The sequence below is a fragment of the Narcine bancroftii genome, chromosome 8, assembly GCF_036971445.1.
Source record: "Narcine bancroftii isolate sNarBan1 chromosome 8, sNarBan1.hap1, whole genome shotgun sequence".
Taxonomy (NCBI): domain Eukaryota; kingdom Metazoa; phylum Chordata; class Chondrichthyes; order Torpediniformes; family Narcinidae; genus Narcine; species Narcine bancroftii.
This window is the reverse complement of record NC_091476.1, coordinates 142,234,514-142,306,602: the sequence shown is the minus strand read 5'-3', so window position 1 is coordinate 142,306,602 and position 72,089 is coordinate 142,234,514. Positions and strand designations below refer to the sequence as shown.

General features: G+C 43.7%; 1 protein-coding gene across 1 annotated transcript; it reads right to left on the bottom strand.

Moving 5' to 3' along the window:
• Positions 1-16,242: 16,242 nt before the first annotated feature.
• On the bottom strand, positions 16,243-63,157 carry wasf2 (WASP family member 2). Its single transcript, XM_069895113.1, has 9 exons — positions 63,048-63,157; positions 37,856-38,017; positions 36,366-36,500; positions 32,142-32,295; positions 27,329-27,446; positions 25,140-25,270; positions 23,320-23,475; positions 20,581-21,071; positions 16,243-18,965 (listed from the first exon to the last, which is right to left on the bottom strand). Exons 2-9 carry the CDS (start codon positions 37,986-37,988, stop codon positions 18,811-18,813), a joined length of 1,473 nt encoding a protein of 490 aa, XP_069751214.1. The 5' UTR covers positions 37,989-38,017; positions 63,048-63,157; the 3' UTR covers positions 16,243-18,810.
• Positions 63,158-72,089: the final 8,932 nt, after the last annotated feature.

Here is a 72,089-nt window from a genome sequence, read left to right as displayed (position 1 = left end):
GACTGGGGGAGGGAACCTCTTCACGCAGACAATGGAGGAGGGGGACCTTTTCACGCAGACAATGGAGGAGGGGGACCTTTTCACGCAGACAGTGGGGGAGGGGAACCTCTTCACGCAGACAGTGCTGGGGAGGGGAACCTCTTCACGCAGACAGTGGGGGAGGGTACCTCTTCACGCAGACAATGGAGGAGGGGGACCTTTTCACGCAGACAGTGGGGGAGGGGAACCTCTTCACGCAGACAGTGCTGGGGAGAACCTCTTCACGCAGACAGTGGTGGGGAGAACCTCTTCACGCAGACAGTGGAGGAGGGGGACCTTTTCACGCAGACAGTGGGGGAGGGAACCTCTTCACGCAGACAGTGGGGGAGGGAACCTCTTCACGCAGACAGTGGTGGGGAGAACCTCTTCAGGCAGACAATGGGGGGGGGTACCTCTTCAGGCAGACAGTGGGGGAGGGAACCTCTTCACGCAGACAGTGGGGGAGGGAACCTCTTCACGCAGACAGTGGGGGGGGGGAACCTCTTCACGCAGACAGTGGGGGAGGGAACCTCTTCACGCAGACAATGGGGGGACCTCTTCACGCAGACAGTGGTGGGGAGAACCTCCACGCAGACAATGGTGGGGGGGTACCTCTTCACGCAGACAGTGGTGGGAGTGTGGAACGAGCTGCCAGCTGAAGTGGTGAATGCGAGCACAATTTGAACATTTCGGACAAATTTCGACAGGATGGGAGGATTTGGACTGTTCAGGTCAATGGGATGAGGCAGAGTAATAAAGAGGTCGGGGGGACGAGAAGGGCCTGTTTCCTGCGCTGTCAAGTCTATCACAAATGCATCTGCAAGGGTTTTTTTAAATTTTCAACCAAGCATTGGCGACCGAGCGAGTGTCCATCCACACTCAGAAAATGTATCAGTTGGCCGAGTTCACAGGTGCGCATAGTGAATTCATTTCAATTTATAGGCCATTTCAGCCCAAGGGTCCGTGCCGCCCAATTAACCTACAACCCCCACTCCCCAGTATTTTTTTGAAGGGTTGGAGGAAACGGGAGTCCCCGGGGAAAACCCATGCAGACATGTGGAGAATGTACTAACTCCTTACAGCCAGCGAGGGATTCGAACCCCTGACCCGGTCGCTGTCAAAGCGTTGCACTGACCGTGGACGGTGCACGTACAGAGCTGTGGGTATGAGGAGCGAGTTGTATGCGGGGGGGAGGGAGTTACGCCGCCTGCTCTGTGCGGGTTTTGGATTGGACTGGAGCGGACGCTTTCTCCCACAACAAAATCATTAGCCCGGCAGACCTTGCAACCTACTCTGCTTGATCCCTTGAGCACCAATTCTTCTTGTGACCCCAACCTGCCCACAGAGATCACAAACTACATTTTCTAAAATACGAGTTGCAGCCAACTAACACTCTGCACTGATTTTGGACATGCATGTTAACTAATAGACACGAAACGGCAACATCATGCCCGGCCCTCCGTCTCGTCTCTGAGCCCAGAAGTTGGTGCTAGCGCTGCACCGACTTTCCCGCTCAGGCTCTCGCCCTTCCCCCGGGATCGCCGTGCAGCGAGGGCGGCGCGGTCGCCTTCAGGTTTTCTGCTGCTCCCGGCAGAGCCCACAGTGGCGCTGGGTTAGGGACGGAGTGTCTGCCTAGGACATAGAGCCCTCAGACCTCGGCAGCTGCGGAGTCTCGTGATGTTCCATTCACGTCTTGTCCCCTGTCCTGGGGAATTCCTCCCTCTCTCCCTCCCCGTCCCTCCATCCCCTTCCCGATCTCCTCCTCCCTCTCTCCGTCACTCCCCTTGCCTCCCTCCTCTTTTCTCACACCCGCTCCCTCCTCCCCCTCGCCCTCCCTCCCTCCTCCCCTCTCTCCCTCTCTCTTTTCATCCTACACACACTGTCCACAACCAAGCGACAAGGCGCAGATACATCAGACCAGAGGTTCGACCAGGGGATGCGCCACCACCATGGTGGCCTGCAGGCGAGAAGCTGTTTCCTGAAGATACTCAGTTATCACCATGTCACCGGTCTGGCATCAGGGTAAGAATAGAAGCAAATGTCCAAGTGGCACCACCCCACCTAGACCATCTCCCTGCTCTGGACAACTTCCCTGCCCTGGACCACCTTCCTGCTCCAGACCACTTCCCCACACTGGACCACCTCTCAGGCCCCAAACCTCTCCTCTGGACTACTTCCCTGCCCCTGATCACCTCCCCGCTCTAGACCACTTCCCCACTCCAGACCACTTCCCTTCTCTGGACCACTTCCCCTCTCTGGACCACTTCCCCACTCCAGATCCACCTCCCTGCTCCAGAATCACCTCCCTGCTCCAGATCCACCTCCCTGCTCTGGGCCACTTCTCCACCACAGAACACCTCTCCCCTCTGGACCATCTCCCTGCTTTGCACCCATCCTGGACCACCTCCCTGCCCTAGACCCATCTCCCCACCCTGGACCCATCTCCCCACTCTGGACCTCCTCCCCACTCTGGACCACCTCCCCATTCTGGACCCACCACCCAATTCTGGACCACTTTCCCATTCCAGATCCCCCTCCCTGCTCCAGGCCACTTCCCTGCTCTGGACCATCTCTCCCCTCTGGACCATCTCCCTGCTTTACACCCACCCTGGACCATCTCCCTGCTTTACACCCACCCTGGACCACCTCCTTGACCTGGACCCACCTCCCCACTCTGGACCTCCTCTCCACTCTGGACCACATCACTATTCTGGACCCAACTCCCCACTCCAGACCATCTCCCCACCTTAGATCATCTCACCACTCCAGACCCACTTCCCCACTGTAGACCACCCTCCCCACCCCAGACTTCCTTACCACTCCAGGCCACCTCCCTGCCCTGGACCTCCACCCTACTCTGGACTACCTCCTTGCTCTGGACCCACCCCCCTCCAGACCATCTCCCTACTTTGCACCCACCTCCCCTCTGGACCCACATCCCCACTTCAGACCACCTCCCCACTCTAGACCTCCTTCCCACTCCAGACCCACCTCCCCGCTCAGACCAACATCCCTGCCCCACACCACCTCCCCACTCCGGACCCACCTCACTGACCTGGATCCACCTTCCCACTTTGGACCCACCTTCCTGGCTGCAGGTTTCCCCACTTCTTTGCCATGGGTTTCCTTGAACTGTTCCTTATCTTGAAATGAATCCTATCATCTCATTCACGCCCCATGATACATTGCCCCCATCTTTCATGGGGCCAAGGTCCATTTGATACCCGCTGTGCGAGTGGTAGGAGAGGCCAATGGGCTTGGTGGGGAGGACAAAGTATCACACAGAGAGAAGCAAATCAGGTAGTTCCACCAAATCATTGGGAGCAAAGACAAAGGAGTGCACAGCAAAACAGAAGGCTGGAAGTAGCGGCAGAAAGAGCAATGCATGGAGAATCAAAAGGTGTATTTCAAGCCCTTGCATCTGGGCTGAGCGTGGAGAGAAATGAGTACAGAGCAGTTCCTGGGTGAGAGGGGGCAGGGGAGTGGGAGTAAGCTGATAGGTAGGACCAGGTGGGAGAGGGTTGAAAAAGGGAGAACAAAACTGGGTGGATAGGTGATTGTGTGAAAGGAGAGCCAAGGGTGTGTGGGTCACCTGTGGACAGGTTACTGAGTATGGGAGGAGATCATGGGTATGTTAGATACCCCTGTGGACAGGTGTGTGTATTAGAAGAGATCATAGGTATGTTGGATACCCCTGTGGACAGGTGTGTGTATGAGAAGAGATCATGGTTATGTTGGATACCCCTGTGGACAGGTGTGTGTATGGGAAGAGATCATGGGTATGTTGGATACCCCTGTGGACAGGTGTGCGTATGAGAAGAGATCATGGGTATGTTGGATACCCCTGTGGACAGGTGTGCGTATGAGAAGAGATCATGGGTATGTTGGATACCCCTGTGGACAGGTGTGTGTATGAGAAGAGATCATGGGTATGTTGGATACCCCTGTGGACAGGTGTGTGTACACGTGTGTGTGTGTGTGTGTGTGTGTGTGTGTGTGTGTGTGTGTGAGAGAGAGAGAGAGAGTGAGAAAGAGATGCTGAGTAGGAGAAGTTGGGGATACAGGTGGGGAGGGGAAAGAAACTGGGGAGACATAAGGAGAGATGTCCCAAGGAAAGCAAGTGTTCAGAGGTGATAGGATCAGGTTGGAGCTGGCCAAAATGGCAGAGGATGACATATTGGATGCAGAAGCTCCAGGGGTGGAAATTTGTGTATAATGGGATCTGACTCCCAGGATAGAAAAGAAAAAAGTAACATTTGGAAATGCTTGCACGGTTTGTAACTCCAACAAATGCAAAGTGGTGCATTTTGGGAGGTTAAACATACAGAACTCTGGGGAGTGTTGGTGAACGGAAAGAGTCAAGAATACAAGGACGAAGTTCCCTTAAAATGGCAACATAGGGGAACAAGTTGGTGATGAAGGCATTTGACACACTTGCCTTCATCAGTCAGGGCACTGAGCACAGAAGCAGAGACAACTGTATAAGACATTGGTGCACGGTTCTGGTCACCCAGCCAGAGGACAGATGTCATCAAGCTCCAAAGGATGCAAAAAAGATTGATGGTGTTTTTTTAAAATACAAATTACAACATTACAGACACAAAACATCTATAAAGCTACAACTAAACCCAAAAATCCACAGCAACATGTGGCATCAAAACCATGAGAAACAGTAATTACGACCACCACAGTATTACACATCAAATTAAAACATTTTTTGTCATCAACCACACATGTGATCCCCTGGGGGACCCATCATTCCCTGAACTCAGCCACCTTCCCCTCAGACACCACGTGTTCCCATTCCAACCCCACACACCTGGATGTAACCCCAAAAGACGGGCAGTCAGTCAGCTCTCCCCACCCCCTTGACTGGCCACCACCTTGACCCTTGAATGGCCAGTTTTGCCCACCCCAACGGCAGCCCCACAAGGCGATCCATTGAATGCCCGGCTCCCTTCTGCACCGGACAGCCGTAGATCAGGAGCGTGGGGCTGAAATGCAACCAGAATGTGAGGAGCGGCCTCCTTAAGTAGGGGAAGAGGGGCTGCAGCCTCACACATTTCACAAAGATGTGGTGCAGCGTGGCAGTTAAGCACCTTTGCATCTCAGAGCAGCTTTTCCACTCTGTAGCATTTGTCCTACAGAAATAAAAAAACATCTCCCTTCTTTTTAAGAAACAATATCCAAGGATTGCAAGGCATGATCTTCGATGCATTTGGAGTTATGGTATGACGTCCTGCTTTGCGGAAACTGCCAAAATGTTTGGCCTGGAAGTCAGCCTGAAGAAAACGGAGGTCCTCCATCAGCCAGCTCCCCACCATGACTACCAGCCCCCCACATCTCCATCGGGCACACAGAACTCAAAACGGTCAACCAGTTTACCTATCTCGGCTGCACCATTTCATCAGATGCAAGGATCGACAATGAGATAGACAACAGACTCGCCAAGGCAAATAGCGCCTTTGGAAGACTACACAAAAGAGTCTGGAAAAACAACCAACTGAAAAACCTCACAAAGATAAGCGTATACTGTTCGGCTCCGAATCATGGGTCCTCTACCAGCATTACCTACGGCTCCTAGAATGCTTCCATCAGTGCTGTCTCCGCTCCATCCTCAACATTCATTGGAGTGACTTCATCACCAACATCGAAGTACTGAGCTGGCAGAGTCCGCAAACATCGAATCCACGCTGCTGAAGACCCAACTGCGCTGGGTGGGTCACGTCTCCAGAATGGAGGACCATCGCCTTCCCAAGATCGTGTTATATGGCGAGCTCTCCACTGGCCACCGTGACAGAGGTGCACCAAAGAAAAGGTACAAGGACTGCCTAAAGAAATCTCTTGGTGCCTGCCACATTGACCACCGCCAGTGGGCTGATAACGCCTCAAACCGTGCATCTTGGCGCCTCACAGTTTGGCGGGCAGCAACCTCCTTTGAAGAAGACCGCAGAGCCCACCTCACTGACAAAAGGCAAAGGAGGAAAAACCCAACACCCAACCCCAACCAACCAATTTTCCCCTGCAACCGCTGCAACCATGTCTGCCTGTCCCGCATCGGACTTGTCAGCCACAAACGAGCCTGCAGCTGACGTGGACGTTTTACCCCCTCCATAAATCTTCGTCCGCGAAGCCAAGCCAAAGAAAAGATTTTACAGTCAAAAGAACCTGAGGATACTCCCACCTATCAGTTGTACTATTTTGTGGTAAAGGAATTTGAATGGATGTGGTTGGATGTGAAATTCATTGATCAAAGTTCAGATTTATTGTTGGAGTATATACATGGCATCACGAACAGTACAACCCTGAGATTCTTTTTCCTGAGGGCAAGGCATTTATTCTTATGAGCAGTGGAAAAAAGTACTGAAGAAATTATACGTACACAAAAAGAGAAAATTAAAGTGCAAACAAACTGTGCAATACAGAAAATAACATTCAATAATAAATAATGTGCAAATTGAGAGTCCTTAAAAGAAACTATCACAGCCATGGAAATTGTACCCTTTCAACTCCTAAATTACAAATTAAAAGTTAATAATTCGATTTCAATATATTTAAGGTCCATTGCAAAAACTTGTATCACAAAAAACTACGTTAAGCCATTGAAGTAGTTTAAGTTGCTCATTGGGGTAAGACCTTAAGCTCACTGTGTGAATACTGTCTATTTGGCTTAATTGAGTGCACACACTGCACGGAAGGAAATAGAATATAGGAAATCGTGCAAAAAGACATTGACACTGGAACAGGATTTTGATTGGTGGAAACAAGAAAATATTTTCTTTTGTTCCTATCTTTGTGTTATCAGAAAATTATCAACTGGTCCTTCAGTGTCTTTATCCATTTATATAAACTGTATACATTCGAGGCCCCAGCATCTTGACAATCAATGCCTACTCCCAGTCTTCCCCCACTCTCCTGTGTTACCTGTAGGTGAAGATGTTAACAGGTTTTCGCTAGTTCAGTAAAATCCACATTATCTGGCACCTACAGGGATTGCAGATGCCGGATATGCAAGTTTTCCGGTTGCCTGAGACTCACTCATACAATTCCTAACTAATCTTCTTCTTCTTCTTCTTCTTCTTTGGCTTGGCTTCGCGGATGAAGATTTATGGAGGGGTAATGTCCACGTCAGCTGCAGGCTCATTTGTGGCTGACAAGTCCGATGCGAGACAGGCAGACACGGTTGCAGCGGTTGCAGGGGAAATTGGTGGGTTGGGGTTGGGTGTTGGGTTTTTCCTCCTTTGTCTTTTGTCAGTGAGGTGGGCTCTGCGGTCTTCTTCCAAGGAGGTTGCTGCCCGCCGAACTGTGAATACACCTGCATAAAAATACAGAGTTTAAAAGACAGTGCAAAATGAGTAGCTTGAAAAAAAACCGAGTATTGTAGCATTTAATTATGTAAAGTTCACTTTAATCAGGTAATTCCTGCAACTTACAAAATTTAAATTGAAATTTGAACCCCAGTTGCTGGTGCTGTAACCATGTTGCACAATCCACTGTGCTAACCCTGCCGCCATCAGAATTAACCCTCCTCTCCCCCAAGTTTACAGATAAAGCCTTTCTAATAAACCTAATACTAATAAAGTTAAAGTCTCTTATTAGGGAGGGATAGGAAGACACTTTGGGAGAATCGCCCCAGCGGCATCAGGTGGCTCTTCATCCCCAGCGCTGCTATCTCATTCAAACACAACTTTATTGAAACTTTATTCAAACAGCTGTAGTGGGTGAGGCATGGCCGGGGCACTTCACTGGCTGAATGTTTGCTCCCATCTTCACCAAGGGGTTGTGTGTTACTTCAGAGAACATTTATGTTTACAATTTTACACTTTTATTTCTTTTCTTTTATTTATATCTATTTATTTCCTCGATGGCTGGTTGTTTTGTTGAAACGTCAAAAGGCCTGGACAGAGAAGATGTGACAAAATTGTTTCCCATGGTCAGAGAGTCCAGAATAAGAGGCCACAATTTCAGGATAAATGGAGGTCAATTTAAAACAGAAATGCGGAGAAATTTCTTTAGTCAGGGGGTCATGAGTCTGTGGAACTTGTTGCCACAGGCAGCAGCAGAAGCGAGGTCATTGGTGTATTTAAGACAAAAATTGACAGGTATTTAATTGGTCAGGGTATCAAGGGTTATGGGGAGAAGGCCAGGGAGTGGGGCTGAGTGATAAGGATCAGTTCATGATTAAATAGCAGGGCGGACCTGTTGGGCCAATCGGCCAACTTTTGCTCTTATATCTTGCGACCTTGTGATTTTGTTTGAGTTTCTGGTTGATTGAATGCTAGATAATGGAGATTTTACTGTATTAAGCATGAACTTGCTTTCTTCGATATTCTGTGCCCTGTGGATGCGCAATAAAAACATGCTGAGCTACTTTTATTGTAAGGTCTTTTTCAGAACATTCTATCAGTAAATACTCTCAGAGTTCTGACTGTTTACATGAACTTAAGGGATGTTAAACACAACATCATGAAATGAATAAAAGCACCCAACAATAGCAGTGATTTTAAAATGCCTAAATGTCCTGTCCTGGTCACATTTATCAGCCTGGGTATTAATTTCTATTGCACCGCAGTGATTGCTCTTCATTATTTGGCTGAACAAAGTGTATAAGGACCTTGAGCATTTTTTTTGGAAATTTTAGTTCCTATCTGTAATGTGCGTCGAAAGAACCAAAGACTTGTTGATCCAAACCAAGGCTTTTATTAACTAAAAGATTGGAGCATATCACATGTAGGTCGACCAGTCCAGAATGACCTGGTCTAGCGAGGAGCAATCCTTTAAGACCTGCCAGTAGGCGTGGCTACACTCTCAGCCAATCACAGTCATCCTTCACTACCATCTGTACATCTGTACATAAACATATTGGTGATAGAATCTGTACTATCACACTATCAAAGCATTAATATTATTCTTAGGAATAACAGTTCCATTTTGAACAAATACCACTGATAAAATTGTAACCACAAGCAGATATTTAGTTTGAAATTATATTGCCTTGAATTTTGCAATGTCTTGATGTAAAAAAGGACCTATCTTCACAGTGTGACATCCTGGTCCCACATTGCAATGGAAACAGAGATCCCACAGATCTTTGGGATGGATTTTTATCAATGTGTGGAACAGGCCCCCAGATAACACATCAGAAACCACATCTCAAATCTATATTGAATCACAAAATGATGTGTGAAGCAAATGTATTAGTTACACAATTAAAGTCTGAAAAGCAAAGATAAGAACTTAAAAAAAGGAAGGAAAATGACTTAATACTTGAAAGTTAATACATTACCTTGCACATTCACAAACAAACTTTCCCAATACGTATAATGTAGTTGACCAAGGTATGAGCAATCTCCTTCGACTGGCTAATTAGGTTTGTGTGATTTAGGAAACTCTTGTTCCAGTTGAACGAGTCAGCCTAGCCCTTGTGTAAAACTGTTTGATTCTTTGAACAACTTCACCTGCAGAAAAATAATTGTGCCCTATTAATCTACAGCAGGCCCTTTAACTCAGTTCCATCCTCCAACATGAACTGTTTGGTGCTTGTAACAACTCTTTGCTAAGGGAACTCTACTATTATCTGTACATAGAACATAGAACACAGCACAGTAGAGGCTCTTCAGTCCTCAATGTTGAGCCCTCCCATATATTCCATCCTAAAAAAAACTAAACCCTCCCTACCCCATAACTGTATTTTTCTTTCATCCACATGCCTGTCTAAGACTCTCTTAAATTCCCCCAATGTTTCAGCTTCCACCACCATCCCCAGAAAGGGATTCCACACACCCACAACACTGTGTAAAAAAAACTTAACCCTGATGTCTCCCTAAAGTTTGTACATATGTCCTCTGTCATTTGCTGATCCTATCTATGCCTCTCACAACCTTGTAGACCTCTATCATGTCTCCTTTTACCCTTCTATTCTCCGAAGTCAAAAGTCCCAGCTCTGCTAAACTTGCCTCATAAGACTTGTTTCCCAGTCCAAGCAACGTCCTGGAAAATCTCTGCACCCTCTCCATCGCTTTAACGTCTTTCCAATAATGAGATTACCAGAACTGAACGCATATGAAGATTAGTAGAGTTGTACATTGATACTTGGCATGAATTAACTTGTTTCAATTTGAACTTTTCCCATTTCTGATAAAGGTCACTGACCTGTCAAGTCAACCCTGTTTTCCTTTCTCCACAGATGCTACCTAATCTCCTGTGTGGTTCCAATATTCCATAAGACAGAAATAGGCTATTCAGCCCATTAAGTCTGCCCCACCATTTAATCATGAGCTGATCCATTTCACCACTCAGCTCCACTGCCCGGCCTTTTCCCCTAACCTTTGATGCCCTGCTAATAAATAATCTATCCATCTCACCATCTCACCCAATGACCCAGCCTCCACAAACATCTGTGCTCACAAATTCCACAGATTCACCACCCACTGGCTGAAGAAATCCCTCCACATCTCTGCTCTAAGTGAATCCCCTTCAATCCTGAAGTTGGGCCCTCTTGTCCTAGACTCTCCCACCATGGGAAACAACCTTTCTACATCTACTCTGACCACGCTTTTCAACATTTAAATTGTTTCAATAAGATCCCCCCTCATTCTCCTAAATTCCAACAAGTACAGGCCATGAGCTGTCAAACATTCCCCACATGATAACCCTTTCATTCCTGGAATCATCCTTGTGAAACTTCTCTGAATCCTCTCTAATGTCAACATTTCTTTTCTTAAATGAAGGGCCCAAGACTGCTCACAGTACTCCAAGTGAGGCCTCACCAGTGTCTTATAAAGCCTCAGCATTACATCCCTGCATTACATTTGCCTTCTTCACCACTGGCTCAACCTACAAGTTTACCTTCAGGCTATCCTGCCCGAGGATGCCCAAGTCCATTTACATCTGGTATTTTGAATCCCCCCCCATTTAGAAAATAATCTGATTGTTTGTTTCTCCCTTTGCCCAGTTATTTCTTGTGGTATTATTTCACATGTCAGCAACTGCAATATTTTGCTTGTGGCTGGAAAATCATTTGAATACATCAGATGGAGTGAAACAGGAAGGTCTGCAGGCACTGTAATTGTGGAGAAACTCAGCAATACCACAGAGTCCATAGGAGGTAAAGACATATTACCGACATTTCAGGCCAGAACTCTTCTTCAAGGTATGAGCAGAAAGCAGGCAGGTGCCTAAATTAAAAGAAAGGGGAGGGGAAAGAATATAGACCAATAGACAAAAGGGATAATTGGATATGGAGAGGAGGACAGGTGAGAATTGATCGGGGGAGATAGGAATTTCTCTCTGCCAATTTAGGGCTGGGGTGATGGAGTGAGAGGGAAAAGGGAAGAGAGAGAGAGAGAGAGAGAGAGAGAGAGCTATAGGAAAGGAGATACAGGTATAGGGGATATTGGGGAAGTGGGGTAGGGGGAGGGGGATAATAGAAGCTGGAAAATTCGATGTTAATGCTTTCTGGTTAGATGGTGCCCCGATGGAATATGAAGTGTTTTTCCTCCAAAAGGTCACACGTTTTGAGATTGAATGCATTTAATTGTCTGAAATCCTTGCATTGATGAAAGGTGGTGAGCACAAGTTGACTGGTGAGGGATCCTGTCCACAATCATTCTGACCTGGTTGTTCCAACCTCTCTGACGGCTTGTTTACATGGAAGGCAGATCTATTATTGAAATCCATCATGTGCACACACTGTGAGTTCCCTGGGGATGAACGCCAGACAGATTCTGCTGAGAATAACAAGTTGTGTTTGTATTGTGGCTTTAACATCATAGCATTGATAGGGTAGACCAGCCATTCTCAACCATTGTTTGGGTATGGCCTCCTGAGGATTCTGCTTAAAGTTTATGGGCCCCCTTATCTATGAAGCAGTCAGGTTTTGGATTCTCCTATACTTCTCTCCCACTGACTGCATTAAAAAAAGAAATATTTACGTGGCATGAGGTGAAAACAAAAAAAGGTTTTTACTTAAATGAGTTGTGGCCCCCAAGGGAGCCTTAGGGCCCTCATTAAGAATGGCTGGGGTAGACAGGCAGAAGGGTAGAAATATTCACACTAGAGGGCTTCGCTTAGGTGAGGTGGGGCAGATGGAGGGGAACTTAAAGGAGTTGTGTGGGATGGTCTGCCAAGAATTAGAGGGTTTGTATTTGGTAGCTCCAGACCTGCACTCACTGGAGTTCAGAGGATGAGGGTGGACCTCATCGACACCTTCCAAAAGAATCGAAGTGGAGAAGATGTCTCCAGAAGTGGGCACAGCCTCAGAATAAAAAGGATGTCTCTTTAGAACAGAGATGTGGAGTATTTCTTTCAGCCAGAGGGGGTGAATCATGGAATTCATTGCCACATACGGCTATGGAGGCTAAGTCATTGGGTAGAGTTCAGAATTAGAATCAGAATTTGTGGTAATGAACATGTCACCAAATTCGTTGTTTTGCGGCACCATTACTGGTGCAAATATTGCTATAAATTACATTTTTAAAAAATAAATAAATTAGCACAAAAGAAGATAAAGTGAGCTAGTGTCTGTGGTTCATTGTCCATTCAGAAATCTGATGGCGGAGGGGAAGAAGCTGTTTTTGTACCACTGGGTGCTCGTCTTTAGGGTCCTGTATTTCCTTCCTGATGGTAGCAGTGAGAAGAGGACATGGCCTGGGTGGTGAGTGTCCTTGAGGATAGTGGCTGCTTTCTTGAGACACCGCCTCTTACAGATGTGCTCGATGGTATTGGCTTGCTGTCTGCCTACATTTGGCTCACACCTTGATGAAAGCCTCAAACCAGAAACATTGGTTATGTATCTTTATCTTTGCTATCTAAGCCGCTTTCAGGTGGCCAGAATGCCCCAACATAAAGTCGCTTAAAATACCCGAATGCAGCTGTTGGGAGGCCACCTGAAAGTGGAGAACCCTGACCCCAGGAGTACTGACCCAACCCTCCTCGGGTAGATGTATTCTCTGCTACCAAGCGCTCCCCCTAGGCACCTGAAAGCGGGCGGGACTATGGCCACAGTCGACAGGAGCCAGCGTTTGCTCCGCAGCGCCTCTCCCTGCTGTGGACCTTTCAGGTGCCAGAACAGCGCTGCCACCTGAATGATGCTTTGTAGACACCCACAGCCGGCTCCAGAGCCACATCCTCCCAGCTATTCCACCTGAAAGCGGCTATAAATACCTTGTTTAACCAGCTGAGTTTCCGCAGCTTTGTGTTTTTACTTTATCCACATATCTGCAGACTTTCACATTTTACTTTGTGTTTGAACGTTGGTTACAGCTGAATGCCAAGTGAATGGGGTTTGTGCAGCATTGTCGCCACCCAGAGGCAGCAAACGGGAGGACAAGTCTGCCCAGCTTCTGAAGGGACTGGCAAGCTGGTACCTGCCCCATCAGCATGCCATCTGTGGATCCACCAACTCCCTGCCACCAGTCATTTCAATTCCCCCTCACCGTTCCAACACCAAAAAATTTGTCCTCACCTCATCTGTTGTCAGGGTGAGGCCAAACATGAACTTGAGGATCAAGACATGCTCCTCCTGGAAAGCTTGGAATCCAACAGCATGAACACCAAATTTTCTCATTTCAGGTAACCCCCACCTCTCATGTGATGTCATCTATACATGTTGACAATAAATCTGAACTTTGAACTCTCGATAAAGGATCCTGACTGGAAATGTTGACTGTCCATCTCTCTCCACGGATGCTGCCTGACCTGTTGAGTCTCCCTCTCTTCTCGTTGTTCACTGAAGATTACAGCATCTGCAGTTTCTTTTTTAAAAAGTCATGATGGGTAACAATTAAACTAAATGCAACCTTCAATGTCATCATCATTAATGTATCCTTATGATTGCAAATAAATCTCTTGGTCTGACCTAACTTGATGAAGGGCTCAAGCCCAAAACATTGGTGATGTATTTTTATATTTTGTACATAAAAGCACTGTTTGACCTGCTGAGTTTCTCCAGCATTTGTGTGTTTTTTTCACTTAACCACAGTGTCAACAGGATTCTGTGTTGTACTTCTAACTTCACAAGTTGAATTTTAAATCATTCCATGATCAGCTAGGAAAAGGTGGCTAAGAGAAAGCATCCCAATTTGTACTGCTGCATTACTAATACTCTGCTGTGTTATTAGAGCAAAGTTTTGATTCTTGTAGAAGGCTTTGAAGAACCCAAGGAGCAATATTTAATATTGGCCACAGGTTATAATGACATTGAATTTCTTTAAAGGAAAATAGAATTATAAAATGGTGCAACATAGAAATGGGCACTGTCTATGCCTAGAAAAACCTAGAGGAAAATAAAAGCTGCAGATGCTGGACTCTTGGGCAGACAAAGAATTGCTAAAAGAACTTATCAGATCAAACAGCATCCGTGGGTAGAAACACAATGTTTCAGTTTGGGATACTTTATGGTGGATGAAAGGGCTTGTTTTTTGTCCTGTATTACGCAAGTTCCAGCTTATTGTCACATTGCACCTGACAATGACCATAGCTGAGAAGAGGATCTTGCACTGAAAGACCAAGTTATAGGGAGACTTTTGCCAAATTGATGCTCTTTCTGCCACAGTTGATATTTGTTGGTGTATCTGTGGGGACAGATTATATATCACAGGGTCCTGCATTGTGTAGTTACTCAGGTTAAATCGACAAAGACCACTGCATCCTTTTCCATACCTTCTTGGAAGACACCCTCTCTAGGAGATGACAATGGCCACACCAGCATCATGGCCATCTCATGGGCAGCGTTCAATGATGTCAATACTGCAGCTGCATATCAAGGATCTGACAAGTGGGTTCTTTTCAGCAACAAATAAATGACTGATAAGCTGAGTCTTTCTCCCAGCAGGACATGGAAACATTGTTCAGCCCACTGCTGGACTGATGTAATCAGAGGGTTTTTTTTCCTACACAATCCTCTCCACAAGGGTCAGTGATCCAATTGAAATGAACATGATTTTGCATTTTGGCCAGATCCTCTCTCTGCAATACCAGTGTCAAGTAGAACCTTGGTGCATAGCCACCGCGGTCTACAGTCTGATGAAGTTACACACTAAAATACTACCAGGAAGAGGTGAACAGTCTTTTGGCAAAAGTAGGGAATTGGAGAACCTGAAGACATTGGTTTAATATTACTATGAAAGAAATAAAATGCTGTGAGATAATAGACATTTGGAAAGATACATGGATAGGTTTATATAGAGGGATATAAGCCAGAGACAAGCAGGTGGGACCAGTGTGGGTAGGACTTTTTAGTTGATGGCCAAATTCTACACTGTTCAACTTTATTACTCAAGGGTGTGGGGTGGGGGAGGATCATCTTGAGTACACTTTCTCCCATTTCTTTGGCATTCCATGCATCATATCCCTCCAGACATGATGTTTCCTGTGAGGAACCAGGAGGTGAGGTTGGACCTTTAGATGGCAAAACTTAACTTGTCAAACTTAAAGATAGCAGGCACCAATATTGATCATTACTAAAACAAGGGAGACTTGCTTTCACATTCATCAAATATCAGCGAATTCCTTGAAGGGCTCAACCCCAAATGCCAACTATGTATTTCATATAGCAACGGTAAAGTTTCCTCCAGTGTGTTTTTAACTTCAATTAACTCCTTGTACTTCCCACCAAACAGGTGGACTATGCTTTAGCATAGCATTTGAACAATACCTGTTGAATGTCAATGTCTCTGTAATGCACAAGAAGTTTTTAAAATTTGTTTGTTTTCAAAGCAGAATCATATTGTGTGGTTTAATGTTTTAAGATTTTGAATGCTTCTGAAGTTCAGGAACATGTAGATTAAGGCTGGGAACTTTGCCGTCAGAAGTATTTTTCAAGAGAAGCTTTTCAGGTCCATCCCTGGGAGCTCTCAGCACGTCAGAAAACTCCAGAGGCTGCGTCATTGGAGCTTATTAAATCTTTGGAACATCAGGCAACCAAGACCTGGGCAGATTTGAGGGCCTGTGTGGTCCACTCCTGTTCCCAGTGTGATTTCTTCAGCGTCACTTCAATTTACCTTTTTTTTTTCTTTTCCTTTCCTTTTTAACTATTCACTATGTTTAGATTGGAATACAAGCCCATATATTATTATTTCTATTACCTATCGAAAGGTATGTTATATTTAATTTATATGGACTTGTATGATTAAACTCAATAAAAATTTTAAAAGAATGTAAATATCTAGATTCACTGAAGCTGATGAACATCATTACCTCAAAGGAAAAATCAAATCAATCAACTTATGGTAGTAATCATTTATTTCACAAACAGATCAATAGCAAACTTTAGTTACATATAATTCTAATTAAATACATTCTCTGCTGCAAATTTAACTGGAACAATGCAAGATAAATGCAGTATCCATCTTTTCAAAGACAATGAAGAGCAAATTATAAAATATTAACCTATCTTTGCAATTATATCTGCACACTATAGGATTTATCCCCAAACAATGAAAATAGTCTGGTAAATTTAGATCACTATATTCTGAATTCTGTTGGGTTAAAAACAATTAATCTTTTGTTATAAATGGAAGCAAAATTTGCATAGTTTGTCGGTGAAGCTCTCTCTTCACTACTGATTGCATAAAGCGAGATGATGTAAACAAAGCAAAGATTAAATTGCAGTACTCTCATCTTTAGAGTCTTTTTTGGTTGACCTGGAGGTTCTTTACAGAACTTTTACCAGTTTCTATCTCTTCAGGCAATTAATACAAGCAATTGGTGGGTACCTTGCTTTGGCACCACTTGTCATAATAATAAACAATTAATCTCAGTAAGTTTATACAAAAGACATGTTCCATTAAACATTTTATTCCAAGCACTTTGGTGATACTGCTAAATGATACAAGGACAAATTGGTTTGATTGCTCAGTCAACAGCAACATATAAAAAAAAATATGTGGACCTGATCAGCCCTAGCAAACATCTGAATATGGACTCTAATGTAATTGCATATAATCTTATTTACGGTGTGCAACAGATTACAGAATTTCATTCTAACTACAGTATTTGATTAAAAAGCAGAATATCATTAATAAAAATATTGTCTGTTAAATACATTTTTCCACTGCCAGTGTAAATCAAGACAGCAAAGTTTCCATTTTAGTAATCCAGTGATTTTTAGAACAGATTTCTTTTCTGCAGAAACGTGTGTGCAAGCAGTGCACGTGCTGAACTCCAGAGTGAAACACGAAAGTCTGCAGCCACCATGACCATATTAAAAACACAGAACTGCTGGAGGAACTTAGCCAGTCTTGCAGCAACCATAGAAGGTAAAGATATATTACCGATGGTTCTGGTCTGAGCCTTTCTTCAAGGTAGGAGTAAAAAGGAGGCAGGTATTTGCATTAAAAAACTCCCTGGGCCTTCCACTACTCTCCCAGCTGTCCCGGGCCTCCCGCCGCTCACCCAGCAGCCCCCGGGCCTCCCGCCGCTCACCCAGCAGCCTCCGGCCCTCCCGCCGCTCACCCAGCAGCCTCCGGCCCTCCCGCCGCTCACCCAGCAGCCCCCGGGCCTCCCGCCGCTCACCCAGCAGCCCCCGGGCCTCCCGCCGCTCAACCAGCAGCCCCGGGGCCTCCCGCCGCTCACCCAGCAGCCCCCGGGCCTCCCGCCGTTCACCCAGCACTACACAAAAGTGTCTTTGCAGCGGCCAATATCACTTTCCATCAGCCGGTACAAGTTTGCACTCAACATTCAGTGCCGGCTCTCCTGATGTCTAATGAGACACACCACATGACTCAAGCATGTTTGAGCCTCTCTGAACTCTATTAGTGAACCCGTATTTGACCTTCACAACTGCAGTACTATTAACCCAGCAGTCTTTTGGACACCACTTCCAGATGAATTTGAAAAACCAAATCATGATTATTTGCAATGTAATCATCTTTTAACTTCCCCACGACCGGATTTAAATATCTCGAAGAGGAGCAAGAGTACCTGGCACAAGAAAAGGAATTCCTTCGACGGCATTAGTCATCAGAGCTAGGCTTTGAACTGAAGTACATGGAATATATTGAGACCACTGCTGCTTCCTGGTCTCCCACTGCCCCCAGCCCCCCACCGCTCCCAAATTAGAGAGTGGCTGAGAAGAACAGGAATTCCTTGAACTTGAAAAGATGGAGGCCGAAGAATTTTGACAATTAGGAGAAGATTCCTTCGATACTTGGAAGAACGCAAAGAGGAGTGAGGATAACTGGCATAAGGAATTCCTTCGAAGGCGTTAGTCATCAGAGCTGGGCGTTGAACTGATGTACATGGAATATACTGAGATGTTTCGTTTGAACATTAATCTTTGGATAAAGCACAAAAAGGCTAGGAGAAGGAAAGAAAGGGGACAGGGAGTAGTACAGACTAACGGTGGTCATTGAACGTGGATAGGACAGGAGAGAATCGATAGGGGTAGGGTGGTAGATGTTTGACTGAATGCAAAGGTGGACAAAAAGAGAGAGGGAAAAGACACAGCTAAAGCAAAAGAGACATAGGGATAGGGGTGGGGGTGTGTGTGTGGAGGTGCTATATATAGTACATCTTTACCTCCTATGGGCTCTGTGAGACCAGCTGAATTCCTTCAGCATTTTTGTGTTTTTACTTGCCAAAGTCCAGCTGGACAAGTTGATCTTAATACTTTGTAAATGTGGCACTTCATTGCCGAGTGTTTTCCCACCTGGCATCTTCCCAACAGATTTACAGCCTCTTCAAATAATACATTAGAGTGATACACTGATGAGGAGAGGCATTGTTGGGAAAGGTTTGGCTTTTTAAAGAGAATTTTGGCTGCTGGTGACTAATGTGTTGGTTTAGATTTGCTTAGTCAGACCATTCCTCATCGTCAAATTCCGATTCTTCGGAATCGCTGTACTCCACTGCGATACGTCGTGACAAAATTGTGGCAACGTCATTTCCAACATGGTCCCGCTTCTCCTCTTGCTCTCTTTGCTCTTCAACCTTACGAAGCTGGAAGCCTATTGAATAAATATTAGGTTTGAGATATCAGGTTTAAACCTTGCAGTTGTCTGTCTCAGCCCTGCCTTCATCTTTACATCAAACAGTGCAACTGCATTTTAAGACTGAAGATACCACACTGGCATCAGATTGTGACATCACTGTGACAAATCACACTTCTATAATGAAAGCTGTGGTACACACAGGACCTCTACCCAGGATATGAAGAAGTTGCACAAGGTGGTGAATGCAGCTCAGAACACCATGCAAAGTTGTTGCATGGACTCCATCGACATTGACTGCTGTCTAGGAATGGCAGCCAATGCATTAAAGGACCCATCGCACCCCAGACTCACTCTCCTCCCATCAGCTTAAGAGTGTGAAAGCATGCACCAACAGGCTTACTGACAATTTCTTCTTTCCTCCCCCTCTTTCCCCCCTTCCAGCTATTGTTCCTCCCAAATGAACATCATACTGTGTTCTTATGCTGCCCTTGCTTGTTGTTAACTGTTACTTCTTTTCATTGTAACATGATGCAGGACAACAGAGAACTGGCACAGGGCACCAGAAGATGGGAAGACCATCCTCGTAGAGAAAGAGAAGCAGAGGAGACGACCCAACAGGACAGTGTCCTTGGCAGCAGACCAGTGAGGTGTTCAGCGGCTGAAGAACACACAGGCAACAGGCTGTTAGCAATTCAAAAAGAACCTGCGCAGGCTGCAGGCTACTGGAGACTGCCTGAAAGGGTACCAGATATTAAAACGGGAATATGAGAGGGTGGTGAGGGTGGGAGGGGCCTCAGGCACTGAAGGCTTCTTGATCACGTCAGAGGCTTGGACCAAAAGCCCAAGTTGCTGTTGATTTAGACTAAAGTTCATATGGCTGCAGAGACGCTGGAGGAGAATACACAACAGTCAGTGATTTGGCGGGGTGGGGTGGCTGAACTCTTTTGCTTCTCTTTCTCTGACTGTAAGGGGTGGGGAGGGGGGGAATTTCTGCGATGGCAAATTTTTGTCTCCTTACAGCAGACCAAAGCAAATTTTGTGTAATATTACATCTGTTTTATTACATGACAATAAAAGAATGCTGAATGAATCCTCTGTAAATTGTGCTTTTTACACAGCTGTTTTAATGTGGAGATAATCTGTTACACTGCTTGCAAATGAATCCTTATCCTCAGGTTCCTGTTAAATCTCTCCTCACCTCACCTTAAACCGATTCCCCTGCTCTTAGTTCACTCATCCCTCCCTCTCGTGATTTTGTACACCTCTACGAGTTCACCCCTCATCCTCTTACGCTCTAAGGAATAAATGCCCAGCCTGCTCCCCTCTCCCTGAAGCTCAGACCGCCAACCACACCACCCTCCCACCCTCCCCCCACACCCCCGGGCAACAGCCTTATAGATCTTCTCTGCATCCTCTCCTATTTGACATATTTCCTGCAGCACGGTGACCAAAACTGAACACACAACTCAAATGTCAATAGTGATCCTTCAGCTCCACTAGTGCTTGATCTATCACTGCACTGGCTTAAAAGCCATGATAAATGCTCCACAGTTCATGTGTACAAAAGCCACCCCAATTCAGTGTACAAAGTGGGTGAACATTCCCAGTAAAATGGCAGGCCAAGCTGTACCTTGTCGAATGGCTGACAGCAAGTCGGTCCGAGCGTCGCTCACTGGTGGCACAGCTGCTTTGGGTTTTGCTTCCAACGGCTGCGGTGGAGGGGGTGGCACCGAGCCACTGCCAAATGACAATGGTGGTGGGCCAGGAGGGGGAGGAGGGGGTGGGGGAGGAGGGGGGCCATCCCCTGTTGGTGGGAACTGGGCAGGGGCTGCAGGGAAGTGGTCAGGAGGGGGAGGGGGAGGGGGGACTGACATGGCATCATTGCTCTGGAAGTGTTGAATGAACTGCATTGGGGGCATGGAGGGAGGCGGTGGTGGCGGAGAAATGGGAGGGCCATCGACTCCCATGAAAGGAGCTGGAGGTGGCAGAGTTGGGGCTGGGGGCGGGGGTGAGAGGCCAACTCCCATTGGTGGGCCAGAGGGTGGTGCTGGAGGAGGAATATTTGGGCTGACAATACTGCTCCTCTTCAGGGCTGACAATTCATGCTTGTCCATGTTGTAACTACAAATGGAAGACAAAATGGTCAGCTTCACACAAATCTAAACACTCACTCAAATGACTTGGGAACGTCAGGTACAATTTACATTCTCAGTATTTTTACTATGTTACACTAGAGAAATAATCCTCAAGTTAAACACTAAAGTAGTAATGAAGCAAATATTTCTTGCACCTGGCCTGAAATCACAAAGCCTTATGTTGTACATTGAGAGTGTTATTGATAACAATTACAAGATGATCAAGTCGCCTGTTGCAGTGGAGAAACACATGAATAAACGGTTTTTAAATTTTATTTACAGCACGGTAGAAGCTGATTCCAGCCATTTAAACCTGTGCCGCCCAACTACATCCAATTAACTTTCAACCCCGTATGTTTTGGAAGGTGAGATGAAAGCCCATAGACACAGGGAGAATGTACAAACTCCTTACAGACTGTGCCAGAGTTGAACCAAGTGTGCTGGTGCTGTAACAGCGTGTGCTAACTGTGCCACCCCTGGAGGAAATGAATATCTTATCAAAGATTGAATGTTTATTGCAAAAATTCTATTTTTGTCATTCATGTTTCAAGGGGCAGCATTTCCGGCTGAAGTGGAAGCAGCAAGGCTAAAACCAGGCAGATTTATGCTTAAAACAGTAATGATAGTGGCCTTTCATTATTGGGAGTCATTTTTAGAAGAAGAACGGTGGTGATTCCACTGCAGTTCACATTGTAACAGGTTAATTTTATTGTTTGTTTCTTTTTCGTGCCCATCCCCAACTACCCTTGAATAATGAGCTGCCTTCTACAGTGAGGGTTCTGGAAGTAATGATGAAGGAATGACAACACATTTTATCGTCAAGATGTACATCTGGCAGAGACATGTATGTATGGCATTTCCATACAGCAGAGGACCCATCTACTTGGTGATCAAGGTTGTGGGTTTGGGAGGTACTTTAATAGAGTTTGTGAATGGTAGTCACTGTATGCCAATGGTGGAGAGAAAGTGTTTAGAACCAATTCAGTCAGATGCCTTCATGTTTGTGACCACATATGTTTGTGACCACCACCAGGGAACATTGATTTCTGCTTTGAAAATTATGGGAAAGCTTTGGGGAAATCTGAAGGCTAGTCAATCAGCACAGGATACCCAACGTTTGAATTGCTCTTGCATCCACCATTGCAAGTGGCTGGTGCAGTTGAGCTTCTGGTCAATGATGCAATACCACTGATTGTCACATGATAGACAGTCTCCTTCCATCTCTAGATGGAAAGAATCATTTTGATGGCATGAATGTTACCACTATCAGCCCTTGCCAGAGTACTGACTGGATCTTCATGCTTTTAGGCATTGATGATGAGTTGCAATCAAAAGTTGAGCAATCTGCAAATAACTCTACTCTTGACCTTGTACTAGAAGGAAGGTCAATGACAAGGCAACGGATGATTGTTGAGCTCAGACACTGCCTTCAGGCTGGGATGAGTGACCAACAGGCTTTCTTTGGATGAGGTAAGAATCGAATCATTGAATAGTAATTTGCTTCAATTTCAGATGCTTGTCCAAGGTAGACATTTTCTCTTCACCTAGCACACGCTTGGATCTAGACTGTGATGAGCTCTGAAGCAGAGGGTCTTGGGAATGCCCAATACCATGCGAGCTGGTCACTGCTGAGCAAATGCTCTTGATAGCATAGATGAATGTCACCTTTCTTATCAGTGCTATTATTGGAGAAAAAGATCTTTAAGGCGCTAAAATCATCTCAGTGAATCATCACAAAACCAAATAGCTCATGGTTTTTCAGGAACGGGAAAGGTGACATGCTTGGGGAAGTGGAAAACTAACCATCTTGTGGATGTATTGAACTCTGCAATACACATCAGGTGCAGCAAGAGAGCAGAAAATAACGATCAAAGAGTGAGGGGATCTATGATTGAACAAGCACAGAAACAGGGGCTTTTGCCCCTCTTGTCCATGGTGTTGACTCATGGTGGTCCCATCTGTCTGCACCCTTCTAAACCTTTCCTATCCATGTAGCTGCCCAAATGTCTTTTAGATTCTTATTTCACTTGACTGACACTAAAACTGTGCTGAGGTCAAACTCAGATCTGCCGACCTTCTGGACCAAGCTAGGGTACCATTGCTCAAAATGACACCAAAATAAACAATGACTGAATTTTGCAGTTGTTTTAACTTGCAAGAAAAATGAATCATATTAACAGCTGTTAAAACATACGCAAATATTATAACAATAATGCTGAACCAATTGATCTTACCCAATATCAGGAGGTGGGGGAGGTAAGTCAGCCCCTGGTGATACAGGAGGAGGAGGAGGAGAGATGACTGAATCACGACATGTTCCATGGATTCTATATACAAGATCCTCATTGGAACCTATGCTTCCATTAGAACAGATCTCATTGGCGTTCGAACTGAAAGATAGTTCAAATAGCTGTGAATATGAACATCTAAAAAATTGCTATCTGAATGTTACAGTTGCAATTTTGGACCTGTATATAACAATGCAACAAATGATCGATTTGGATATTATATTTCAAAATTAATAATTCAATTGAAGAAAAATGCCTAAGGTTTAGATGTCTAAAATAATCTTTTATTGCGTGTTCCTCCAAATGTGTTACCTTTGATCTGTATTGTATTCTAGGATTGGTTGGCATTGAGAACTTGGTTTTAATGCTCCTCAGAGTAATGACTGTTTCTCTCCAATTGATGTTGGAAGAGAACAAAACCCATAACTTTTGCAATCTGCAATATCTTCATTGATAACTACATCTATGGGTTTACTGACATATTAGGTGCTTTTAAGCTGCAGCACCTGGGTAGCCCTCCTGGGACCCAGGTGCGATTAGTGGGGCAAAGGTGCTTCCAGAACCTTTTAAGCTGCAGGGGGGATGGACCCATTAAATCGCCGATCTGGTCCTTTAAGGGGGAATCCTACCCCTGCGATGATGCGTAAATGGCATGCATTCAGGGGAACTATCGGTAAGTCTCCCTGCCTCCTCCCCCCCGCCCCTCTCCTCTGCCCCCTGCGGCAGCCGATCCCCCTGCTCCCCACCGATTGTGACATCCCCCTCCCTCCCACGGCAGCAACCTCTTCCCCCATGCCAGCGACCTCACTCCCCCAATTGTGCCCTCCCCCGTGGCAGCGACCCCTCTCTCCCCCTGATCATAGCAGACACTTCAGTCGGGATTCCCTGTGATGCCAGCGCACAAGCACTGACGTCACATGAGTAAATGGGTCAGCCATTATTGTTTTCAAGCCACCAGTGGACAAGACTTAGGTAAGTTTAACTGGTGGGTTCCCTGACTACCTCCAAGGTGGATGATTTTGGAGCCTGCTGACTGGATTAGATCTTTGCAAGCTGCCTTGTGAGTGGGGCACTAACCAGGCAAATTGCCCGTTAACCCCATTTTACAAGGCAGCTTGAAAGCACCTATTGATTTGTTGAAATTTTGTCCCATGCACCCAAGTTCAACACAAAGAAACAATTCCTTCTAAGCTACAGTCAAAACCACAAAACAGACAAGTGTGAACATGGGTTAAACTGCCTGTAAACCACCTCTGAAGAGAATTAACAACAGAACACTTAAGAAAATGCAAGATACAAATGAGGGGCAGCAGTCCTGTCGTAAGCAAGAGTGTGAGGTTACTGCAAGTAGATGGGAATACAGAAAGGAGTTTGCAATCAGATCAGCTGCAATTTTATAAAATGGCACAGTGAGGAGCTAAGTGGTTAACTCCTGATCCCAATGTTAGTAGCAATTAGATAATATTAACTGGATCACCAGTACCAACTTCCTGATCCATAAAATCATCCTTCAACTGTAATTCAACAAATACCTCAATTACTTGCAATGGTGTAGCCTTTACTGCTATATTTATAAAGTTAAGCCTGTACACAATTCCATTTGGTCTATTTTCACTTCCGCATTTGGTGGTCATCTATTACGTGGGCACTAATGATCTGTGGGAATTACCTACAAACTTTCAAAAGGCTCTCAACAGCAAGGCATGTCAGAAGCTGTTTATTACAAATATCAAAGGATAACATCAACTCAAAACAGCAAAACTTACCAAGATTCGTCTGTAACAGATTTTGCTTCCACAAATTCCTTGCCCATTTTTAACCTCTCCCACTCCTCTTTCCTTGTCCTAATTTTACGTGGATTCAAATTTCCTCTATTTGAAACATCCCTTTTCTCTTTCTAGAAATCAAAACAACATTATATATAATTTAATCATAATGCTTTGGAGCACTGATATGTAAAAACCCTAAAAAAGCAAATTCATTAATACAATGAATGACACATTCATAAGTGTTATCTATCACGAGGAACAAGGGCAACTTCTTCACAATTAATTATTTTAAAATGTTAATAGCCTTAGGACAAAATTTATCGAATTAACACTGAAAATGCACATTCTGTAGAAACACTAAGTTTTAAAAAATGCACAAATTGAATGGTATACAGAACCTTTCACAAAGCAGAATGGCCTCAATGCTCAACATTTGACACTAAAATATTAAAAAGTAATTTAAAAATGACAGTGGAAAGTTAAGAGTTTCTACATGAAAGAAAGTACACACAGAGGTAATACCAGCTGCAATGGCACTATATAGTGAAGGCCCAGCAAGCATTAAAGGGAATTAAGAGAGAACCGTGTGCAGGATGCAGATGTCCCAGAGGGTGGTGGAGCCAGAGGAATGTTATGGATGGAACTGAAAATAAGGAAGCAAACTATAAAACAGAAGCTTTGCTTGAAGTACAGGTGTCAGCTACATCTCTGCTAGCAGGGATGGGTCTTAGGATAGGTTCCAAACCCCGAGCCTTGTGCTGCAAACCTGAGCAGGACATAACATCCTGCTTGACATTCTAGTACAGAACAAAGGGAAAATTGAATTTTCAGAAACACTCTAGGTTAATGCTTGACTAAAACTAGAGTTTTGCCTGGCTCTCAGTTAGATTTAAAAGGATCCCATCGGACTGCTCTGAAAACTGGGGCAAGGGAGTATTACCCTCAATTACAAGAGTGTACAAGACATACGAGCAGGAATCAGCCATCCCTCCCATCGAGCCTGATCTGCCACAGGGTAGCTCAAATGGCGTAGTGATTAATGCAATGCTTTTATAGCGCCATTGATTAAGTTTAAGTCCCGCACTGTCTGTAAGGAGTTTGTATGTTCTCCCTGTGTCTGTGTGGGTTTTCTCTGGGGACTCCGGTTTCCTCCCACCATTCAAAACATACTGGGGTGGGGGGGGGGGGGGGGTAGATTAATGGGGTGTAAATTGGGCAGCACAGATTTGTGGGGAAAAGTGGCCTGTTACCATGCTGTATGCCTGAATTTAAAAAAAAATAATTCAATAAGTCATGACTGATCCATTTTCCTGCTTATTGCCCACAAACTCTTAATTCCTCTATTATTCAAAAAATGTAGAATGTCTTAAAAACACTCAATGAGTACTGACCAACTCATACACAGAAAAAGCAGCTCTTAGATTACTTTGTGATTTAATTGGTAGCCTGGTGCTTTTTAAACCTATTAGAGGCACCTCAGCTGAAAACTAAATAGAGTCTAAGAATGACTGAACAGGAAGAGGGAGTGAAAAGACTATTTACTCTTGGGTGTGTATATTAAGCTCAAAAGACACAAGTGAAAATACCTTTAATCATTGCATAAATAAGATACTCAGTGCCTTTTCCTTCAACCTAATCTGGGTCCAATGCATTTTAGGAATTTTCTATACCCTTCCTACAAATGTTTGAAGTTAATAATTACAATTACACAGATTGCAGCATATTAACACCAGCAAGTAGGGTCAACAGATTATTCCTACGTGGTCAATTCATTGCATGATAGAAGATCACAATATGACCTCTTGCAATGCAAGCCACATCCTGATTGTACGTTCAGGTTGAAACTGAAATCATCTCATGCTGTGTGCCACTGGGCAATCAGGAGTTTTCACAAATTATTTATAAAAGATGGAAAGAATGTTGGGATTAAGTTTTCATTTAAAAAGAAACTAGAAAAGGTGAATTATTCCTTGTGGCATGTGACTTGTATGGTGTAGAGTGAAGTACACAAGCATGGCTAAGAATGTGAAGCCTCTGTGCATTTTACCTAATGGCTAACCAAGCAAAACAAAATGAGAACAAAATGAGAACATTACTAGGGTAATTCACAGCCATGAAGAATTTGGCCATTCTGAAAAATTTCTAAATCACACATTCACTATCAAGGCTGAAATCTAAAGCTCTACCCTGTGCTTCCTTTTCTCTTTCATTATATCCTTTGTATCTTGCAGCATTTTTTCTTTCCAGAGGTCAAAGAAGTAGGAAGGATCAGTGTAAAACTTGAGGCTGTCCTTTCCATCCTCCCTGCAACAAAAGAAAATGGTGAATATCAAAACCCAAAAAACTACAAGGACGTCAATGCTGTGCAAGTAACTCAACAAACACCATTTACAAGATCTGTTAGCATGACGGTGTTTTTGTGTGTTCTCAAAAATAATAATCCATTTCCTCAAGCACTTAAGTTTATTTGAAGAAGTTAGGTTCAGAGTCAATAGCTCAGTATTGACACCCAAACAAGACAAAGGAGGTATTGAGTTGCAGTACTTTTTTTTAAGAATACTGTTGTACTTTAACTAAAGCCCAATCTGCCTGAAAGATTACAGTCAAAATTCTAAGACCAAAGGACTTTCTCCATGTTCTAGTGAAGATTGGTATTCCAAGTTCCTTAATTAATAAAGCACGATGGTCTGCAGACACCATGACGGAAGTAAAAGCACAAAATTGGGTAAACTCAGCAGATCAAACAGGGTATTTATAAAGCAAAGATAAAGATACATAGCCAACGTTTTGTCTTGATTACATTGAAGGGCTCAAACCTGAAACGTTGGTTATGTATCTTATCTTTGCTATGTAAAGTACGCTGCTTGACTTGCTGAGTTTCTCCAGCTTTGTGTTTATAGTGTGACAGATTATGTTATTTTTATATTATGTATAGATATGTTTTTGGAAGATAGATTGGGGGCTTTTAGTGTAGGTCACAAACAAACACTTAAAAAAAATCTAATTTAAAAATGCATTAGGTGGGTGTCTACAAGTCTGCAAAGACAATAGACTCCTGTGCTGAAGATTTTCACAACAAAGTACAAATGAAAGAGCCTATCTCAGGAAACTGATAAGATCTCTCGTGAATTGATTTTAGGAGTCAGCAAGCTGTTTTAGGAAGGTCATGTGGTTTTGCAAGCAGAGAAAATCAAATAGGTTTTTCTGTGTGTGTGTGAGAGAGAGAGAGAGAGAGAGAGCACGCGAGGGTGTTCTGGCTTTTGGAAGCTTGTTTGAAACCCCATTTTAAAGACTGGTTATGAGTTTTGAGTTCAGCCTGTTCAAAGCCCTTGTGGTCCATACAAGAGGAGATGGCTGGCTGTATAATGTTTCACCTGAAATAAGGGAAACAGAAAAGGAACTCTGGTGACCTGAAAGACAGGGGTTATCATCTAGAAGACCTTGATGGGGCAAGTTTCTTCGGCAGGACACTGAAGTGGCTGATCGGAAGGAATCTGTGTGTCCAACGAGCAACAAATCTCTCTCTGAAAACCGACAAGAACCTTCCTGAGCGGAAACCATTTATCTTTCAAGCACCAAAGCCTGTTGAAGATTCATAAATGTTAAATTCTGTGCACAGTACAAGAATTACCTGATACCGGTGAACTTGGAGGAGTGAGAAGATTGGACTATGAATCAAAGAATTTTTCTAAACATACACACACACACACACACACACACACATAAAATTAGAAGGGGGTGAAGTTAGGTAAAGTTAATAGTTATAAGTTAAAGTTTGATCATGTTTTTATGTGTAAAGAAAATTAACAGTAACTTTTGTTAAAGTAACCATTTGTCTTGGTGAATTTCTATTGCTGCTGGGTTTTGGAGTCCTCTGGGCCTGTACCAATACAACATAAAACAATAAATTGTATGGCTATAGTTTTGTTTTATGCATTCCACTTTTCTCACAATGAAAACTATTTGCCAAGAACTGGTCTGAGAATTTAAAAAAAAATCAGTTATCAACAATTTTATCAGATTTCCAGATCAGGAAGTAATGATCCCAGGCAATGGAATGGACATCAGATTTTTATTTCTTTCAGTTAGGCATACCAGAAACAAGCGAGGGAAAGGAAAGGGTGAGCAAGGGAAATTATTATGTGCCTTACGTTAACAGTTCCATGGGAAAGGGAATGAAAAGTGAATTAGGGTGCTTCAGTGGAAGCAATTCTTTCAGAATGTTACCCCAGGAAGAAAGATGCACATTTTGTGATGGCATTGTAGTAATGACCAGAAATGGATTATTGAATGTTTGGGAGGATGCTGGGATGGATGGTGGGGTGACAGGAATCTGCTGTGGGATCAGAATAAAGTGGAAGATGGAGGCAGAGATGCAGGAAACAGATGGATACAGTTGAGGACTACAGCCACTGCCAGATTGCTGTGCATTCAATATGTACTAGTTTGGAGCTAGTACATAAAAGCAAATCAACAAACTTTAACATTTACACAATAAAAATAAACTTCACATTGTCAGATTACGATTTATTGTCTAAAAGCTGCAGGGCCATCACTCAGCACAAAATAATAAGTCATTTATATCCAGCAGTGTTTCAAAATGGCAGAGTAAGATTTGGGTACATTTGTACTGAAACCTGTCGAAACACTGTCATTTATCTCTGGTTGACCCAAGTATCTTCCTTAAATTCATATAAAATAATCCCAGAATGAAAATGTGATCTAATGTATAATTTTTATTTTAGATTTTAACATGTTTTAAAATGAGATAGCTTGTGGACACTGTCGATAATAGTATATTGCCTGATATTTGTGCAAACTGCCAGAAGGCCGTTTTACCAGAATATGAAAGAAAAGGTGTGAGACAGCAAAAAGACATTCTGCCAAATAATGACACTGGAGAAATAACAAAGAATAAACAGTGAGACAATGGATGTGTAATTTAACAGAATTTTTCAATGTTGTTACAGCACCAGCGCCCTGGGTTAGAATCTGGTGCTTTCTGTAAGGAGTTTGTACATTCTCCTCGTGTCTGCATGAGCATCCTCCGGGTGCTCCGGTTTCCTCCCACCCTTCAAAACATTAGGGACTTGTAAGTTAATAAGGGAATTATGATGGCATGGGCACGTGGGCTGGAAGGGACTGTTACTGTGCTGCATGTCTAAATTTAAATTTAAAAATTTTTTAATGAATTATTTCTTGTACCTATAAAATGTCTTGGTTTTCACTAAAAGACAACTGGACAATTTGAAGTTAAAGACAGGAGCTCCAATGAAGATCAAATGCGCATTCACGTATATGTAAAACATGTACACTTGGACTCGTCATCTGTGATTAGGTAGAAGGAAAACACCACTGTCTGCAGAAATTATCAAAATTAGGTCATCTTGTTTTAATGCCAAAAGTTAATGCCTGATACAAGACTAATAAAAGCAAATAAATTAACCTGACTAAACTTTGATTTAATTACTGATTAAGGAACATTGGGGCCTATTTATTATGCCTGGAGAAAGAAGAACTGTACACTCTGATGGGCCCAGAGGACCTCAAACCCAGCAGCAATAGAAATTCACCAAGATAAATGGTTACTTAAACAAAAGTTATTTTTAATTATCTTTAAACATGGAAACAGGATCAAACTTTAACTTATTACTATTAACTTAACCCCATTCTAATTCTAAGCACACGAGTATGTAATATGTGCATAAATTCAGAAAATTTCTTTGATTCACAGTCCAATCTCACTTCTCATTCCTCCAAGTTCAGGCAATTCTTATACTGTGCACAGAATTTAACATTTATCAATTTTCACCAGGCTTTGGTGCTTGAAAGATAAATGGTTACTGCTCAGGAAGGTTCTTGTCAGTTTTCAGAGGTATTTGTTGCTCATTGAACACACACAAACTAAGTCCTTCTGATTAGCCACTTCCGTGTCTTGCCGAAGAAACTTGCCCCTCATCAGGGTTTTTACAGGTATTAACCCCTTTCTTTCAGGTCACCACAGAGTTCCTTTTCTGTTTCCCTTATCTCAGGTGAAACATTATACAGCCAGCCATCTCCTCTTGTATGGACCACAAGGGCTTTGAACAGACTGAACTCAGAACTCACAACCCATCTTCAAAATGGGGTGCAAACAAGCTTCCAAAAGCCACTGCAGAAAATCAGCAGTTTCTCTCTTTCTGTCTGTGTTTCACACTTAGGAAAAAAAACCTGTTTGACTCTCTCTGCTTGCAAAACCACATGATCTTCATAGAACAGCAAACTGCCTTCAGACAGCTTGTGGCACAGGACCCAATCTGGAGTCCGGTCATCTGTTGCTTTCCGAAACAATAATCCATTATACCACAGCATGTCTAATTAACACCTACTTGTGAAGTCCTTCAGCAAAGCAGTTTCCACTGTCTTTACAAAGGCACTGGGAGCCTAGACTGTCTGGCTTGAGCAGAGCTCGAGTATTTTAAATGAGATCTGTGTTGTGAAGTATTTGTGACCTACACTTAAAAAAAAACCCACAATTTATCTCCTTTAAAACATATCTATATACAATACAAAATATAACATAATCCATCACAACACAAATTGCAATTGCTGACAAACTCAAACCATTAAAAAGCTTACAAAAAGGTGATATTTGAAATTGGTTCGCAAACACAAAAGTTTTCAGGGCAGAAGTTAAAGTCAACAGCCAGGAAAAAAGTTATTCCTTGAACAAAGGATCTGAGGATTCAGTTTTCAGTTGAAGTTTGAGTCATGAATTTGATGGCAGATTTAATAATTATAAATTCTCTTGCAATATTCCATCTTTTATTACATCAGTACTTGTATTGTGAATTATAAATTAGAGGTCAAGCAGTGATAAATACAGATGACCGGCTGAATTAATTCCTTGTTACAGATATGAATTTTTTTTAATTTAAAAAAAATCCATCCTTCTAACTTCCAGAACAATTACATAGTTAACAAAATTTCAATTCAGTCTTTCTGGTTAGCTTTTCATACCTGTATGGAGTTAGAATATGAAGAGGTGGTGGCTTGTCACACATATTATATGTGTCGTTAATCGGAATTGGCAGAGAGGATCGACAAAACAATTGCTGGTCCTGATTTGTAGAGCTCTTGAAAGCTTTCCTCAGGTTAATGGTTTGCAGTGAAACTAAGAATAAAGTTTAAAAAGTCAATGATATTCCCATCCATTTGCTAGCCAATTTTTGACAAGTATTGATAATCACAATTCTGTATGGTTCTAACCAATAGTCTCCCAAGACTGAGCATGTGATCATTCTAAATGAAATCTAGCCAGCTATTCTACATTTATTTTTCTTATTTCAAGTGAGGGATTTAACTTCTGGTTGCCATCTTCTGGTCCGAAGAAATCTTTAAAGTAATGTAGTGAGTGATGGCAGTTTAATCATTCACACAACTACAATGTACAGATATACCGAAGTCCTTAGTTGCTAAAGCCAACCATGCAAGTATGCAAGATACCAACTTACCTCAATATGGCAAGGCAGAAAAAGAGATAATAAAGGGATAGATATATAAATAGTCACAGGAATACAGTCCCGATATTGGATCAGCCATGATCTTACTGAATGGTATAGCCTTTCAAATTCCAATACTTACATACTTTGAATGTTACACAATATTTATTGGAAAAATTAACAAATTTTCCTATTTTTCCAAATTGTCTACTTGTTTTGAATACTATGGTGCATCTATCAACTATGCACACTACTACCAATGTAATTGAAAATACTTCTGAAACAACTAACAGCAGAGAAGATGACGCTCAGGTCAAGGACCATGGTAGCAGACCAGCAAGGAGCTCTGAGGCTGAAGGGCACACATAGGTGGCAGGCTGCAAGCTGCAAGCTGCTGGAGACTGGTTCATGAAAATACAGCTATGGAAACTGGGATTCCAGAGGATGTGGAGGGCAAGAATAGCTCGGCCCTGTGCACTGAAGCCTTCCTCATCGTGATGGATGCTTGGATCTGGATTTGAGTTGTTGACAGTTTTGAATGAACTAGAGTCTTGCGAGGCTGTGGGAGTACTGGAAGCAAATCCACAGACACCCAGGAACTCCGGGGGTGGGGGTGGGGAAACAGACCCTCTTGCTTCTTCCTCTGACTGGAAGGGGTGCTAAGCATTGCAACTAATGGTGAATCTGTGTCCACTTATGGTAGACTAAAGGCAATTTTGTGTCATATTACTTTTCTGTTTCATTACATGACAGTTTAGTTTAGTTGCCCATTCAGAGCCAGCTCTTCAGCGCTTGACGTCCTGCTTTGCGGAAACTGCCAAAATGTTTGTCCTGGAAGTCAGCCTGAAGAAAACTGAGGTCCTCCATCAGCCAGCTCCCCACCATGATTACCAACCCCCCCACATCTCCATCGGGCACACAAAACTCAAAACGGTCAACCAGTTTACCTATCTCGGCTGCACCATTTCATCAGATGCAAGGATCGACAATGAGATAGACAACAGACTCGCCAAGGCAAATAGCGCCTTTGGAAGACTACACAAAAGAGTCTGGAAAAACAACCAACTGAAAAACCTCACAAAGATAAGCGTATACAGAGCCGTTGTCATACCCACACTCCTGTTCGGCTCCGAATCATGGGTCCTCTACCGGCACCACCTACGGCTCCTAGAACGCTTCCACCAGCGTTGTCTCCGCTCCATCCTCAACATCCATTGGAGCGCTTACATCCCTAACGTCGAAGTACTCGAGATGGCAGAGGTCGACAGCATCGAGTCCACGCTGCTGAAGATCCAGCTGCACTGGATGGGTCACGTCTCCAGAATGGAGGACCATCGCCTTCCCAAGATCGTTTTATATGGCGAGCTCTCCACTGGCCACCGTGACAGAGGTGCACCAAAGAAAAGGTACAAGGACTGCCTAAAGAAATCTCTTGGTGCCTGCCACATTGACCACCGCCAGTGGGCTGATAACGCCTCAAACCGTGCATCTTGGCGCCTCACAGTTTGGCGGGCAGCAACCTCCTTTGAAGAAGACCGCAGAGCCCACCTCACTGACAAAAGGCAAAGGAGGAAAAACCCAACACCCAACCCCAACCAACCAATTTTCCCCTGCAACCGCTGCAATCGTGTCTGCCTGTCCCGCATCGGACTTGTCAGCCACAAACGAGCCTGCAGCTGACGTGGACTTTTTACCCCCTCCATAAATCTTCGTCCGCGAAGCCAAGCCAAAGAGAAAGAAGACATGACAATAAATAATATCTGATCCATTCATGATATACGACAGCATATACAAGTCTGAGATACTCCTCCTAATTTGCACATAACCTTCAAAACGCCAGTGATATTTTCCTGCTGAGTGGACTTGCCTTTTCAGAAACTGGAGAGGTGCTGGCAGGGATTTTGCACAAAGATACTGCCATCCTCTTGATTACCACAATCAACATGCAATTTAAAAATCACCACTCCTGTTTGACAAGAGAGGAGATGCAATATTGAGACTTGAACGCTGCCTTTTTCAGAGCATTCGCATCTCTTCAGGTTCCTATCATAATGTGAAGGACATCATTCAATTTACTGGAATTTCCACCCTTTCTGACAGATTCTTCCCGTATAAACTGTCCACTCATCATTATAATGCCACCAGCTGTAACAATTATTTCCTGCAAGTCCTCTTCCACCCCTTTCTCCACATTTCTGCTATTTTTTTTCAATAATTAAACCAATTAACCTCCAACCCCTGGCGCGTTTTGAACAATGGGAAGAAACTCACACAGACACAAGGAGAACATACAAACTCCTCACAGACAGCACCTGTTTTGAACCCGGGTTGCTTGCACTGTTAAAGCGTTTCGCTAACTGTGCTGCCCTCCGCTCTGCCTCTCCTAAATAATGTCTCCCCACTGCCCAACAGCAGAGCTGTAAAACCCATGGGAAAAGCATCTCTTCTCATCAAAACTACTTCTTCCAGACAGACACATGATACAATACTTGTCCCATTTCTTCCTCCCATTCTATTGAATTTGATGTCAGTCACAAACACATTCTCTGCACATCAATCCCTTCCTTCCCTCCCCCCAAATTATTAAACAGATGAAAAAAACCTCAGATTAAATTTAACCTCCAGAGAAGCTCTGAATCATACATTTCCACCATCACCAAGATTACTTTTAATCTCGATAGCATGCTTTCTGTTCAACTTCTGATCATCTCCTGAGATTAAGGTCTTCATTGAATTCTACAGGAACTTGTTACAAAAAGCTGCTGCCTACATTTAATTGATGGTCCCAGCTACCCATCATCCTCATCCTCACTGATTCAGTTTCCAGGAAAACAAATCAAGTTTAACATTCTCTTGTCTCTCTCCTCAATACTATTATATTCTTGTAGCAAAGTGTCAAACTTCGACATTGGCACTTCCATGAAGCTGCAGATATTTTGCTTCGATCAAGTATTATACACATTCAAGTACTGTTCATCAGAGATGCACATTTTACTCTTGTATTCTCTACATCCAAACATAATGAATTAGCACTTTGTTCAACAGTACCATTCTGACTGAATGTAGAATCCTAAACAAATCGATTTTCTCTCCCACCTCTCCGCCTCTGACCATCTACATCATACATACACAAATCCATTTAATTTCTGAACAAGACATATTGCAGCTAACCAGGCACTGCTCTGTTTATTCATCGAGTCTAATTTAGATTGTACGTGACCAGAGAACGACCACCTGGTATCTGAAGACTGCTAATCCATCTACCTCAAGAAAGCAAAAAAAAAATTAAATATCTGCAAGATGGAAAAAGCAATGGCTAATTTACAAATCCTATGCACTTTACACATCAATGGGATTACAAAACTACTCCTTCAAGGACTAATTGCTTTAATAAATGGTGGGGGGAAAGAGAGAACCTGTTGTGTTTTTTTTATTTTCAAATCATCAGGGATAATCTGAATGTGTGCTTATTATGTGATGGGGCAGAAAGGGGAAGAATTTATTACGTTAAATGTTCCCACGCCAAAAAAAAGTTAAGAGTGCGAGGCAAGGAAAGTTCAGTTTGTTCAGTAGGTTTACTCCGCAGGTCAGCACCACATCACGTGCCAAAGGGCCTATACTGTGTTGTAATATTCGATATCAGGACAAAAAGAGCTAAAAATACAGAACAAAGTCTTTTCTTTGCACAAGGATCAGTTGAAAGTGATTTGATACACAAATTATTTCACAAAACCATTCTTACCATCTTCTACTTTAGGATCAAGCTGTGTTACTTTAACTTGCAAACGATCAATCCGTTCTCCAAGACTGTTCACTCTAAAAGCAAAGATGCCTGCTTCCCTAAACAGCTCACCAAAAATGTCTTCAGCATATTTACCTGCAAGAATTAAAGAAAAAAATGAAAAGCAATCAAGATGATAAATCTTGGCAGTTTGCAATTCTTCAGCTGTTTTATTGCAAACATAGGTCAGCAGCTTCAGGATTACAACCTGCCCAGTCAACCAGTACACTGAACTTGTAAAGTAGGAAATAAGTGACTGCCAGCAGAAAAATGTACATGGATATGCTAACAGAATTGAGACAATTTGGAAAGGGGTGGGGTGAGGGGGCAAAATAGGTTAATAGCTTTCAAGGGATAGGGAATAGCTGAATGCAAGAACACAAGACACTGGCTCCATCAAGCCTTCTCTGCCATTCAATAAGATCATGGCTGTGGACTCAAATGAGGTTTTACAGGAAGGTTCGAATGAATAAAATTCAGAGGACTTCAGGACCAAGAGTGCGATTACAACTAAAATCGCCGAAGTATTATAGTGTTCACATGGCAATTAAAGTTTGAATCTTAAAAAGTTATAATATTTACACCAACTGAACTATTCCTCCATCAGTTTAAAAGTACAATATACATTAATATATATCTCAACATTTCCTGAATTAATTTAGGGACAATATAATTGCATTTTCTTCTAGCTGAGGCAGGCAGCCAACTCTGACTATATTACCAATGCTAAACATTTCCGTCAATCCAGATCACACAAAAATATAACTTTTCTGACAACTACATTTTCTTCTTAGAAGACTTATGGTCAAGTAAGATGAAACAAGTACCAAGATAAATGGGGCACTATCAGTAAAAGAATGTCATTAGCAATAAAAATAAAAAATATGGCACAGAAATCAAGATCATCTGGGCAGATGAACATGGAGTTTCAAGCAATTTAATTAACTTAACTAAGATTCTGCAATAGCAGCCAATTCACTGGAATATCAACTTTATAGCTACATGAAAGAAGGGCAAAAAAAAATGCATTTTATAAAAACAAGACTTGCTGTAATATTCCTCAGGCATTTCACAGACACAGCATGTACTGTTCCACCATATAACCAGGCCACATCATGCAGGGCTTTGCTGCAATGCAGAGGCACCATCAGTGGAATGTAGATGCTCAGAACCAGAAAATTCATTCCTGTGAACTCACAAATGTAGGACAATTGTGCATTTGAACAGCAAGGTTCACTCAAATTTCAGCCCAATAATTTTTTTCCCCACTCCACAAAAGTCTCATAATTTTCGCCACCCTTTTTGCTGCAGACTTCCAGCAAAATTATTTTACGTGCCACTTGCACTACTTTGTAATCCATTAGGCTAGGAGTAGGAACACTGCAGATTTCAGAAAGGGTTAAAAGTAAGATCCTTTCAAAAAGTAAGAATTTGAGAAAAACTGTACTTACTCAAACTGCCAAGTTGCCTGATGACATTTGAAAGTGTGATGTTTGTTACACATTCCAATTCTCTTGGAATGTTACCAGGCAGGGGTTGTCGACACAAGTGCCTTGGTTCAATGTTTCTCGTCACTAAAGGCATTTTCGTCAGGCACTATTCAAGATACCAATCTAGAGATGCAAGCAACAGTTCTGAGTATCCCAAGTGTGATACAGTTTAACATCACAGAAATACAACAGTATAACAACTTTGAACTTTTTTTTGCGGGGAGGGGGTATATAGATATCTTCAAAAGATCTTTCTTCTGTTCAAACACAAGTTTTTAAAACTTGTACATCTAAAAATACAAATTCAGTCCAAATGCATCCCGCGAAACCAAATTTAAATTATAAATACATAGTTAATTTTCTTCTCTCCCAAGTTATTGCCATTTTGTACATATAACCTGAAAAATGAAAAGATAGTAAAAAGGAAGTACAGTATTTCCAAATGTAAATATATCTGAAGCAAATTTTTTTTTAAACTTTAAGATTTTTATAACATGAATAAAATAGAAAGTTACAGTAAAAAGATTAAACACAAGATAATAAAAATTACAATACTACATCGGCAGACTAAATAAACTAACCCCCCCCCCCCAAATTAGTACACAACATTAATGACCTAGCTTAAAGTTAGTCCAACCCCCCCCAAATAAAGAGTAAAAGTGAAGAGTTAATAAAATGAACAATAATTATAAGAAAAAAACCCCTTACACAAAAAAAGATAAAACATAACAAATAGATACTAACATCAAAAGAAAAAAAAAATCAATACTAAAATATCAAACTTAAAAACATATTTAAATCAAACTTAAATGCATATATTTAACAAACGGAGTCCACTTCAACCTATAAAAAGACATCCTATCCCGAATTGAAAAAGATATCCTTTCCATAGTCAAACAGAACTTCATCTCCAAATACCACCTATCTAAAGTTAATATATTTCTATCTTTCCAAGTAAGAGCTATACATTTCTTGGCCACAGCTAAAGCTAAATAGATAAAAGAAATCTGATAATCTTGTAGGCCCAAATCAATTAATGATTGCATATTCCCTAATAAAAATATACCAGGATCTAATACAAGACAAATATTATATAAACTATTAAATATAGATTGAATACCCTTCCAAAACTGTTGCAACCGATCACAAAACCAAACAGTATGCAAAAAAGTATTAGCCGTCTGGTCACAACGAAAACAGCAATCCGACTTACTAAGACCAAACTTTTTTTTAGTTTCTCCGGTGTTAAATATAACTGATGTATAAAATTGTAATTAATCATCGCTAATCTAGCATTAACCAATTTCCTAATACTATTCTGACAAATTTCCATCCAAGCTTCTTCAGCTATTATAAAACCTAAATCTTTTTCCCATTTCAACTTATCCTTATCCCAATCTTTTTAACTATCAATTTCTTGTAAAATACAATACAAATCAGATATATATCCCTTTTGTGGTATTGAAAGTACATATTCCTCAAAATTAGAATCAGGCAATAGAATCATATGTCGACCACATATCTGTTTTACAAAAGATCTTAATTGATAATACACAAATAAAGAATTTCCACTAATACCGAATTTCCTATCTGAAGCAAATTCTTAAACAAATTTGTCTTTTCATTTATTGCCCTAAAATGTCAACATTTGTGAATCTACAGCTGATCTTTTTTTTAAGTGCTGAGAATTATAATGCCTGGCTACTAAATTTAGCAGAGGCTTACCAAAGACAGGGTGTGAGGATGGCTTACTTCATGCTGATGTCCAACCTTTGCAATATCAGAATGCAGTACTACTGTCAAAATGAATGACTCAAGTCCACCACAAGAATTTCAAGTACTTCGATTAGAGTTCTGGAGGTGTCGCTCCCTTCTATACTGCATCACAAATCGACATAGAATATGTCTGCCCACTAGATGCCTAAAATTCTGACCTTTACACACAGTTCAATTTTTTTCTATTTAAAACTTTTACAATTTGCTGATCCAGGGGTTAAATTAAGCCTAGTTAAATTCAAGTCTTGAAAAGTTCTGGCTTGAAACACTGACCATTCTTTTTCTCCTACTGAGGTTGCTCATCCAGCAGTGTCTTTGCTTTAAATTAAACATGAACCACCTTCCCATGCATTAGAAATTATACAATTAAGGATTAAGGACACTTTAGAGTCTAAAAAAAAATTAATTAAAAAGCATTAAGTTTTATGATTTTACTACTGTATCTAAGGATTTCATTAGAACATTGGAGTTTATCAATCCATTATTATACACTCCGTACAAATGAATAAACATGGAAGTCATTAAAAGGAATCAAGTCTGACACACAACACCTGCCCTCTAAATAAAGTGCAAATGACTGCAAAGGAGTTGCTCAATCAATAGCTGAGATTATTCCAGATTATTGCAATTTTTTTTAAAAATTGATCAGATATAGATTAAATGTTACAGCATTTACACAAGACTTCCTAAAGGGAGGCATCTCAAAAGAGATCTCATTTCAAGATGAATATTCTTTGAACAGGTCAGATTACTTGAGAAAACTGCAATTCCAAAACAAAATGAAAGAAAACCTAACAAGCAACTCAAAGATCTTGTAGGTCTTACAATACTTACACACAAGAGCTAGCATACAACATTAAACTGAGTGCTTAGGAGTACATTGGTGCATGTAAAATTTATGAATATTTCTATAGTATAAACAGATAGTGAAAGTGACCCAGCCATTTCAGCAAAATGTCTAAAATATTAAGGATCTTAAATGTTAAACTAAACCCATATTGCCATTTTTTTTTTAAATTCAGCTCAAAGAATAGAGATTTCCTATCGGAAGCAACGTGGTTCCTCCTGAATCCTTGTGTGGAAACAGCTGCAACAAAATTGCAGTCAGTAGGTCTGAGATAAACAAATCCATAAATGGCATTAGTACCAATATATACATGCAACAATTCACCAGCTCATTTTTTGTCAGATGAGATATCCTATCATTTGCCTGCATGCATCAACCCATCTCTGCCATTCACTATTAACACTAAACTGTTCACCATTTAAAAAAATTTAAATATTTAGAATTTACAGGAGAAATATAAGCCATAATTAATACAACATTCCACCAGCATACCATTACAAAAGTAATACTTGATATTGCATGTTGTTACAGAATTTCATTACTTTTGGACATTTATAAGAGAAAATATTAATTAAAAGCAGATTATTAAAAATATTTTGACCAAAGATTTTGGAAGGACAAATCAAGAAAGGTCATACATGGTAAATGATAGGGTACTGAGAAGTGCGATAGAACAGAGGGATCTGGGAATCCCTGAAGTGGCGTCACAGGTGGATAGGGTTGTAAAGGCAGCTTTTGGCATATTGGCCATCATAAATCAAAGTAATGAGTATAGGAGTTGGGATGCTATGGAAAGGTTGTACAGACATTGGTGAGGCCAAATTTGGAGTAGTGTGTACAGTTTTGATCACCTATACTATAGAAATGTTCATAAATTTTACATGCACCAATGTACTCCTAAGCACTCAGTTTAATGTTGTATGCTAGCTCTTGTGTGTAAGTATTGTAAGACCTACAAGATCTTTGAGTTGAGATGGGTTGATGCATGCAGGCAAATGATAGGATATATATCAGTAAGATTGAAAAGCACAGAGAAAATTTACTAGGACATTAATTGTAACTCAGTTCCTGAAGTCTGGGCAAAAGTTAAACAGGTTAGGATTTTATGCTCTAGAGTGTGGAAGAATAAGGGGAGATTTTACAGATGTATACAAAATAATGAGGGGTCTACACAGAGTAAATGTAGGTAAGCTTTTTCAACTGAGGGTAGTGAGATACAAACCAGAGGACATGGGTTAAGGGTGAAAGGGGAAAAAGTTAGGGGGAACTTTGAGTGGTGGGAGTGTGAACGAGCAACTGACAGACAACAGATGGGCGTCAGGAGCTCCAGTGTAGGCTGAGGGGAGGGTTCAGAGCCAGGCGTAGGAAGCTCCAGAAACACTGAGACCTCGGCATCTGCGGGGTCTCAGCACAGTTCAAAAATATATGATGGGGAGGACCAGGGTCTCGGGGCTGAAAAGGTGGGGGAGCAGTTGCACCCTCTGTTTCTCTCCCCCCCCCCCCCCAAAGCTGCACCCCTGCTCGGGCTCCTGGGCAGGAGCGGGGACCTCAGTGGGGAGATTGGTGGTGGCAGATGGGAGGTCTTAGTGATTGGCAGCAGGCAGCATTTTGTTGGTGAGAATTTAACACTATGTTATTTGTTGTTGTTTAAGAATTGATACCAGTGATTTGCTGTTGCAACTGGGCTGATTTTTAAAAAAAAATTACCAACCAATTAGCCAAAAAATTCAGTCATCTGAAATAGATCTGGTCCTGACCATTTCAGATAACTGGAGTGTACTGCAGTTGTTATATTTTGAAATTCTGTTTGAAATGGAAAAAAAAATACTGTAGATATCAGAAATCAAAATTTAAAATAGTGGAAAAATTTGAGGTCAGTCAGCATCAATGGAGTTTTTAGGTCGATAATCATTCGTGGTTGTCGTATCACTAACACTTTTCTCGAGCTGATTCTCTTGATACAAGAATCCATGTGGACCACTAAACTTGGGTCTTAAAGTTTAAACTACAAAACAACGTAGAGGCAAATATTTTCGATTCAGTTTCCAGGGAATGCAATAAATATTCATTTTTTTTCCCCCACAGCTTCAAAAATGAAAGTTCTTCCAGAAAACAACTAGCAAACTATTTTATTGACTGCTCATACTGGAAATTTAAAGCAAAAATAGAAAGTGGTAGTAATACTCAGCAAGTCAGGCAATCACTTTTTGTAGTCCCTACATTCAGTCAATAGGAGCGATCCTGAGCTTCCTGTTGCCAGCCACTTTAAACCTCCATCCTACTAGAACCGGTCAATCTGTATCTTTTATTTAAGCTAATATGGAGGACCAACATAAGCTTAATGAACAGTTATTCCTGTCTAGGCATTTCTTTCATCTCCGGTGGGCATGTCCTACAATCCCATTATTAGCACACAACAAAGCAGCATGTTTACCACCAAAATCTTCACAATAACCCTTTAGACCCAGGATCACAACTTTCCAATGTTTTATCAAGCCCTCACCATAATGGATGTGCATCCACATGGCTACAGAGGTTACAGAGTGCAGGAGGTGGGGTGGCAGGATCCACCGACACTCAATTTCTTGGTAGGGGCCCTAGAATAGTGGTGCCAACAAAAATAAACACAATTATGTGCAGGCAACGAAATATCACAATTGCTGCATTTCTTTCTTAAATGTTAGCCACAACATATCCACTTGATGTGTCTTTTATTGAAGACTCTCAATCTGCCATAATCATTCCACTCCTCCTTGCTTCACTCTGTTTTGAGACCACTTGTTTTAGATTGAACTACTTCAATTTCTACCTAATAAAGAATTTTATCATGTTGCAGTCACTTTTCGTGGACACTGCATAACAAGATTATTAACTAATCCTTTCTCCACTGCACAACTGTTTCCTAGTTGATTGCCGAGTTCAAAAAGCCATCCTGTACACACTCTAATAGGGGCATACAAAAGGGATTTAAAATGTCCGGAAATAGGGCAATTTGGTGTTCCCATACAATACTAACTCTGCCAGACATCAAACAAAAACTAAAAGGGTTTGAGGTCATTCTATAAAAATGGTTCACATTTCTGAAAGAAAAACAAAGCAATTATTAAGCCCTGTGTAATTTGTTCCACATACTGGCTTGAAATTAATGAATGTATCATCTTTTTTTAAATGATACATTTCTCACATTGAATACCTAAGTACAGTGAATCCCCCAGTATCCAGAACCTATAGGGATTGGTAGATGCCAGATAGGTGAATTTTCTGGTTGCTTGATTGGTGAAATGACCACGAGGGGGCACCCATTTTAAACATTTGTATTTTTTTTTACCCATTTATTTTCCCAAATTTTTTTTGCCATTTGCTTGAATTACAGATAACGAAGATTTTACTGTAGTTGATATCAAAGCAACAAATGTCAAGCACTTAGCTACAAAGGATATTTAAAGTTGGTGTTATATTTAGAGAGACAAGAGTGTGGGCATTCTTTGGCTTGGCTTCGCGGACGAAGATTTATGGAGGGGGTAAAAAGTCCACGTCAGCTGCAGGCTCGTTTGTGGCTGACCAGTCCGATGCGGGACAGGCAGACACGATTGCAGCGGTTGCAAGGGAAAATTGGTTGGTTGGGGTTGGGTGTTGGGTTTTTCCTCCTTTGCCTTTTGTCAGTGAGGTGGGCCCTCTTACAAAAGATTACTTTGTACAAGAACATAAATAAGTACACACTTAGGAAAGGCTTGGCACTGTTAATGAACTCAGCACTATGGAAGGAAGTAACAAAGTTAGAGCCTCCAAAAGCTGCCCTCTCCTCTATGGCTAGGATTTCTTTGATTTAATTGCACATAATTTGGTCTAAGTACAGTAAAACCCATTATCCAGAATTCAAGCAATGGGCAAAAAAAGAGAAAAATAAATGTAAAAATAAGTTTAAAATTGTCGTGCCTTGTTGTTAGTTCACATAACACAGTCTCAAGCAACCAAAACATTAACTTATCCAGCATCTACCAATCCTCATAGGTGCCTAATACCAGGGGCTTTCCTGTACAACTTTAATTCCCTAATGGATGGGAGCAAGGCATGACATCAGCATATATTATAAATTATTGAGACTTTCATCATTTATCTTGAGTTGGAAGTCCAAAGTTTTAGATATACAGGTATCCAAAAATCTACATGTGCAGTAAGTATGCAAATAAAATAGGTTAGTAGAATGGTTGCACAACACTGAAACAGTGCCAGCAACTGGGACCATGGTTCAAATCCTGCGCGGTCTGTAACGACTTTGTACCTTCTCCCCGTGCCTGCATGGATTTTTCCTGGGGCTCCAGTTTTCTCAAAATATTCCTTCAAAACATTCGGGGGAATTGGGTGGCATGGGCTCATGGGCAAAAAGGGTCTGTTACCATGCTGTATGTCTAAATTAAAAAATTTTAAGTTTATCTAATTGCAAGAAAATACCTGTATCCTTCTCCAAATGAGAATCTACAGCTAGCAAAATAGCCCTGTCGTCTGAAACAAATTTGCAATTCAATTTTAAGAATTACAGATGAAAGTATGCATCATCTGACACTAAAAAGAGCCAAAAATGCTCTGGTCAGCCCACAAACAGAGAGAGATAAGCAGCATACACATCACATCAATGATTTTTATTCACAAGGTTTTTAGAAAGTCAGAGATAATGAATTTAACGGCAGAAGAAAGTCCAGAAGGATCTATGATGGATCAAAGGCAGGACAAGATAAATAATGAAAGTTGATGTGAAAGACAGAAGTGTGTACAGTTCCTTGTCCATCGCTAGAGAATGATAAAAGCTGCAGCTGCTGGAATCAAGTGGTCAGAGAATTTGTGGAGGAACTCAGCAGGTTAGACAGCGTCCATGGGTAGAAATGGTCAGCCATTTCAGATCAGAACGCTTTATCAAATCTATTCAATGCAAATAGGGTGGATTTTATAGTAATGGAGGGAAGACTAACTGATCAAAAGCAACCTCAAACTCAAGACAATTTGCTTTATATCCATGGAGAAAGACACAAATGACATGAAATCCTTGAAGACTCTTTTCAATGCATAATCTCTGCACCAAAAATTACATTCAGAGAAAATATTTTAACATATAGTCACAACTGACCACACTTTGGTTTAATCAGAACATAACCAATGACGTTACTATCAGTGACTCTCAAACCAGTGTAGGTCAATATTAACCCAGCATTTATCTCAGAAGAACAAGATGCCAACGATAAATCTTCATGATTACAATGACTGAATGAAATTTATTGTCATCTACACAATAATGCAATGAAAATCGTACTTTCATCTCAGTGACAGACACACATCCCAAAGACAATAATTGCATTTGAAAGATAGTTTCAAGTACTTCAGTTTCAATATTTACTCACTGGGGGAAAAAAAACTGCTGGTGGAACTGATTGATGCTTCACGTTGAAATCCTGCATGGGTCTTGACCAGAAATGTTGACTATCCTTTTGCCTCTATCGATTCAGAGTTTCTCTAGCAGTTAGCTTTTTTCCCCAGATTACAGCATCTCCAAACTTGTCTACTAGTCTTGGGGATCATACTCAAGGAGTTACCTTAAGCAGTTTAATTCCTCAGGAATCCTGATACAGGAGTGTGCCAAAATTATTACATTAACGGACAATGACAAATGACCAAAGCCAAATGGTCACTAATGACATTTACTAAAGGAAACTTTCTATCCTTACACAGGCTGGATTAATTGTCAGCTACGTTATTGTTATTGGGCTGCATCAACATTTTAACCAACATCTCCTTAGAGCAACAGGAACAGAAAATAAATGCCACTTGCCCAATGACACAGAGTCCAGAATAAAAAAAAGACCCAGAAACTTCATCCATGGTACTAGGTTAAAGAAGGCCTCTGGATTGATAACCAATACCATGATCAAAATTAATTTTATGTCAAGAAAGGTCAACAAAAAATCAATTTGTCGTTGTGTGACATAGAGCAAATCAAGAAAAATAATTTATGCCTTCCATTGTGCAAAAATCAAATCCCTATGAAAACAAAAAAAACAATTAAACAGTAAAGCATCAACTTTAGATTAAAGCCAAATAAACAAATAGAATCAAGTTTACAATATTTCAACCAAGTCAGAAATACCTCAGTGGTTTCTACTTCCAAGATGCTGCATGCAAGACCAAGTTCCCTTCACAGTAGCCACTTCCCAGGTTTGGGATGTACCTCTCAAGCCCAAAAATGTACAAAAAAACCAAAGATATGAAACTAAAAGCATCAAAGTTATTTTGAAATTCCCCATGGGAATTGGTAAAATCGATTCCCAACTTTAGAATGTCTAAAACATTGAGGTTTCAAAACTTTGCTCATAGATTACATTTGACATAAACCTCTGGGAATGAAGCAGTTGTGGTGGCTCAACACCAGGCAGGCAAACCAGCCCTGCTTGTAAGCCACACGGCGGGGCAGCTGGCCAAAGTGGCGCCGTCGAGGGTATTCCCTTCCTCCCAGCACAGAGCTCAGAAGCCCGGGCTGAGGGACCACGTGACGCCCGGATGACGTCAGCGCCCTCCAGCGCGGTTCTCAGTCAGATCCGCACTGAGAGTATAAGTACAGCCCAGCAGCCTGCAATAAACTAGTCTTCTCACTGAGCTCAACCCATCTGGTTGCGTGTGTTATTGCAGGAGCAGTGTAGCTGCCACTACAATTGGTGGCCCCGGCTGGTTCAAACATCTTTGAACCCATCGTGAGCGAGCCTGGGATCAGCGCTATACCCGTTAAACTGCCTGAATTCTGGGTTCAGGAGCCGGAGACCTGGTTTGGCCATGCAGAGGCTCAGTTTCACCTCCGCCAGATTTCGTCCGACATGACCAAATTCTTCCATGTGGTCGCTGCCCTGCACCAGGCCACCACCAGACTCGTGCTGCACCTCGTTCAGCACCCACCTATCGAAGACAAATACAAGACCATCAAGCGCGTGATTACCGGATCCCTCGGACTATCCAGGCACCAGCGTGCTGCTCAGATGGTGCACCTCGACGCCCTGGGGGACATGACCCTGATGGACGAGATGCTCATGCTCATGGGTGATCACACCAATTCCCCACTCTTTGAGCACATTTTCCTCGACCATATGCCCAGGGATATCCGGCCGCTGCTGGTCCAGGAGAGCTTCACCGACTCGAGGAAGGTCACCCAGAAGGCCCAAGGGCTATGGCTTGCACGATTCCCAGAGGGCTCAGCAGTCCAGCAGGTCACGAGGCACGGGCATGACCACGCCAAGCCTGCCCATAGCACTGCGGTAGAGCATCCGGCACCTGCAGGAGCCCCCAAGAGCCACAGCATCCACTCCAGGCCTCTGCTTCTACCTCCAGTGCTGGGGAGCCAAAGCTCAGAAGTGCCATCAGCCCTGCTCATTCCAGGGAAATAACCAGGCCGGTCACTGTTAAGGGCTGTGGCAGCTGGCAAATAACACATCCTCCTCTACCTGCAGGACTCAGTCAGCTGCCGACAGTTCCTCGTTGACAATGGAGCCCAGATCAGCGTCATCCTGGGCACGGCAGGAACTGACCTCGTGGTCCTCCCCTCCATGCGGCCAACACAACAGAAATCCGGACGTATGGAGACAAGACAGTCCACTTCCAGATCGGCCAATTAAATTTTGCGTGGAGGTTCACTGTCTCGTCCCTCCCGACCGCCATCCTGGCTGCAGACTTCCTCCTCGCACACGGGCTTCTGGTGGACATTCGAGGTAGGCACCTGGTGGACACCCATACCTTCCAGGCCGTTCGCCTCGACGCCTCCTTCTCGGAGCAACTGCAGATGGCCACGATCAGCACTCCCAGAGACGAATTCCAGCGAATCCTGGACAAGTTCCCGACACTCCTCAAGCCACAGTTCTCCACTGCCTTGCCACGCCACCGGGTGCTCCACCACATCCCCAGCCAGGGCCAGCCGGTTCACACCAAGGCACGCCAGCTCCCACCTGACAAGCTCCAGGTGGCGAAGGAGGACTTTTTGCACCTATTGGAATTGGGGATCATTTGGCGGTCCAACAGCCCGTGGGCCTCGCCGCTCCACCTAGTCCCGAAAGCCTCCGGCGGCTGGCGCCCCTGCGGAGACTATTGACACCTCAATGAGGCAACAGTTCCTGACTGTTACCCCATCCCTCACATCCAAGACTTTACGGCCAACCTGCACGGTGCGAGGGTTTCCTCCAAGGTTGACCTGGTGCGTGGATATCACCAGATCCCAGTGCACCCTGAGGACATACCCAAGATGGTCATCATCACCCACTTTGGCTTGTTCAAATTCCTGCGCATGCCATTCGGGCTCAAGAACACCGCTCAGACCTTCCAGCGCCTCATGGACTCTATGGGCAGGGACTTGGATTTCGTCTTTATTTATTTGGATGACATACTCGTTGCCAGCAAGGACTGGGCGCAACAAGGCCCACCTTCGCGCCCATTTCTCGGCCTTACCATCAACCTGGCCAAGTGCCAGTTCAGGAAGGAGTCCATGCAGTTCCTGGGCAATACCATCTCGGCCGAAGGAGCCACATCCGCCGCTGCGAAGGTCGCCGCTATCAGCCTCAAGGGGCTGCAGGCGTTCACAGGTATGGTCAACTTTTACAACTGCTTCAACCCGGGAGCTGCACGCATCATGCAGCCGCTATTCACCCTCATCGCAACAAAGCACAAAACGCTCGCTTGGAACCCAGAAGCCTGCACCGCAATAGAGGCCACCAAGGATGCCCTCACGAAGGCCACAATGCTCGCCCACCCAGACACCGACCTGTATGTGGCACTCTGTCAACGCCTCTGCCACAACCATTGGTGCCATCTGCAGCAGCAGGTGAATGGACATTGGAAGCCACTGGCATTCTTCAACTGCCTGCTCTGCCCGCCAGAACGCAAGTATAGTGCCTTTGACCACGAGTTACAGGGCATGTACCTGGCGGTGTGTCATTTCCACTATTTTTTGGAGGGGAGCACTTTTACCATCTTCACCGACCACAAATCCCTCACCCAGGCGCTTGCAATGGCAAAGGATCCCTGGTCGGCCCGCCAGAAGCATCACCTCTCCTTCGTGTCGGAATTTACCACCGACATTCGGCACATGCTTGGGAAGGACAATGTGGTTGCCGATGCACTCTCGTGACCGGTCATCTGCGCGCAGACGCCCAGCCTCTACTTCGACCAGCTCACCCAGGATCAGAAGTCTGATGAGGAGACGAGAGCCTTCAAGACCGCCATCATGGGCCTGCGGTTCCGAGACCTCCCGACTCCGAGCAGTGAAGACACCATCCTGTGCGATATCTCCAGGGCACCCTGCAACCAGTGGTTTCCCCAGCAGTGGCGCAGGCAGGTCTTCCATCACATCCACAACCTTTCACATCCGTCCATCAGGTCCATGGTCCGGAGGGTGGCAGAACTGTTTGTATGGCATGGGCTGCGGAAGCAGATCATGGGCTGGGCCAGAACATGCACCCATTTCCAGATGTCCAAGGTGCACAGGCACACCAGGGTGCCTGTACAGGAGTTTAAGCACATCTGGGAACGATTCAGCCACATTCACGTGGACATCGTCGGGCCCTTACCCGTTTCCTGGGGCAACCGTTACCTGTTTACGATGGTGGACCACACCACTCGTTGGCCCAAGGCAATCCCGATGCCAGACGCCTTCTCCGACTCCTGCTCCTGAGCACTGTTGCCTGGCTGAGTTGCCAGTGTCGGCGTCGCCGGTCACCTCACCAGCGATCAGGCGCCCAGTTCACATCTGCGTTCTGGGCACAGCTCGCCAACAGGTTGGGGATCCAGCTACACCACACCACGGCCTACCACCCGCAGGCCAATGAACTGGTTGAACGTCTGCTCCGCCACCTTAAGTCGGCACTCATGGGCCACCTCACCGGTCCCGACTGGGCGGACAAATTGCCTTGGGTGCTCCTGGGCATCCGCTCCACTCCCAAGAAAGATCTGCAGGCGTCATCAGTTGAGCTGGTCTATGGTGCACTGCTGGCACTATCTGGTGAGTTCGCCAACGCACCTCACAATCCCCAGCAGTTGCCGCACAAACTACTTCTTCACCTCAGGGCATGCTTGGACTTGTTCGAACCCCCACCACCGCCCAGGCATGGCACCCACTCATCTCACGTTCCCGGTGAACTGCTTTCCGCGGAGTAAGTTTTCATTCAGCGGGGGCCGACCGCGGCACCTTTGCAGCGACTGTATGAGGGGCTGTACAGGGTTGTAGAGCGTTCCGGATTTACATTCATGCTGGACATTGGCGGCAGGCGGGAGATGTTTACCGTGGACAGGCTGAAGCCAGCACACCTCGATCACACCAAGCCAGTAGTCGTAGCCTAGCCCAAGAAGCGAGGTCACCCGGCGAAAAGGACATTGGCGCCAGTTCTGGGGGGGGGGGGGGAGAGGTGCTGTGTGGCGGGCTCACCACTAGGCAGATGAACCTGCCCCTCTTGTAAGCCACGTGGCGGGGGACCATGTGATTCCCGGGTGACGTCCGCAGCCTCCAGCACAGTTCTCAGCCAGGTCCGGGCTGGGAGTATAAGTGCAGTCCAGCAGTCTGCAATAAACTAACCTGCTCACTAAGTTCAACCCATCTGGTTGTGTGTATGTTATTGCAGGAGCAGTGTAGCTACTGCTACACAGTCTTCATATCCCTTCCAACCAACACACAGCTGACAAATGATTAAGAAAGAGAGAGCATTACTTCCCCTCCCCCGCACAGTTCACTGATCTGAACCACCAGCAAGTTTACTTCCTGTAAGGCTAGTGCAGTTAGCTTTTACGCACCCCACCCATCTAGAGTGCTTCCAATCCCATTTATGATACATCTCTATTTAAACTAACTAGACCACTTTCTGAAAACCATTTGTGAAAGATTAATGGTGGTCTTTTGGTTGGGAACATCATCAAGCAGCCAGAGTTGTACCTCCATGGATTCATACTGTATCTATCCTAATTGTATGGGAGTTCCACGCCCAAGGCTCTATCTCTCGCATTCATAATCAACAGCCAAATCAGTTAAGGATTTGAAACCTCTGCTGGATTTAACACAGTAGTTAAAAATTCCATGCTAACTGATTGAGGTTGTTAAAGGGATGATGGTTAGGAATTCCTAATGAAGTCTTCAGCCCGAAATGTTTACTTTCTATAATCTTCCATAGATGTTGCCTGACCTGCTGAGCTCTTCCAGCATTCTGTTCTGCTCCAGTTTTCCACCATCTTGTCTATTGACGTTTGCAAATTTCTTAATTGCTAGAAAAAGAGAGCATTCCAGCAGCTCTGTACACAAAACCTCTTACAAACTTGGATTCTGACATCCATCACTCAAGAGAAACAAGTTGCATTAAAATTAAAGAACCTGAGCTACCAACAAATTAACACAAGTAACAAAAGAGTAAAAATCAAATAGTTTGAAGTGGAAAAAAATTGGGTGCCCTATTCAGCTCCTTGCAGGCAGCCAAGCAGTCCTCATTCATCAAGGTGAACTCATTCTCACAATGAATAAATTAACCACTCATTTCCTCCAAATTAAATAGTGTAGCTATGGAGCAGAACCAAGCTTCGTCTGTCCCTTTGAGACATGTGGCACAATTCTTCTTTTAGTCCTCACCTCACATCTCTTTGTAGCACATTTATAAATATGTTGCTTTCTGCTCTTACAAATACTCAAAAGTTTCTCCTCTTTCCACGCTGCTGTTTCATTCAAGTTGAACTCTTCTCATCCATTCTTTCCCTATTCAGTTTAAGGATTGGTTAGTAACAAATGGCTATTTAAAGCCACTAACATCCTGACTAGACTTTATCCCACCTTACTTCCTTGCAAGGGCATCTAGTAATTCTTTGAGTTTCTCTGGCTCTAATGTGTGACCCAATGAAAACACGCCACCAGCAGTTCCCATCTTTTCCTTTTTCATATCCACAAATCCTCCTTCTCCAGACTTGACAGGGCTCTCAATTGCAAAGCACTACAACTCTCACCCAACCTCCTTACAATGAATAACGTTTGGGTTTCCCCCCCTCCCCCTCATCTCCACATTCTGCAGATTGCTCCCCAATTCCCACCATCTTATAATCATCATGCTCCATTCCTCATTCGCTACTCCGTCCCCTTCCATTCCTCATTCGCTACTCCGTCCCCTTCCATTCCTCATTCGCTACTCCGTCCCCTTCCATTCCTCATTCGCTACTCCGTCCCCTTCCATTCCTCATTCGCTACTCCGTCCCCTTCCATTCCTCATTCGCTACTCCGTCCCCTTCCATTCCTCATTCGCTACTCCGTCCCCTTCCATTCCTCATTCGCTACTCCGTCCCCTTCCATTCCTCATTCGCTACTCCGTCCCCTTCCATTCCTCATTCGCTACTCCGTCCCCTTCCATTCCTCATTCGCTACTCCGTCCCCTTCCATTCCTCATTCGCTACTCCGTCCCCTTCCATTCCTCATTCGCTACTCCGTCCCCTTCCATTCCTCATTCGCTACTCCGTCCCCTTCCATTCCTCATTCGCTACTCCGTCCCCTTCCATTCCTCATTCGCTACTCCGTCCCCTTCCATTCCTCATTCGCTACTCCGTCCCCTTCCATTCCTCATTCGCTACTCCGTCCCCTTCCATTCCTCATTCGCTACTCCGTCCCCTTCCATTCCTCATTCGCTACTCCGTCCCCTTCCATTCCTCATTCGCTACTCCGTCCCCTTCCATTCCTCATTCGCTACTCCGTCCCCTTCCATTCCTCATTCGCTACTCCGTCCCCTTCCATTCCTCATTCGCTACTCCGTCCCCTTCCATTCCTCATTCGCTACTCCGTCCCCTTCCATTCCTCATTCGCTACTCCGTCCCCTTCCATTCCTCATTCGCTACTCCGTCCCCTTCCATTCCTCATTCGCTATTCCGTCCCCTTCCATTCCTCATTCGCTATTCCGTCTCCTTCCATTCCTCATTCGCTATTCCGTCTCCTTCCATTCCTCATTCGCTATTCCGTCTCCTTCCATTCCTCATTCGCTATTCCGTCTCCTTCCATTCCTCATTCGCTATTCCGTCTCCTTCCATTCCTCATTCGCTATTCCGTCTCCTTCCATTCCTCATTCACTATTTCATCTCCTCCATTCAGGAGCAAGCCAATTGGATTGAGGCAGATCTAATCATGATCCACATTTCTTCCATATCCCCTCCAATCTCACAGCTTTGCCAATCCCTACCTCTACCTCCACATCTCTCAAGAGAATTCCAAACATTTTTAACCCTTTGCAGAAATTTGTATGCCTCTCCGTCTTAAAGGGGTGACCACCATTTGGAAACTATGACCTGTAATCCCAGGAACCTCCTCTCAGCAAAACACTTCTCTCAGAATCTTGTACATTTCAATAAAACAATCTCTCACTCCTCTATACTTCAAAGTAAAGCCTGCTCAATCTTTCTCCAAAGGACGACTACTTCAAACCAGGGATAAATCAAGTGTACTTTCACTTCAATGTCTCCAACGCAGGGAAATCTGTCCTTAAATATCAAAATCACCCTAAAATGATAAGACAACAAAATGACTTGATCCAGTTTGTAAAAGTAGAGGACACATTTTTCTTGTTTATTTTTCATTGTGTGATGACATTGTTTAATAGTTTTATTGTATTGTATATGTTGGTTTTGGAGGGGGATGGGAAGGGGAGAGGGAAGGTCGGGAGAAAAAAGGGGAGAAAATGCCACTGTGTATATTTAAGAAGGAAATGTTTGTATATATTTTGGTTGATATAGTTCAGTGTGAAAAATAAAAAAAAATTATTTAAAAAATATCAAGATCACATATTACATCTGACAGTTCCACTAATCACAGGGAGAATGAACAAACTCCACACAAGTAACATGTGAGACGAAGATTAAATGCAGGCATCTGATGCAATGAAGCAGCTGATTTACCAACTGTCTGACACAAATAGGGTCTCCTTCACTGATTGGGTGACCACTTACTACTCAGGGTGCAAAGGTGACCCTCAATTTAATCCCCATCCTCTGCAACTCTGGCTTCTTCCACTCTTTCAAGTTTGAGAAACAGCACCTAGTTTTCTGACTCTGCTCATTATAGACTTCAAACTCAATGAATTACACAATTTCAGATCATTCATCTTTCTGGTTGTATCTGCAGTGGCCAGTTCTATAGACAGATGAACCTGTATTTTCCACCCCCCACAGATGCTGGTTGATTTGGTGAGAATTTCCAGTGTTGCTTTATTTCAGATTTTTGCAGTATTTTGTATCAGCATTCTTTTATTCCTTCCATCCCCTCTATTTTTATTCATCTCTTACTTGTGTTTCATGCAGCAGATTCTCACTGACAACATTTTAAATAGAATATTTAGCACATTCAAATACCAGAAAATAGCACTGCAAAAAAGCCAGAAGGCACAATTCAGCCTTGATGATTATCTGGCTTTGTTAGATTTTATGACAAATTATGGTCCAAGGTTTCACCCAAAAAGCAATGTTGTAAGAGCTATATAGTGTAACCAAGGACAATCTGAGGTTTTAGCTACAAGACTGTTTACACATTGCATTTTATATTGGATTCTACTTTATTTTACAGAAAAATAGCAGAAGTAACATGTTTCTGATCAAAGCAATATTTTTTTTCTGTGAAAGGGTTAACAAAATTCCCAAAATCTAATCAGAATATCTCCAACATTTTGTGTTTTAATTTTCCCCTGTATGGATGTGCCAAGATGTACCCATACTGTATATATTTTCTATACCAACAACAAACTTGGTTTCAACCAATTAATTGCCAGCACTTTGAAACATCAATAATTTTAAAGTACTGCAATGTAAGAATGTGTACAGGAATACACCATTTACAGTAATTATGAGTATTTAAATATAATTTACCCTTTTATAGCATAATTTAATGTCATTCTCTTTATAGTCTTTATTGCAACTTGCCTGTTTTGCAATGACAACTAGCTGCACTAATTATATTAATCCCAAATGATCAGGTAAAATCCTGAATCAGATCATAGGAAAGAAAATCCATTCAAATATTTGACTAATTGGAGAACATGAGTAAAACAGGGGTTGCAGATTCACTATTGAATATTGATATTGCATGGCTTCACCTAACACTGCAAAGCTGGCCTAAATATGTGCAAAAAGCACAAAACTCTTTATACCTTTTCAAATTACCCAATTATATGAATAATCACTTATTTAAATTTGCATAATTAAAATAATTACCCAATAGTACGATAGTAGAATTTTTTTTAATTTAAATATTATAAAAAAACAGACTGCGTTGCAGTAACATTTTTATAAGAACAAAAGAAACAGGAGGGGTAGGCCATCTGGCCCATTGAGCCTTCTCCATCATTCAATGAGATCAATGCTGATTTGATGATTGGCTCATCTCCACCTACCTGCCTTTCCCCATATCCATTAATTCCCCTACTATGTAAATACCTATCCAACCTCATCTTAAACAGATTTACTGAGGTTGCCTCCACTGCTTACAATTCTTCTTATTATATTGCCCACAAATAGGTAATAATTTTCCACACATTAATGGCCACTGAAAATCTCTGCATATCAACTGAAAATTACTTCCACTCAAAGCAATGGTTTAAAGACATTCAAGATGATTTAAAGGCACTCAAGCCTGTAATTATTAAGAACAAGTTCAAGCTAGAATCCACTAAGGGAAAGGAATCAAAAAATGATCATTTATTGTAGTTGTCAAACATCATACAACTGTATACCTCAAGATCAATAAAATTAGAAAGTACAATCACCATCTCATGTGAAGAAATAAGTAGATAAAACAAGTATAGTATATTAAAAACTTAAGTCTCACTCTCACTTCTAAATAATAAAGAGAAAACTCTCATAACAGTAAAAATAAAATATAGTTTTCACGACCAGTTTGCCCCAAAACACATAACCAAAGCACTATAGAGGTGCGGTCAGAGACAGACAACAGCTTCTTTCCTCGGGCAGTGAGGATGCTGAATGATTAAAGGAACTGCTCTCACTAACCATCCGAGACTCTCATATTCATGAAACGATATTTATTTGTCTATAGGAATACTTGTCCTGCATATATATTGCTTGGCTGTATGTGTGTTATGTCTGGATGCATGTCTGCATGTTTTGCACCGAGGTCCATAGAACACTGTCTTGTCAGGTTGGATATACAATCAGATGACAATAAACTTAGCTTTGACTTGGAAACAGGTCCTTCAGCCAATCAAGCACCCATTTTCTACTCATCCTACATTAATGCATTTTTAAAATCAAATTCTCCTCTCCAGATTCTACTGTTTGCCTACTTATGACAGGCAATTTATAGCAACCATTCAACTGGTTGACCCACACGTCTTTGGGATATGGTAGGAAATGGAAACAGTTGGGGGGGGGGGGAAGAAGAAAAGCGTGCAAACTCCTTGTAGAGACCATAAAAGGTCAGGATTGAAAGTCCGACTGTTGAAGGTGTGAGTGAGCAGCTTTACAAGCTGCACCACTGTCCCACAATGTCCTGCTTTAATGTCACTTTTTTATATTTAGTTGCTATTGGCGTGAGAGTGATTAAAATGCTAATTAAACTGGGCCTTTCCCAAGAACCGATGTGTACTAATAATATTAACAAAAGAGGAAACGAAGATTTAAAAATTATTCTGTGCTTGATCAGTCTGAGTTTCATTTTTGGAACTAGTACCAGAGGAAATCTTACTCTACCCCAGAAGACAAAATTGCCATGAAACCAGTGGTGCCAAAGTCAGATATGCAATCAGCATTCATACAAGAAATACTCAAAATGTGGACAGCAAACTCCATAGCACTATGGAAACAGTAATGATCACAAGACAGTGTGATTGCAGTAAAAACACCCAAAAATGCTGGAGGAACTTAGCCAGTCTCACAGCATCCATAGAAGGTAAAGATGTATCTTTACTCTTATGGACACCACGAGGCCATCTGAGTTCCTCTAGCATTGTAGTCATAACCACAAGGCTATGTGAAAGTTTGCTTCCAAAGGGTTTTTCCTCCTTGTATATTAGAAGACTGGCCAGGCACACATTGTGTGCACATGTGCGTGTAGTGGGGTCCAGAGAAATGCTGTATGGTCTGGTTGTTATGTTAATAATCTGATGACGACAAACTTAAACTTGAGTTAGGGGTAAGAAGTAGACCAGTAACATGAAAGGTTTAGAAACAAAGTTATTCAAACAATCAACAAATATTAAAAAAAGAATAAAATCATTCAAAAATTTCCAAGATCACTAAAATGTATCTGTTTCTCAAAGTAATTCTTCATTTGCTGCAGATCAGACGAGACACAGATTCCCCTGCATAGGTTATGAGGAATAGCCGCACTTTATTCTCAGTACTTGTACTCATATCAGCCTCTATCACATGCAAGATGCCTGCTGTCATACACCCCCTGCATGCATGTGTGATTCTAAATGGTTAGCTACAATGCAGGCCCAGCTAGGATTCCCTTATATAATCCAGGGCATTTTCATTATTAGAACTTGGAGAAGTCCGGCTTTCCACAACTAAATTACACATTTTCCAATGTTTCTAAATAACACTGAAGCAAAATAGACTCATTGTTGAAGCTCATCTTACTTGACTAGAACACAGCACAAAATTGGTTCACTGAACCAAACCTCCTATTATTTCATTTTCAGTACATTTCCATTAACTTTGCCGATTTGCTCCATTTCCATGCATTCTCTTTGTCCAAGATGTACAATGGCTAAATTTAATGACTGATGCATAAAAAGCTTATTCAAATACATTCTGTCAATGTGTTAGTCATATGAATAAGGGCTTTGGAGACTGTTGAGTACACACCCAAATATGACTCAAAGATTAAAACAGTAAATAGATAGTAAATTCACACAACTCAGATCTAACTTTGTAGCATAACCAACTCCAATTTGTTTATTTTAAATTTTTTAAATGTGCTATTCTAATCTAAAACAAAGCTATTATTTGCATACATTTATGGCAACATATTGAAAGCTAGAGAACATTTGCTTAAACCACTCGGTTCAAAGTTAAAACACAATGCTGGACAAACTCAGCAGGTCAGTGTCGTACATTTCGCAAAGAAAAAAAATACATAACCAACGTTTCAGGTTTGAGTCCTTTATCAAGATGTGGAAAAATGTCAGCAGGTGTCCGAATAAAAGAGTGAGGGGAACCCTAATCCTACTCTTTTGTTTGGAAAGTGCGACCATGCATCCCTTTACTCTTATTCAGAATTTGCGACTCCCCACTCTTTTGTACGGACGCCTGCTGACATTTTTACACACTTTAATAAACATCAGTTATATGTATTTTTACCTTTGCTACATAAAGTACCAGCAGCTCCTGGATTTCCTGGCTGTTTTCGTCAAACCAGTCCTTGTTTTTACTGGAGGAGAAGCCCAGTACCTCTTCAGTGGATTGCAGTATGGTAGTCTTCAACTGATCCCAGAGGGTTTCAGGGGACGGGTCCGTGAGGCGGGTTGCATCGTCGAGCTTTGCTTTGAGGTTTGCCTGGAAGTTTCCTCTCGCTTCGTCTGACTGCAGGTTTCCAACATTGAACCTCTTTCTGGGGGCTTTATTGTTCCTGGGCTTTGGCTTGAAGTGAAGGTTGAGCTTGCAGCGAACCAGCCAGTGGTCAGTGTGGCATTCCGCACTAGGCATGACCCTGGTGTGGAGCACATCTCGTTTGTCACTTTCTCGCACCAGGATGTAGTCCAGGAGGTGCCAGTGTTTGGATCGGGGATGCAGACGATGCCGCTTTAGTTGCCCATTCAGAGCCAGCTCTTCAGCGCTTGACGTCCTGCTTTGCGGAAACTGCCAAAATGTTTGGCCTGGAAGTCAGCCTGAAGAAAACTGAGGTCCTCCATCAGCCAGCTCCCCACCATGACTACTAGCCCCCCCACATCTCCATCGGGCACACAAAACTCAAAACGGTCAACCAGTTTACCTATCTCGGCTGCACCATTTCATCAGATGCAAGGATCGACAATGAGATAGACAACAGACTCGCCAAGGCAAATAGCGCCTTTGGAAGACTACACAAAAGAGTCTGGAAAAACAACCAACTGAAAAACCTCACAAAGATAAGCGTATACAGAGCCGTTGTCATACCCACACTCCTGTTCGGCTCCGAATCATGGGTCCTCTACCGGCACCACCTACGGCTCCTAGAACGCTTCCACCAGCGTTGTCTCCGCTCCATCCTCAACATCCATTGGAGCGCTTTCATCCCTAACGTCGAAGTACTCGAGATGGCAGAGGTCGACAGCATCGAGTCCACGCTGCTGAAGATCCAGCTGCGCTGGATGGGTCACGTCTCCAGAATGGAGGACCATCGCCTTCCCAAGATCGTGTTATATGGCGAGCTCTCCACTGGCCACCGTGACAGAGGTGCACCAAAGAAAAGGTACAAGGACTGCCTAAAGAAATCTCTTGGTGCCTGCCACATTGACCACCGCCAGTAGGTTGATATCGCCTCCAACCGTGCATCTTGGCGCCTCACAGTTTGGCGGGCAGCAACCTCCTTTGAAGAAGACCGCAGAGCCTACCTCACTGACAAAAGGCAAAGGAGGAAAAACCCAACACCCAACCCCAACCAACCAATTTTCCCCTGCAACCGCTGCAACCGTGTCTGCCTGTCCCGCATCGGACTTGTCAGCCACAAACGAGCCTGCAGCTGACGTGGACTTTTTACCCCCTCCATAAATCTTCGTCCACGAAGCCAAGCCAAAGAAAGAGAGACATAAAGTACACTGACCTGCTGAGTTGCTCCAGCATTGTGTTTTTACTTCAACCATGATGTCTACAGATTTTCATGTTTTACTCAGATCAAACTTGTTTGCTTTGAATCATCTGTGATTGAATTTTAAGAGCAGCAAGACGTGCTTTCCTCAAATTGAGACCACCAAAATGGTGTAATCCATCACAGTCCGGAACAAAGTAGTTCCCCTTCCTCAAATACGGTTCAGATTGGAAAGTTTAAATAGCAACCACAGCTGATGGGGCTGGTTTCTGCTTCCGCTGCACAAATAACTTTTGTTACACTTCATACTGTCCATCAGCACCAAATTCCAAATAATCCAATTACTTTAAATGTTATTTGGAGGACAGACCATTGGCCTGTACCCTGAAGTTCCATTTTCTACCCATTTATAACGGAATACTTTCCAAGATTTTACAAAGTCGTGAGGCTTCTGAATGTGGAGACTTCATCCTGGGACTAGGGGTGATAGTCATACAGCATAGAGTCCAATTTGTCCATGCTGAACACGCGAATATTGTGAACATTTGCTTGCATTTGGTCAATCTCCTTTAAGCCCTTCCACATATCTGTCCAAATCTTTTAAATATTGTAATTGTACCCACTTATATCAGTTCAAACTTATTGTCACATTATATCTAGTGTGAAGGTTGACAAGGATTTACTTTTACATGCAGTCCAGAATGTCAACTGTAAGATGTATCCAACAATACTAAGTAGAAAAGCAAAAATGCACAAACTTGGATGCCAGAAATCCAGACTTTCTTTTAAAATTCAACAGGAATTTGAATGTGTGCATAGGGGCTACAGATGCACAGCCACTTTGTTTTTTCTTTAAATCTGCTTGTTTTGATAGAACAAAGCTGAGTAAACTATCAAAATGTACTGTTCATCTCTTCTTTATTCATCCTTAAATTTGAATTTTAAAAGTACTGTGCTAGAATCTGGAAAATCTGAACAGACCCAATCTCTGAATAGTCTGGATTTTAGGCCTTCTACTGTATAGTGTGGTGTTAGTGATTGATTAGTTCATACCAAGGACAGCTTGATATCACTACCAAGTGGTACACTCACGAACAAGCCTGACGGCAACCGGATGAAATCATCTTTTGAACATGTTGGTGTTCTTTTACTCTTTAGAACCTTCTCCCCAAAAGGGAGAAGAGTGTGTGTCCAGGTTGGGCTTAAAGCCAATTATAATTGTAGGGAAATAGGTTCCCAAGGAATAGTACACAAAAGGATGGCTTGATCACTCATTACGAGTTCAGTGTGCTCAACTGAGAGGCAAATCGAGCAATATGCAAAGGAAGAGGAAAAAAGGAAAGGTACAGCTGGAATTGTTGAGTCAATGACAGAAAAAAAATGGAAAAGGCAGGGGAGTGAGGGGATAGAAGAAAGGGTGTATTGAGGATTGAGAGAGCATGGGTGAATGAAGAGGAATAGGACAGAGATTCGGAGATATGGAGAATAAAGGGGTAGGGTGGGGGAGCAGGAATGAGTTGTGGGAGACAGGGTAGTGGGATACAAGGTAGAGTTGAGGTAGCCAGTTGAAGGAGAGGGGAAGAATAGGGTCAGGAAGGGGAAGGAGGTGGCAGGTGGTGATAAGTGGAGAGAGGTTGCTGATGGAGTTTTGAGTGGGGGGGGGTGGCGGGGACCACCTGGCGGGGGGGGTCGAACCTCCTGGTGGTGGGGGGGGGAACCTGGTGGTGGGGGGGGGAACCTGGTGGTGGGGGGGGGAACCTGGTGGTGGGGGGGGGAACCTGGTGGTGGGGGGGGGAACCTGGTGGTGGGGGGGGGGGACCTGGTGGTGGGGGGGGGGGACCTGGTGGTGGGGGGGGGGAACCTGGTGGTGAGGGGGGGGAACCTGGTGGTGGGGGGGGGAACCTGGTGGTGGGGGGGGGGGAACCTGGTGGTGGGGGGGGGGGGAACCTGGTGGTGGGGGGGGGGGGACCTGGTGGTGGGGGGGGGGGGACCTGGTGGTGGGGGGGGGAACCTGGTGGTGGGGGGGGGGAACCTGGTGGTGGGGGGGGGGAACCTGGTGGTGGGGGGGGGGAACCTGGTGGTGGGGGGGGGGAACCTGGTGGTGGGGGGGGAACCTGGTGGTGGGGGGGGGAACCTGGTGGGGGGGGGGGGGGAACCTGGTGGTGGGGGGGGGGGGGAACCTGGTGGTGGGGGGGAACCTGGTGGTGGGGGGGAACCTGGTGGTGGGGGGGGGGAACCTGGTGGTGGGGGGGGGGAACCTGGTGGTGGGGGGGGGGAACCTGGTGGTGGGGGGGGGGAACCTGGTGGTGGGGGGGGGAACCTGGTGGTAGGGGGGGGGACCTGGTGGTAGGGGGGGGAACCTGGTGGTGGGGGGGGGGAAACCTGGTGGTAGGGGGGGGAACCTGGTGGTGGGGGGGGAACCTGGTGGTGGGGGGGGGAACCTGGTGGTGGGGGGGGAACCTGTTGGTGGGGGGGGAAACCTGTTGGTGGGGGGGGAACCTGCTGGTAGGGGGGGAAACCTGGTGGTAGGGGGGGAACCTGGTGGTGAGGGAGGGGGAAACCTGGTGGTGGGGGAGGGGGGAACAGGGCTGCGAAAGATGGCTGGGGGCAGGGGACGTGTGCGAGGGGTTGAGGAGGCCGCCGGCGGGATGACAGGGCGGCAATGGGGCGAAGGCAGCACCGGGGACGGCCGGGCTAAACCCACGGCTCTACGGGCAAGTGCAGGGAGCGGTCACGGTTAATCCTCGCCCGCCCTCTCTTACCACTACGGCGTGAGGAAAGACCAGGGCTCGATCCGAGGCCGCAGCCTACCACCCGTCCGCCATCACCCAGCAACGCCCGGACAGCCAGGCCCACCCTCCACAACCCCACAGACTTCCGTCAGTCTCTGCAAGCCTATTGGCTGCCAGACCCGTCAGTTAAACAGCTGCCACTTCCGCCTCTTGCCGGATGACGTCATGGTTGCCCCATGGAGAAACTGTCGGCAATTCGGAGCAAATCTTGAACATCATGGGGCAGAAAAATTGTTATAATGGTCATTAATAAAAGATTAATATGAAACGGACGGTTAAACAAAGCAAAAAGGAGATTGTTGTCTGAATTAACATTTTAATATTGTAGACATTGAGGGTTCGCTATGGGGCCTTTCGGGCACTGTCCTCTGGTGAGTTACTGAGGGGGCGGAGGGGCCCCTGGGGGGGAACGAGGGACCACTGAGGGGGCGGAAAGTCTACTGGGGGTGGGGGGGAGGGAAAGAGCTGGGGCTCTCAGGGGTTACTGGGGAGATGAGGGGTCACTGGGAGGGGCTACAGGTCAGCGGAGGGGCACTTGGGGCTGATATGCAGCCACAAGGGGACGCAGGGGCACCTGGAGGTGATTTAGGGCCACTGAGGTGGGTGCGGAGGGGCCACGGTGGGGGGTGGGGGGGTGGACAGGGACATCTGAGGAATGGTGGTCACTGGGGGGCAAATGGGCCGCTGGGGTTTTTTTTAGACAGACAGCACAGTAACAGACCATTTCAGCCGACGAGTCTGTGCCATCCAATTTACACCCAATTAACCTCATCCCCGGTATGTTTTCAAGGTGGGAGACCCCTCCCCCAGGGAAACCCATACAGACACAGGGAGATCGTACAAACTAAGGAATAGGTGGTGAAGAGGAAGGAATGGGATGGGTAAGTGGGGTAGGGTAGGAGACAGCGAGGGTACGGGTAGGGGTGGAAGCATGCAGGATGGAATGGGTGGGGGAATCGGGGACGTGGAGGAGTGGGGAGGGGGAGATGGGGGACGTGGAGGAGGAGGAAGAGGGAGGAGGTGGTGGAGGAGGAGGTCAGGAAGTGCAGGAATCGAACCTCAATACCTATCGCTGATGCTGTAAAAGCATTGCGCTAATTGCTTTGTCAACCATGATGCCATGAGGGGCCACTGGGGGAACAGAGGGACCATGTGGGGAGGTGGAGGGGCCATTGGAACAGAGGGACCATGTGGGGAGGTGGAGGGGCCATTGGGGGAACAGAGGGACCACTGGGAGGGTGGAGGGGTCACAGGGATGAAGGGGCCACTGGGGGATGAGGGATCATTGGGGCAGAGGGGCAGTGGGGATGAGAGTTAATGGTGGAATGGAGAGGCCACTTGAGAGGGGGTAAGAGTCACTGGGGTATGGGGCCACTGCGGTGGAGAGTGGGGTGAAATAACATCACATTCCTCCCATCAGACAGTGTATCGAGGACATCCATCCTTGTTACATGAAATTCTCCCTATTTCTACTATTTACCCTTTGTGCCCCTACTCTCCTTGTTTTTCCTCTCTAGTACTCTCATCTCCACCTGTCTCTCTCACCTTCTGTCCAATGTTCGATCACCACTTGGCCCTTTCCCAGGTGCACACCCCTTTATATAAATCTTCCAACTGAGTCTCAATGAAGTTTCCTGTCTCGCTGACTCCCTGCTGCTTCTTTCTGTGCACTCATTCGCTGTAATTACCTTGAGAGGTTGGGTTGGCTGAGCTTGTTTATCCTGGGGGGAAAGAGGCTGAGTGTTGCAATAAAAATTATGAGAGATATTGATTGGATAGATGAAATATTTTTCCTCAGGGATCAAACTAGAAGTTGTGGTGGCCCTCAACCACGAATATCGGGCTGGCAAAACACACAGTAATAAACAGCGGCATAGCTCACTCATGCAACCCTTCGCATAATGAACAAGCACGGTTGGAAGCTGGGGCAGCGCAAGACCAGCAGACCTAAAATGGTGCTGGCCAGGCTGCCCAGCTAACAGATCAACATCAGGCTGGGGAAGAAGGGTATTCATATGCAAGAATGTTCCCACCGGCAGGAATCCCATTTTTGTTATTCAGGTGAGTTTTTCTTGGCTTGGCTTCGTGGACGAAGATTTATGGAGGGGGTAAATGTCCACGTCAGCTGCAGGCTCGTTTGTGGCTGACAAGTCCGATGCGGGACAGGCAGACACGGTTGCAGGGGAAATTTGGTGTTGGGTTGGGTTGGGTGTTGGGTTTTTCCTCCTTTGCCTTTTGTCAGTGATGTCAGCCTATCAACCTAATGGTGGGAACTCCAACTGCAAAAAGGAGCATTTCCAGCCTCAATAAAGTCAGAGCTTAAACTCCCACACTGAGTTTGTGTGTTTCTTCATAGCAGACAATTACAAGGTATGTATTTAGAGGAAGGGAATTTTAAGAATAATTATTTTTTGCACACGAGTGGTTGATATAAACTTTAATGCAGCATGGTAACGGCTTTCTGTCCTATGTTCCTGTGCCGCCCAATTAACCTACAACCCCTGTACATTTTGAAGGATGGGAGGAAACCAGAGCACCCGGAGGAAACCCACACAGACACGGGGAGAACGTACATACTCCTTATAGACAGTGCCGGATTTAAACCCCAGTCACTGGCACAGTAATAGTGTTGTGCTAACTACCTTGCTAATGATGCTACCCTATTTTCATGACCCACTGAAGAGACTTGAGGAGAAAATCCAAATTGGAACTCCAGTGTGGTTCTGAAGAAACTCTAGCATTTGGGAAATGTATCAATGTGAGTGGCTGTAATAGAGCAGTCTGATCCCACAAGTACAGAATGAAACCTCCCCTACTTGTGTCAATACTGCAATACTTTAGGGGCAGGATGGTTAGCACAGCAGTTAGCGCAAAGATATTACAGCACCAGCGACCAGGAACAGGGTTCAAATCTGGCGCTGTCTATAAGGAGTTGTTAGGTTCACCCAATGTCTGCGTGGGTTTTCCCCGGGGTTCCAGTTTCAAAACATACTGGGGTTATAGGTTAGTTGGGTGTAATTGGAAGGCACGGGCTTGTGAGCCGAAAGGGCCTGTTACTATGCTGTATGTCTAAATTTAAATCCACTTATCAGTAATGAGATGGTAAGATGTGTGAGACAGTTTGGAAACCCATGCAGACACAAGGAGAACATACAAACTCCTTGCAGACAGCACTGGATTTGAACCCCTGTCCCAATTGCTGACACTGTAATAGCATTGCATTAACCACTACGCCAACCTTGCTGTCCCACTAGTTGAGCTGAAGGGCCTGTTGTATGCTCCATATGACTCTATATCACTTCCTAACTAATGATTAATCCTCATCTAGAATGAATTGAGGGTAGTATCCTGGAGAAATTTGCAAAGGCTGCAAAATTTATTTGCTGTATGTTAGTTACTGTGTTTACAGGCTGACAAAGAAGAAGCAAGGATATTTGGGTTAGTGACTCGGATAATTTTAACTTTTACTTGTCTATTTTGTATGATGCAGCCTTGTTGAACCAGTAGAGCAGCATTGGCACCTGGTCACTTAGCAAACACCAAACTTAAACATATGAGATTGGCAATAGATGGATTTGGAGAAGGTGCAATGAAATCAGTTTTTGCAGGCCCTGACAAAAGCACTAGCAAGAGCTGGAGAATGCTAAAATGCAATATATAGTAAAAAAAACAAAGTGCAGGTTATGAAATAAACCAGAAATGCTCAGGAAACTGTCAAAAGAAAATACTTGAATGCAGATAAGCTAAATTTATCTTTTGATGTCATTATGAATTAGACTACGTGGCCAAACACAGCTCCAACTCTATCTATAAATTTGCAGATGAGGCATCTGTCCTCGGTAGGATCTCTAACAACGACAAAGTGGGTACAGAGAGATAGAGAGGTTGCAGTGTGGTGGAGACAGCCTCCCTTCAATGACAACAAGACCAAAGAGCTGGTTGTAGACTTCCGAAGGAAGGGCAGATCTCACTCCCTGATCCATCCACATCAACGGTGCTGAGGGAGAGGTCGACAACAGCTTTAATCATCTCCAGTGATGTGACCACATTGATGCAATGGCCAAGAAAGGGCACCAAAGCCACAACTTCCTCAGACGCCTGAGGAAGGTAGAGGTTCTTATTAGGAGTGGGATTGTTAAAAAAAAAAATTATTTGATATATTCATTATTACAAGCAAGAACTCCTAAACTAGGATTATGTTGGTCTAGTCAGAGATGGGAAACAGATTTGAATATTATAAATGTGGGAACATTTATGTAGGGATTGTATGACTAATACTATCAATGTAAGATATAAATTAATTCAATATAATTTTTTACATCAATTATATCTTACACCACAGAGGTTGAATAGATTGAAATCAGGTTTAGATATGGTGAAGATGAAGGATCTTTTTGGTCTTGTCCCAATGTGAAACCTATTTTGGGAGGCTTTACGTAACTTACAGATATTGCTTTTCCACTTAGTCCTGATTTATTTTTATTAGGAAATATTGAAGATATGAGTCCTAAATTGAAACTCAATTTATCAATTGAAATTTGTTAAATTAGCATTAGCTAATGAAATGTATTGTAATTACTTGGAAATCAGATACATATTTAACTATGCCAAGATGGCAATGTTGAAATTCAGTTGTATTCCTTTAGAAAAGAAATTACTTAGGGATTACATTTGTAGTGATATCCTTCTTTTCCCTCTAGTCCTGCGGGATTCTCCTCTATATGTTTATGTTAGAACTGATGATTTGCACTGGACAACATCTGCAATCCAAAGATCTTTTTTCTTTCTCCTTTTCTTTTTATACCTATAAACTTCTAATTTTTTGGTTATTTTTTTTTGAGAGGGGTGGTTGAGTGGGAGAGAGGGGTTTTAGGGTAGGATGAAAACAATCATGGATGTAATCATTTTTTTAAAATTTCTGTACTATATTAATAATTATCGTTACTGCATGTATGGAATATTAAATAAAATATTTTTTTATAAAGGAGACTGAGGACATTTAGGATTGTTGTCGGCTTCCTGGGACAAAGATAGGTGGAGGAGCACAGATAGTGTTGAAGAAACAGGGAGGCTGCAAAAGTTCTTAAATAAAGGAGAATGGGCTGAAACGAGGGCCAAATGAAATGCAATGTCAGAAAGTCTGAGGCCATGCACTTTAGTCGAAAAAAATAGGCAGGCAGACCATTTTCTAAATGGGGAGAAAATTGAAAATACCTAGATGCAAAGGGTCCTGGGAGTCCTCATGTAGGATAACTTTCAGGGTGGAGTCGGTGGTGAGGACAGCGAATGCAATGCTGGGATTCATTTCAAGAAGAATAGAATATAAGAGCAGGGATGTGATATGAGGCTTTATGAGACCTCTCTTGGAGTATAGTCAGCAGTTTTAGGCTCCTCATTTAAGAAAAGATGTGCTGACCTTGGAGAGGTTTCAAAGGAGGTTCTCTCGGATGATTCTGGAAATGAAAGGGTTATATGAGGAGCGTTTGACAGCTCTTGGCCTGTTCTCACTGGAATTTAGGAGAATGAGGGGGGATCTCATTGAAACATTTTGAATGTCGAAAGGCATAGACAGAGTAGATGTGGAAAGGTTGTTTCCCATGAGAGTCTCAGACAAGAGTGCACAACTTCAGGATTAAAGGGCATCCGTTTAGAACTGAGATATGGAGATATTTGTTTAGCCTGAGGATGGTGAATCTGTGGAAGGTGTTGCCACAGGCGGTTGTGGAGGCCAGGTCATTGGGTATATTTAAGGCAGAGATTCAGAGCAAGAAGTCTGCGAGTGGAATGGCTTAGGTTTTCTGGAGCGAAGGCATTTTTCTACTTGGGGTAAAAGAGAGGCAAGACTGCGCAGGCGAATGATGTCAGCCAGTAGAGCGGGAAAAGTTTAAAAAGAAGACCGCATTATCCAGTGGGAAGCATTCGGAGTGGGCAGTGAAGTGAGATAGCTTTGGCTCAATGGGCTTAGGTGGTAACGAGATGAGGTAGGTTTACCTGTGTTAATTGAGGACAGAAAATATGTGTGTGAGGTCGGTGTTCTGTGCTTGGTGTCAGATGTGGGAGGTCCTGGAGTCTCCTAGCCTCTCAGATGGCCATATCTGCACCTGGTGTGTCAAGCTGCAGCTCCTAAGGGACCACATTAGGGAACTGGAGATGCATCTTGATGACTTTCATCTGGTCAGGGAGAGTAAGGAGGTAATAGAAAGTAGCTATAGGCAGGTGGTCTTACTGGGGCCATGGGAGACAACTAATTCGGTCACAGTCAGGAGGGGGAAGGAGAAGAGACTGGTACTAGAGAGTACCCTTGTAGCTCTACCCCTTGATAATAAGTACTACTGTTTGAGTAATTTTGGGGTGGGGGCAGACTAACTGCGGGGAAGCAACAATGGCCCTGTGGCTCAGAAGGTTAGGGAAAGGAAGAGGAAGGTTGTAGTGAAGGTTCAGACAAGTGATTCTGTGGATGCAGGAAAGAAACTTGGATGCTAGTTTGCCTCGCGGATGCCAGGATCCAGGATGTTTCAGATCACGCCCAAGATATCCTGCAGTGGGAGGGAGAACAGCCAGAGGTTGTGGTAAATATTGGTACCAATGACATAGGTAGGAAAAGGAAAAGAGGTCCTGAAAAAAGACTACAGGGAGTTAGGGAGGAAGTTGAGAAGCAGGACTGCTGGCTGTGCCAAGCGACAGTGAGTATAGGAATAGAATGAAGTGAGGGATGTGTGCGGCTGAGGGATTGGAGCAGAGACCATTTCTAGACCATTGGGACCTCCTTCGGGGCAGGTGTGACCTGCACAATAAAAACATGTTGCACTTGAATCCCAGGGGGACCAATATCCTGGCAGGGAGGTATACTAAGGCTAGTGGGGAGAGTTTAAACTAGAATTGTTGGGAAATGGGAACCGAACTGAAGAGACTTGGGAAGGGGTGGTTAGCTTGCAAATAGAGAAAGTTTGGAGACAGTTTGTGAGGGAGGATAGGCAGGTGATAGAGAAGGGGCGCAGTTAGATGGACGGTTTGAGATGTGCCTATATTCTTTTTATTTATTTATTTTTTTTTTTAAATTTTTTATTTTTCACACCATAAATCACATTAGTCATGATACACACTTTTTCCTTTTCACACATATACAGTGACATTTTCTCCCCCCCCCCTCCCTCCTCCCAACCCCCCCCCCCCCATCCATTTAAGGTATACAATCTACGCAATGAGTATTGTGAACAAAGCGGATGATCTTAGAGTGTGGATTAATTCTTGGATTATGATGTGGTGGACATTACAGAGACTCCGATGGCCTAGGGATAGGAATAGTTGCTTCAAGTACCTGGTTTTAGATGTTTCAGAAAGGACCGGGAGGGAGGCAAAAGAGCTGAGGGCGTGGGACTGTTGATCAGAGATAGTGTCACAGCTGCAGAGAACATGGACGCCATGGAGGGATTGTCTACGGAGTCTCTGGGCGGAGGTTAGGAACAGGAATGATTTGTAAGTTTGCTGGGTGTTTTTTTATATAGGCTGCCCAATATGAACAGGGATATCGAGGAGCAGATAGAGAAACAGATCCTGGAAAGGTGTAATAATAACAGAGCTGTTGTGATGGGAGATTTTAATTTCCCTAATATTGATTGGCATCTCCCTAGAGCAAGGGGTTTAGATGGGATGGAGTTTGTTAGGTGTGTTCAAGAAGGTTTCTTGACACAATATGTAGATAAGCCTGCAAGAGGAGAGACTGTACTTGATTTGGTATTGGGAAATGAACCTGGTCAGGTATCGGATCTCTCAGTGGGAGAACATTTTGGAGATAGTGACCATAATTCCATCTCCTTTACAATAGCATTGGAGAGAGCTAAGAACAGACAAGTTAGAAAAGTGTATAATTGGAGAAAGCGGAATTATGAGGCTATCAGGCAGGAAATTGGAAGCTTAAATTGGGAACAGATGTTCTCAGGGAAAAGTACGGAAGAAATGGGGTGAATGTTTTTTTTCATTATGTTTCTTAATTTTGTTTTAATCACCATATTGATAAGGGCAGTAACAACCTGGTGGAAGATTCCCAGGTGCTTGTACTCCTTGAAGCAACAAAGGCATTGCCTCTGTGTCCAACAGTTGATATAATTAAATATTTTGAGAGCATGTTTCTTTTTAAGCTGAAATCCTTCATTGCTTTCAGTTTTGGATACTTGAATGATCTGATTACTTTTCAGATAGTCTCGAGGCCTACAAGATGACTGAACAAGCACAGGCCATGACCACTGACTATGCACCATGTGGTGAATGTTCAGGGGATATTTATGTGGAGTTCTGCATAGGTACATTCTAGTGAGGCATGGAAGTTATGGTAGAATACAGGAACAGTGTACAAAGGCTGTAAAAACTAGTAAAAGAAGAAAAGCTTACAAAAGGTTCAGAGAGCAAGGCAATGTTAGAGATCTAGAAGATTATAAGGCTAACAGGAAGGAGCTTCAAAAGGAAATTAGTAGAGTCAGATGGAGCCATGAAAAAGCCTTGGGGGGCAGGATTAAGGAATCCCCCCAAGGGATTTTACAAGTATGTGAAAAGAAGGAGGATAAGAAGTGAAAGAATAGGACCTATCAAGTGTGACAGTGGGAAAGTATGTATAGAACCAGAAGAAATAGCAGAGGTACTTAAGGAATACTTTACTTCAGTATTCACTACGTAGAAGGATCTTGGTGATTGTAGTGATGACTTGCAACAGTCTGAAAATCTTGAGCATGTACATATTAAGAGAGAGGATGTGCTGGAGCTTTTGGAAAGCATCAAGTTGGATAAGTCATCAGAACCGGATGGGATGTACCGCTGGGCTACTGTGGGAGGTGAGGGAGGAGATTGCTGAGCCTCTGGTGATGGTCTTTGTATCATGAATGGGGACGGGAGAGGTTCCAGAGGATTGGAGAGTTGTGGATGTTGTTCCTTTATTCAAGAAAGAGAGTAGAGATAGCCCAGGAAATTATAGACCAGTAAGTCTTACTTCAGTGTAAGTTGCTGGAGAAAAACCTGAGA

Coding starts and splice junctions, on each gene's coding strand:
- wasf2 (XM_069895113.1), bottom strand. CDS start 37,988: ATGCCTTTAGTGACGAGAAACATTGAACCAAGGCACTTGTGTCGACAA. Junction 36,501..37,855: donor CAGGCAACTTGGCAGTTTGA/GTAAGTACAGTT, acceptor TAATTCTTGCAG/GTAAATATGCTGAAGACATT. Junction 21,072..23,319: donor CCCCCACCTCCTGATATTGG/GTAAGATCAATT, acceptor TTCCATTTGTAG/TTACAACATGGACAAGCATG.